The sequence below is a fragment of the Populus alba genome, chromosome 19 (assembly GCF_005239225.2).
Source record: "Populus alba chromosome 19, ASM523922v2, whole genome shotgun sequence".
Lineage (NCBI taxonomy): Eukaryota > Viridiplantae > Streptophyta > Magnoliopsida > Malpighiales > Salicaceae > Populus > Populus alba.
Genome location: NC_133302.1, coordinates 7,035,426 through 7,098,227, shown reverse-complemented (window position 1 = coordinate 7,098,227; position 62,802 = coordinate 7,035,426). Strand labels below are relative to the sequence as shown.

The 62,802-nt window shown below is 34.7% G+C and overlaps 4 protein-coding genes across 6 annotated transcripts; 2 read left to right on the top strand and 2 right to left on the bottom strand.

The window, feature by feature from the left end:
• Positions 1-9,940: 9,940 nt before the first annotated feature.
• Positions 9,941-12,079, bottom strand: LOC118040979 (cytochrome P450 CYP749A22). The gene is made up of 5 exons (XM_035048068.1): positions 11,803-12,079; positions 11,449-11,672; positions 11,062-11,294; positions 10,499-10,877; positions 9,941-10,390 (listed from the first exon to the last, which is right to left on the bottom strand). The coding sequence occupies exons 1-5, from the start codon at positions 12,077-12,079 to the stop codon at positions 9,941-9,943; spliced, it is 1,563 nt and encodes a 520-aa protein (XP_034903959.1).
• Positions 12,080-14,980: 2,901 nt separating this feature from the next.
• Positions 14,981-17,935, bottom strand: LOC118040986 (patatin-like protein 2). Its single transcript, XM_035048078.2, has 8 exons — positions 17,823-17,935; positions 17,538-17,662; positions 17,166-17,434; positions 16,764-17,025; positions 16,169-16,312; positions 15,698-15,967; positions 15,456-15,568; positions 14,981-15,352 (listed from the first exon to the last, which is right to left on the bottom strand). Exons 1-8 carry the CDS (start codon positions 17,824-17,826, stop codon positions 15,295-15,297), a joined length of 1,245 nt encoding a protein of 414 aa, XP_034903969.1. The 5' UTR covers positions 17,827-17,935; the 3' UTR covers positions 14,981-15,294.
• A 9,744-nt stretch (positions 17,936-27,679) lies between these two features.
• Positions 27,680-38,268, top strand: LOC118040988 (probable DNA helicase MCM9). Of its 3 annotated transcripts, none has more exons than XM_035048080.2 (21): positions 27,680-27,887; positions 27,973-28,075; positions 28,174-28,273; positions 28,368-28,506; positions 29,201-29,267; positions 29,700-29,874; positions 30,629-30,728; positions 31,192-31,289; positions 31,493-31,558; positions 31,755-31,847; positions 32,839-32,955; positions 33,664-33,736; positions 33,901-33,967; positions 35,145-35,226; positions 35,473-35,594; positions 35,684-35,751; positions 36,168-36,277; positions 36,367-36,414; positions 36,482-36,634; positions 37,180-37,349; positions 38,124-38,268. In XM_035048080.2, the coding sequence occupies exons 1-20, from the start codon at positions 27,736-27,738 to the stop codon at positions 37,266-37,268; spliced, it is 2,022 nt and encodes a 673-aa protein (XP_034903971.1). In that variant the 5' UTR covers positions 27,680-27,735; the 3' UTR covers positions 37,269-37,349; positions 38,124-38,268. The 3 variants fall into 3 exon arrangements, with proteins under 3 accessions (XP_034903971.1, XP_034903972.1, XP_034903970.1); XM_035048081.2 differs by lacking the exon at positions 38,124-38,268 and adding an exon at positions 37,576-38,102; XM_035048079.2 differs by lacking the exon at positions 38,124-38,268 and having other exon boundaries at positions 36,482-37,321.
• Positions 38,269-42,828: 4,560 nt separating this feature from the next.
• On the top strand, positions 42,829-45,981 carry LOC118040990 (patatin-like protein 2). The gene is made up of 8 exons (XM_035048082.2): positions 42,829-42,910; positions 43,073-43,197; positions 43,495-43,757; positions 43,893-44,157; positions 44,253-44,399; positions 44,885-45,160; positions 45,448-45,560; positions 45,676-45,981. Exons 1-8 carry the CDS (start codon positions 42,907-42,909, stop codon positions 45,722-45,724), a joined length of 1,242 nt encoding a protein of 413 aa, XP_034903973.1. The 5' UTR covers positions 42,829-42,906; the 3' UTR covers positions 45,725-45,981.
• The last annotated feature ends 16,821 nt before the right edge of the window (positions 45,982-62,802 follow it).

Below are 62,802 nucleotides of genomic sequence, written 5' to 3'. Positions count from 1 at the left end.
CCAGAATTTTCACAGATTACCTACTGTTCTTTCCAGATTTCTAACTCAAAATTCACCATTTACACAAATCATAACTCAAAATCATCATCTTTACCTACAATCTTTCATAATCAACTAAAACTTCATTACCTACAACAATCAATCCTATAACATTCAATTTAATTCATCAATCAAACCCAAAACACAATCTCCAAAACCCTAACATTTATCAAAACCGAAATTTAAAGTTCAAATAACACATTTATACATTTATATACCTAAATCTTACCTTTAAACTTGTTTTCTCCAATTCTCTTTTATTTCCCTTATTTTTCCCTCTTTTCTCTTCTTCTTCTTCTTCCTCCCTTCTCTCTTATGGTTTGCTCCTTCAATTTTTAGATCCCTCTTTTTTTTCTATTTATATTTATCAACTATTGTTCAATTACCACAATACCCTTCATTTAATTATACTTCTAAGCCTTCAGGGGCTTTGTAGCCTTTTCCTACTCATTTAGTTTCAAAACATTACATTAAAAAGAGTTTTGTCATATGTCATATGGTTTGTACACCCACTATCGATCAACCAACTTTCTAAGGAGCTCCTGGTTGAAAAACAGGTTGCCACAAACATTTGATCTTCATCATCTTGATCAGCTACTTGAGCATCTACTTCTCGTATCTGAAATTTGTTTTTCTAGATAACAGCTTCGTGTCCAAGCTGATTACACTTGTTACACTTTGCATCTGGCCTCTTCCAACATTTGAATGGTGGATGACCTGTTCTGCCACAGTGCTAACAAGGTGGATAGCTTCTTTTTTAATTTCTACCCTTGAAACTTCTTTTTAATTTTTGCATCTGATTTTTGTTGTTGGCAGTGATTTCATTGCTTGAAACTTGATATTTCTTGAAATATTTCTTTTTTTCCTTGCCATACTCTTGATGCTTGGGTGGCAAGGCTCCTTCAGCAATACGATCTTGCCTTATAAGCCTCCGTTGCTCTTGAGCCTACAAGGCATTTAACAATTTTACCAAGGTGATCTTGGACAGATCCTTTGTATTCTCCAAGGTGGTTATAGATGTTTCATATCTTTCAGGCACAGTTACAAGAATTTTCTCTACAATTCTGGAATATTCAGAGAAATTTATGCCGAGTAACCTTACCTTGTTGACGATTCCAAGCAATTTGTCTGAGTACTCTTTTATGGTCTCAGAATCCTTCATTCTCTACAACTCAAACTCTCGTATCAAGTTAAGACTTTGCATATGATGAATTCTTTTATCTCCTGCATATTCCTACTTCAAATAATCCCAAATGTCTTTCGCTTATTTAAGAGACATAATCCTGGTTAAGATAGTTGTGGAAACAGCAGCAAACATACATGCTTTTGTTTTTTATTTCCTTATTTTTCTCTCTTTGTGATTTTTGATCTGAGCTACAGTTGAATTATTTAGCAGTGGATGAACTTCATAATCTTCTTCAACAACTTCCCAAAGATCTAAAGCATCCAAAGATGTGAGAAAAAATGTGAGAGAAACTTGTTTCAGTCTCCATTACAGGTCTCTTCAAGAAATAAATGCTCTAATACTAATTGAAAGTGTTTACGTGTTTGGGTGTTCATGTAAAGAAATAAAGTAGAAGAGAATTTTATAACAGCAATATTATCGATGCTGCAGTATTATTAAGGATGAATAGAATTCAGAATTGCTTACTATTCACAGCAATCTTATAGCAACTTAACATGTCATGATCTGTTAATAAACTAACAGATCAACAGATTCCTAAAGACTAGGACAATTGTTTATTAATGCAGAAAAATCGTAACAGAAAACAGAGTTTTTGATTCAGCAGCAGCAACTTAAAGCAAACTTCAACATGGGTAAAGTCTATTTATTAGATAAACAACAGTTTGAAATTCAAGGCACCAAAATTTACAGGTGAATTTGCTTGTGATTGAAGAATCATTCGAATTTCAACAAATGATGATAATGAAGTTCATAAAGGCCATTGTATTGAGGGGTGTAGGGAGGTGTGATAGTCTACCATGTATGTTGAGATAGGATTTTAGCTTCGTGTATTCCCCACCATTGTTAGAGTATAGATTTTGAATAGGTAGACCAAACTGTTTTTTAAGAACAACATGGATTAGATGAAAATTATTGTTTAGATCATATTTTAAGTGCATTGGAAAAAATCCAACAGTAAATAGTAAAATGATCAATGAATATCACATAATATTTGAAACCATGATATGAAGATATATGAGATGGTCCCCATACATCTGATATTTAGCTTTGACTATACATCTGGAGTTAGTGACTGTGCGATCTTCTGCAATCTTTGTGTCTTTCTGATAATCTTCAAGGTGCAAGTTTCCGTGTATATCACTGAAACGCCCCCGCAATCTCAAGGGAAGCTCCCTAACCTTAAGATTGAACCGGATATGCTGAAACCTTTTTGTAGCTAAGGGTTTGGTTAGCAGGTCATCAATCTGATCTTTTGTGGAGAGAAGGAGGACCTGGATTCTTTGCTGTGCACTAGATCACGAACAAAGTGAAAGTCAATCTCAATATGTTTGGTTCGAGCATTAAAAATGAGATTAGCAGAGAGATACGTTGCTCCAATGATGTCACACCAGATAATTTGTTTTTGAGTAGGAGGTGAACCCAAGTTCATTACAAAGTTTGCACAGCCACTGTAACTCAGCAGCACCATTTGCTAGAGCTTTGTATTTAGCCTCTGTGCTGCTGCGTGCGATAGTAGCCTGTTGTTTGCATGTCCATGAAATGAGACTTGAACCAAGGTAAATGCAATAGGCTCCAACTGACCGCCGATCATCAGGGTCACCAGCCCAGTAACTGTCAGCAAAGGATGAAAAGGCCAAAGGAAATAGTTTCTTTTAAATAACGCAGGATGGACAACAAATGAAATGTCTGGTCTTGTGAAGGCCAAATAATGTAGACTCCCTACGATGCTGCGATATAAATTGGCGTCAGGACAATCTGGATGATCATGCTTGGATAAAGTGAGGGTTGTAGTCATAGGAGTGGAAAAGGGCTTCAATTTATCCGTTCCAGAACGAATCAACAAATCAGTAATGTATCTTTGCGGAATGAGGTAGATGTCGTTGCTACAATGTGAAGCTTCAACGCCGAGGGAAAAAATTAGATTTCCAAGTTCCTTAATGGAAAAGTCATTCTTAAGATAGTTGATAACATTGTTGATGGCTTTTGATGAGGAGCCTATCAGAATGATGTCATTGACATAAATCAAGACAAATAATATTGTTGATTCTTGACGATAGATAAACAACGAGATATTGTGTTTGATTTCCAGTGAATCCATAATCCAGAAGCTGTCAAGAGAGCCTTGAGAACCAAGCACGTGGTGTGACGAAGACCATATAGTGAATGATGGAGATGTTAGACATGATTATGTTATTGAGGATGCTGAAAACCTTGTGGTCAACCATGTAGACATCCTGTTGGAGATGACCTTGAAGGAATGCGTTTTGGACATCAATTTGGTGTATTGGCCAGCCATGAAAGATAGAGAGTGTGAGGACCAGGCGTCCTGTTGCAGGTTTAATTACTGGATTGTAGGTGTCTGTAAAATCAAGTCCATACTATTGGTGAAAGCCTTTAGCCACGAGACGTGCTTTATGACGTTCAACAGTACCATATGCCTTGCGTTTGATTCTGTAAACCCATTTACAACCTATAACATGGGTGTGTGGTGGAGGGGAACTAGTGTCCAGGTGCCATTGCGCAATAGAGCATCAAATTCAGTATTCAAGGCAGATCTCCATTCACTAGATTTGGAAGTCTCATTGTAACATGTTGGCCCATCATGGATTTCTTGAGCAGCAACAAGAAGTGCTCGTGGCAGAGGATATTGAGTGACATCAGCAGGAAGCTTCTTGGGACATGAATATTATTTTCGGATCTTGTAATCATTGTTGAATATTAAAATCAACATCCAGAAGGTCAAGGAAGGCAACCAGCCACCAGCCTCCAGCCACCGACCAGCCACCAGCTGCCTTAACACCTAGAAAGTTTGAATTTTCTTGTTTTAATTTCGTGTATAAATAGAGTGCCCAGCTTCTGTTAATGTGTGTGGAGATAATTGAGAGAAACACTAGAAAGAGAAAGAGAGGGTGTGTATTGTGAGTTTTGTGTTAATTGTAAGCTTGTGATTTTGTAATAAAACTTTGTGTTTTATCCCCTCTGAGTGTTTCAAAGCCACCACTAGTGGTTACTCCGACCAACAATTGGTATCAGAGCCCCGTTCGTCAGAAAACAGAAGAGTTTTGGGGTATATCTGAATTTTCAAAGTTGTCCAAAAACAAGTTTTGATCATTCCACAATGTAGAGCTCATCAAGACGAACTCACTGTCGTAAGAACCAGCCTGATCGGAGACCGCGGTGAGCCACACGCGCCGCTTGAAGATTCTGCACAGACACCCACGCGCCCAGAGGTTGAAGACGACTGAGTCACACGCGCGCCATATTTGAGCCACGCCGAGCCGCTTACGCCGAACCTCAAGCTGATCCAGCCAAGCCGTCCATCGAGCTGAGCTGAGCCACGCGTCACGCCGTACAGTGCGCCGAGCCGAGCCGCCAGCGCTCCGAGAGAATATTCCCCAGAATATTCCCCGAATATTCCACAGAATATTCTCGGTTCAACCCAGCGAACCGCCTGCCGTACAGAATTGGTTTTTTGACCGGTTCACCTATTTTCTGACCCGATTTCTACAAAGTCAGACCGGTTCCCTACTATTTGGACCATTCCGGATCGATCTACAGTGTCCGTTTGGCCAAATTCGACTCCTAGAAAGGTGATATAGTCATTCAAAGAGCAAAATGACTACAGAAGGTACACATACACTCATCCCGAAGCTGACCAAAGACAACTATGATAGTTGGTGCATCAGATTGAAGGCATTCCTTGGTTCACAAGAGTGTTTGGATGTTGTACAACATGGTTTTGAGGAACCAGAGTCCAAAGAAGGAGAAGATGCTCTACAAGAGGCACAGAAGCAAGCCTTGAAAGTCAACAGAAAGAAGGACAACAAAGCAAAGACCATCATCATCTACCAAGGTCTTGATGAAGATACATTCGAGATCATAGCTTCCGCTGAAACATCAAAAGACATAGAGGAGGCTCTCCAACATAAATACAAAGGTGCTGATAGAATCAAGAAGATTCGTCTTCAATCTTTACGAGGAGAATTTGAGTTATTACAAATGAAGTCCTCGGAGTCTATTTCCGATTATCACACAAGGATTATGGTGATAGTAAACCAGATGAGAAGAAATGGAGAAGCCCTCATCGATTCTCGAATTACTGAAAAAATTTTGGGATCCCTAGATCCAAAATTTGATTTTGTTGTTGTTGCAATTGAAGAGTCCAAAGATGTGGACAAGTTGACAGTAGATGAGCTTATGAGTTCTTTGCAAGCTCATGAGCAGAATATTGTAAAGCGAAATGGAGATAAGGCCATCGAGCATGCCTTACAAGCAAAGATGTCTCTCAAGGACAGATATGAGCAAGGGGAGACTTCATCAAATGGATACACCACTCAAGCAGGAAGTCAACAATCCAGAGGAGGATTTCAGAGATTCCAAGGAAGAGGATCTTGGAATACAAGCTTCAGAGGAAGAGGTGGTAGAAACACCACCAGAGGAGGTCGAGGACAACAGGCATTCACTCTTAAAGGAAGAGGAGGCGGTTACAATAACCGCGACAAGAGGAATATTCAATGTTATAGTTGCAATCAATTTGGGCACTATAGCACTGAATGCCGAAGGAAAGCTTCGTTAGAGATACGTGAGCATGCCAACTTTGCAGCAAAAGATGACAAAGGAGCAGCTGCATTGCTTGTCCAACAAGGACTTGGTGAGAAACAGGAGGATATATGGTATCTAGATACTGGAGCCAGCAATCACATGTGCGGCTACCGAGAGTTATTTGGTGATCTAGATGAGACCAAGCAAGGTCTAGTTACTTTTGGAGATACTACAAAGGTTCCATTCAAAGGTAAAGGCAACATCCCAATTAAGTTGAAGAACGGCGATTCCAACTACATCGCCGATGTGTATTATATCCCAGCCATAAAGCAGAACCTGATCAGCTTAGGTCAACTATTGGAGAGAGGATATACTTTTTACTCGAAGAATTGTTATCTGACAATTAGAGACAACAATTGGAGATTGATTGCCTATGTGAAAATGTCCAAGAACAGGATGTTTCCTTTGAACATCCAGTATGATGCAGCAAGGTGTTTGAGCGCCATCACCAACAGTGAAGAATGGCTTTGGCACCTGAGGCTTAGAGAGTTGTGTCCTCAGCAAACATCACAGATCCAGTTTTTCCAAAGAAATCAACTGGAGAGCAAAGAGGCCACTGGAGTTAGTGCACACAGATGTGTGTGGCCCAATAATGCCTATGTCAATTGGACAAAATAGGTACTTCCTCACTTTTATTGATGATTTTAGCAGGAAAACGTGGATATACTTTCTGAAGAGGAAGTCAGAAGTATTCAATTGTTTTAAAGACTTTAAAGCAATTGTGAAGAAGCAAACTGGCTATATGATCAGGACCGTGAGATCTGATCAAGGTGGAGAATATACAGCAAATGACTTTGAAGTCTTTTGTACACAAATAGGCATCAGACATCAGACAACGCCAGCTTATACACCACAGTTGAACGGTGTAGCTGAAAGGAAGAATCGCAAGATTCTTGACATGGCAAGAAGTCTGCTCAAAGCAAAGAAGTTGCCCAAGCAATACTAGGCTGAAGCTGTATCATGTGCAGTGTATTTGTTGAATCGTTGCTCAACCAGAAGTTTGCAAGGCGTCATTCCAGAAGAAGCATGGAGTGGTCACAAACCAAGTGTTACTCATCTACGAGTCTTTGGTTATGTGGCATATGCAAAGATCCCAGATGCAAGAAGGAGAAAGCTCGATGATAAAAGCGAGAAATGCATCTTTGTCGGATATGGTGAAAGAAGGATGGGATACAAGCTGTATAATCTCATCACAAAGAAAGCAATCATGAGTAGAGATGTTATCTTTGAAGAAGATAAATCTTGGGAATGGAATGATGATCAAGAAGCAGTCAGATGGATCAACACTAATTTGATCCTTGAAGGTGAAGAAGTACCAACAGTACTTGCAGAAGAACCAATTGTCCCTGCAGAAGAACCGATTGTGCCAGCAGCTGAACCACAAAGTCTGGTACACAGATTCCCTGTATTCAACAGGAGGAACACACCAGGAGCATCATCATCAACACCACCATCAGCATCCTCATCAGAAGGACCAAGAAGGATGCGAAACCTTGAAGAGTTGTACGATGCCACTCAAGTCATGGAAGATACAACTCTATTTTGTTTCCATGCAGATAAGGACCCACCAAAAAAGAAGAAAGCAATAGGTGTCAAATGGGTCTACAAGAAAAAAGCCAGATTTGTTGAATATTAAACTCAACATCCAGAAGGTCAAGGAAGGCAACCAGCCACCAGCCTCCAGTCGCTGACCAGCCACCAGCCGCAGCCGCCAGCCACCAGCTGCCACGGCCGCCAGCCGCCTTCACACCTAGAAAGTTTGAATTTTCTTGTTTTAATTTCGTGTATAAATAGAGTGCCCAGCTTCTGTTAATGTGTGTGGAGATAATTGAGAGAAACACTAGAAAGAGAAAGAGAGGGTGTGTATTGTGAGTTTTGTGTTAATTGTAAGCTTGTGATTTTGTAATAAAACTTTATGTTTTATCCCCTCTGAGTGTTTCAAAGCCACCACCAGTGGTTACTCCCACCAACAATCATATGATGAGTATTCCCAGGGCCATGGATTGGCTGCAGCGTAGGAGGAGTTGAGTTGCATTCTTGTTGTGCTGTAGAAGTAGAATTTCTGGCACTAGAGTGATTGGAAAAAATATCCAAATTAGGTGAGTCAGCCTCTAAGCCTGCATCAGCAAAATCTTGAGACATGGAAGACAAGGAGTTGTCAGGTGAAACAGTGTGAGTATCAGGGTCAGGTTGGGGAGGATGAGAGATTGGTTGAAGTGGAAGGGAAGCAGTAGGTGTATTATAAAAGGGAGGGGAGGATGTGGAAGTTTGTTGAAATGGGAAGCGATGTTTATCAAAAACAACATGATGGGAGACGTAAACCTTTCCTGTAGATTTATCTAGACATTTATACCCATTGTGGTTCCGAATGTAGCCAAGAAATATGCAAGGTTTGGACCTGAAGTCAAGTTTATGGTTGTTGAAGGGATGAAGGCCAGCACGCACAACCAAATGTTTTAAGGAATTGGTAGTCTGTTTTCTTGTGGTAGACCACTTCATATGGAGATTGGTTATGTAAAAGAGGGGTGGGAAGCCTGTTGATGATGTACATGGCAGTGGTGAAAGCATCTTCCCATAAATGTTGAAGTAAATGAGAATGAGAAAGTAGTGATAAACCAGTTTCAACTATTTGTCCATGCCTGCGTTCTATAGTTCCCATTTGCTGGTGAGTGTGGGCAAGCAATGCGATGGATAATCTGCGATAGCCCCCCACCCCCAATCAGTTTGAATGGATTTGATAGTGCTGTTGAACTGGCGTTCAACAAAGGTCTGAAATTGGTGGAACATTGATTGAACAGCAGAATTAAGTTTCATGTGGAAGATCCATAAGAATCTGGTGCAATCTGTTAGAGAATAATATAAATCATATCTTGGGACCTCACCTAACAAGCTTAAGCTATTGGGTTGAGATGGTTCTTTGACATGGTATCAGAGCTTTAATGACCAAGCGGTCACGAGTTCGAATCTCACCATCCCCATTTATTTGATAAAATTAAGCACAAGGTAATGTGGGCCTGTGCAAGTTTCAAGCCCAAAGGGCTTTCACTTGAGGGGGTGTGTTAGAGAATAATATAAATCATATCTTGGGACCTCACCTAACAAGCTTAAGCTATTGGGTTGAGATGGTTCTTTGACACAATCATCAAGAAAAATAACATAATAACGTGCACCTGTACTAGAAAGGACAGAAGTTGGTCCTAACTATAAAGAGTGTAACTCAACTAATCAGGTTCTAGGTTTGTTTTTTAAAAATTACTTGTTCGAGTTATACAAACCTCAAAGCCACTAGAAACTTACATGATCGTTAACTTCAGGACTCGTGGGATTAGTCGAGGTGCGCGTAAACTAGCCCAAATACCCATATTAATAAAAAAAAAAAAAAAAAAAAGGACAGAAGCTGGTCCCAAACATCAGAGTAGATCAAGTTTAGGGGGAAGTGGATCGTAAATGAACATTTTAAAATGGTAGAGAACAACTTTTTGCTTTTTGAAAATCAAAACATACAGAATGTGTATTATTTGAAGCAACAGGAATGGACAATTTAGAAACAACCCGTAGGACAACAGGAAGAGATGCATGGCCCAATCATTTTTTGATTCATTTTGTACTAAATTTGATTGCATTTTTGTGTTCTTGTTGTATCTGCTCAAGATTGAAAAACAGAACAAGCTCGTCTGTATGTATGTATTGGCAGAAGCTAAAAATATGTTTCTTTTAGACAAGATCTGAACTAATTGGTTTTGTATTCTTCTTACATCTTTCTGCGTTATCTGGTGAGTTTCTTATAGGAAAAAATGTACTTATAAAGGAGACTTTATAAAAAGAATCAAATATCCTGAGGTTACGTTCGGACTATAAAATAGAATCAAATATCCTGAGGTTACGTTCGGACTATAAAATAGAATCAAATATCCTGAGGTTACGTTCGGACAAAAGACTAACATAACATTTCCTCATCCTTTCAGTCGTCATCGATTCTGTAGCTTTGCTGATCATTTATATATTTCAGCTAAGTGATTGGGGACCGGTTGTAGCGTTTATATAGATATTCAGTTCTGAATCTTATTTTACTGAAAAGATTGATCTAGCTACCAAAATGAAGACGTCAATCTCTTATACTTTGAGAGCGATATGTTCATATGGTTGGAGAATGACTTGAACTCCATGTTGGGGGCACATTGTTAGAACTTCAGTTGGGCAGTGGGCATAAGTTGGTGAGAGAGTAAAACTGTAACGTTGCAGGATCATAGAGAGTGCTAACTTTGTCTCTGTGATAGCAAAGTTCATCCCCGCACAATTTCGAGGTCCCAGACCAAATGGCATGAATGCAGCTATGTTATTGTTTGTAGCTTTAACCACCCCGTCTGCAAATCTCTCTGGTTTAAAAAGAAGAGCATCTTCTCCCCATATTTCAGGATTTTGATGAACTGCTAAAGTTGAAATGTAAACTTCAGTATTCGCTGGAACAGTTATTTTTCCCAATTTAGTTTCCCTTTCAACTCTCCTCATCAGAATAGCATTTGGAGTATATAGTCTTAGAGATTCATTAATAACCATACCCATCTACAAAGAAGAGACAGAAAATTTAGTTAAAGAACTGAATCAAGAGGTATAATGTTCCAAAGTTCATAATTTTGGTTAGAAGCTAGCTATGGTGGAATGGTCACTTACAATTTTCAATTTTGCAATGCGATCTTGACTTGGAATTTGGAGGCCAAATAATTCAAGCACCTCTTTCCTTGCTTTATCTTGCCAATCTGAGTGGACTGCTAGAAGAAAAACAATCCAGGTAAGTGCGCTTGCTGATGTTTCTTGCCCAGCTAGATAAAAATTCTTGCACTGATCAATCAGGTCATCTAATGATATTTTCTTGGTCTCATCCGAATCATGATACGCCTTTAGGAGCAATCCAAATAAATCATGTCCATAGCCATCTAGTTCTCCCAACAGCGCGTCTTTTTCTCTTCTTTTCATCATGTTCATGAATGATTTTCTTATCTTCGCTTCCAGATTTTCAAATTCAATATCATAACTTGCTTTAACAAATTTTCTGCAAAAATAGAAAAATGCCATTCATTTCTGCAACATTAGAATCTTGTATAAATGAAAAGGTGGGAGCCTGAAAATGACAGAATTAAAAGATTTAAAATTTCGCGTCAGCAAGATAATTGTCTCCAAGGAAAAACTCATGTCAGGCATGATTATGCCGATGCAAGCACATATATGGTGTTTACCCAATTCCAGGAATCCTAACTCTGTAATTGTTTTCTGAAATAATGTGAGTCATTCTCGTAAGCATATCAAATACGTGCTGCCCTTCCAAGTAGCTGCTTCCAAAAGACGTCCTGGATATTACTTCTGATGTTAAAATCTTGAACTCTACAAATATATCTATCTCCTTGCTATGACGGTGTCTCCATCTTTCAAGCATAATCTCTAAACTGGCGATCATTTCTGGAACCATACCCTGCAGAGCATAAAAACGGTGCTTAGTAGTTGATGGAATTACCCTAGGTGGGTGACTTTCATATATGCTTGTACTGTTTATCTAGTTCAATAGTAGTTTAGTTATATATCTGCCAGCTTCATGATCACAGTTCAAAACAAAAACAAGAATTTACTTTTATGCTCTCTCCATGGAAAGCATGGTTGGCCAGTTTCCTGAGTTTAACCCATTTTTCCCCTTCTGATAAGACAATTCCATCCCCTAGGAGCTTCTTTATTTCACTTGAGACCTTCGTTTTGGGGTACGCTCTATCTTTGTTGCTCAATATTTGTTTGACCAGCTCCGGTTCAGTGATGATCAGTTGTGCTTGGGGACCATACCATTGAAGGAAGTTCATCCCTGTACAGAAATATGTAATCAAAGTTAATTTATGTAATTCTGCTGACATTCTGTTGATATAAGAAGTTATAATTCATCTAATTTTAAGCAAGAATATTGCTTGATATCTAAAGTATGAGAAGATTGTTACCGTAGAGCTTGATCCATGAATAAAAGTGGGGATGAACCATGGGCAATGTATGATGTAGTAATTCCTGGGGACTGCTCCTAATTTTTCTTATCATTTTGGAGATCTCTTTGGTGTTACCATGCAGAAATCTGTAAGAAGGGCCTCTGATTCCCTGTGACTTCATCAAAGACTGGATGCGAATGGGAGTCCACCATACTTTATTAAAGAACTTGATGAGAATAATGAGAATGGATAGGAACAGAGTACAGCTTGTAAAGTAGATTAATGGGTTCGCCATTGTTGCTAGGAGCATGTGTTCTTCACTGACTGAACAAAAACAGAGAAACCATGGTCTTGATATAGAGGGCTTTGGCATCTTTGAATTGTTGTTTACATGAGAGAAAACTATGGAGTAGCTTTTTAGAAAATAAATCTAACTCGAATCTATGGAGGAATATGATTTTGGGCCAGGATCAAGGTATCTACCTTTATGGTTCTTCATAAGGGAAGTCAATAATCCTGTTATGGAATTATGGGTCTAAATAAGGTATTTCAACATTGTTGTAATCCCTCCATTCATTCTGATATGCTCCAACAAGATTTTGTTCCACCTATCTTTGTCACAAAATATTTAAAACCATCATCATTCTGTCTGATTTTTTTAAATCAGTTTTAAAACAAATAAATTTGAAAATCAAACTGTATTTTTTTCTAATTTTCCATAAATAGAGTTTAAATTTACAATCTATGTATAAAAATGTAAAAGACTTCATCAATTATTAGATAAAAATCCAAGTATTTCTAAAAAGTAAAACTATAACTTCAACATTTTTTTAAAAAAAAGAAAGTCAAACTATATGGTGTATAACATTTTTCTCTAACGCACAATTTAATATTAATGGGTATATATTTTACTTTAATTGTTGGATCGAACTAAATTTTTTTTAAAAGATTCTAGAGACTAGTTTCCTTTAAAGTTACAATGAAAGTTCAAAAAGATCTTCAAATAATGCCCATAAGTTACAATTGGGATTTACTATATTTTTTTAGTTGATTTAGGGTTTTTTTCTATTTAGTTTAAAACTCTATTATTATTTTTTTCAACTTTATTTAGGACTTTTTACTAGTATATAAACAAACCTATAAGAGTTATAATAGAGAGTTTTGATTAGAATATTTGTAGGATGAAATATTTAGTAATAAAATTTTTGAATTAAAATTTATGGTGTGACCCTATTCGGTAGAATCACTACCAAAAATTTGTCAAATACAAATGAAAAGATCAAAGGAATTTTTTTGTTAGTAGATTGCAATGAATTTTACCGATGAACTTTTTCATCGCTATATTCCTCAATAAACACCTATGAAAACATTTTGTTGGTATATACTGAAGGAATTGCAGTGGGAAAATAAGGGGAAAACTGATAATAACAAATTTTCTTAATTAGACAAGTTTGGAATTAAGAGTTTTTTAAATTAATGATATTTTAGTGATACAAAATAATAAGTATTATCTCAAGAAATACATCCTTCTTATACCTTTTATTTTAAAAGTATAGAATTTCCTTCTAAAATTATCTCTCATTAAAATTAAAGGTCGACTAATTAATAAGTTAAACATTCTATTATTCTTAACTAATAAGCACATTAAAATTATCTCTTTTCTTTCTCTTTAATGGACTCCATCACAATAAGTCATGTCGCCCCTTCTACTACTGCAAATCCAGTTCTAATTTCTTCTTAACACATAGCCAGCTTCTACATTGGTGTTGTCTTCACTCTCCTCCTTTGTATTGAACGATGATTCTTTTTCTCCTTCAACTGCCATTGTTGTTGTTGTCATTGATTCTTCCATTGGCAAAGTTGTTCCTCTCTCCAACCCTCTACAAGTTATCTCCTTGAAGCTCATAAACACAAATTATCTTTCTGGACTAGATGTTTTTTATTTTGTTGATGGCTATTTTCCATGTCATTCCTCTCATATAGTTTTTGCCGATGACTCCTCTATCCAGGTTAATCTCTTCTTTTTTTATTGGAAACAACATTATCAACTTATTATGAGTGCACTCATTTCTTCCCTTTTTAACGAATGTGTTTCATCTTGTTGCTGATTTTAAAACTCTGCACTATGTTTGACACGCTCTTGAACAAGTGCTTGCTTCTTTGTCCAATTCTTGCATTATGAAACTTCATGGTACTTTTCAAGACCTTTGTCAGGGTGATAATTATGTCACCGTCTATCTATAAAAAACAAAGACTTTGTTTGATGAATTAGCAGCATACCTACTTTGCATGAGAATTTCAATTTATATGTGTTTTTCAGACTTTAAGGTGAATTCAAAGACCTGATGACTAGTCTCTCCACTAACGCTGACCCTCTTTCATATGTAGATCTTTATAGTCATCTTTTTACTTATAAGTTTCTTCATAAGAGTTCCCTTTAACCTATGAGTGCCTTAGCTACTATTTCATTGTTGCCAACACCACCCTAGCCTTTCATCGGCCTTTTTTGCACCTCGACAACCCTCTTGTTCACCTTTTGAAAATTTAGCAAACAATGCATGGTTGCTCAATCTTTTATTGAGACTAAGTATAAGGCTTTAGCTAACGAGACTTTTAAAGTCTTATTGCTTAAGTATTTATTAATAAATCTACAAATTACTCCTATTTTTGTACCTACTATTTGATGTGATAATTTAAATGCCACTTACTTGTTCATGGATTATATTTTTCATGCTCATACTAAACATGTGAAGGTTGATTTTCACTTTGTACATAATAGAGTTGCAAAGAAAGATATTCAGATTCATTTTATTTCCTTCAATGATCAATTTGCAAATGTTCTTACAAAGCCACTCACACTGCTTCTTTTTCTCATCATCGGTTCAAGCTTCGGGTTGAACCCTCACCCTTAGTTTGAGGAGGCGTATTATGGAAAGTTTTGACTTATAGGGTATATATTATAGTAATTATATTTACCATGTGTAAGGTTGAATCTTGTGTTGTAATTTCTACATTAACTATTGTATATTGTCCTATATATGTAAATAAAAAAATGTTGAATGACTAATAAGTAAAGCTTCCAATTATTTTGAACTAAACACTACAAACATTTACAGTTTTTGAAAAATATATTTCGATGGATTAAGAATAAAAAGATCAATTGGGGAAAGTGGAAGCAAAGACCACTCATTAAGAATAATAGAGAGATTAATCAAGCCACTCCACATGATGCATATTAATACAACACATTACACACATAACATAAATAAAGAAGATATTCTCTTGCTTCTGGAAGAAGCTTAAGAAGAGTACATTGTTTCCTCATTATTTATGATAGAGGTACATAATTATCAACTCAACACAACTCAGAACGAAGCCTGACTTGAACAAGTGCTAACTCCAGCACTAAAGTCACAGGCAAATTTGAAAACAGTACTAATCATATGGGCAGGTAACCATATCTTGGACAACGTTGCCTTGGACATCAGCAACGTTCTACTTTATGAATTGTCAAGCAGATGTGTGGGTTAGGCGAGCTTTCCGTATCTCGACCAATCGGCTTGCAAGACTGCACAACATCAAAGCGAGGTTGCAATAATTAAGATCAACAAGAAGTTAGCTTGCTTCGGTGCTAATTGAAAAGCCAAGATATTCATAAATCTAGTTCTTACGCTTCAAGTTTGGCATCATTTTGTTCTGCTAAATCCTGACCGATCTTCTTGAGCCTCTCCAGATTTTCTTTGCTTGTATTGTCCATTATGGCTTCACTGGGTTTTAGCTCAACCTAATCGTAGTATGAAATGGCAACGCATCATTAACAATGAAATGCCAGCTTCCCCAACTTCACCACGACCAAATAAATAGCTATCTCGTTGCCGAAAATTCCTCCTTTTTATACTTTCAAGTGGTTTACCTGGATCCGAGTATAGTTGCGTTCTAATCCACTGTATTGAAAGACGGTAGACATGTACATCTCAGTCATTTCATCTGGTGCAGTCGTCAGGATATCCAGCAACGGGTTGGAATTGTCATCCTGCCAAAGCCAATCAACAATTCCCCATTTGCCGTCTCTAACCTCTAGCCTGCCACTTGCATCTGGTGCTCCAGTTCCAAGGGAGAGAACAAAAAATTTGTGAAAATCTGCCTTCTTTTCTTTCATCGCCTCACACACAGCTAGGAAAGACTGATAAGATTATGACAAGAGAGATAAGGCATTAATTAAAACAAAGACTATAGATGCGTTATAGAACTACAAAAAGGTGTGACTTGATTGCCAAATAGCAGTATAATTTCTACAAATGATAGTGCTTTCTTTTTCCTAGCGATGCTAACTTATCATTTTCCTAGTATAAATGTTATTATACCACAATAAACAGCAACTTACAGGATTATTGGCTGCAACACCGCCATCAACTAGGTTGAAGGGCTTGCTGGTTTTAAAATGATAAGGGGGAAAGTAATACGGTGCTGCAGAGGTGGCCCTACAAACGTCTGCCAGTGGAGCATCCATTGACCTGTCACGCTTGGCCTACAATTTGTTCATACACAGGTGAATATCATTAAAGGAAAAAATGTTATGCGGACTTAGTGCATGCAAATTGAATTCAATAATATTTCAATGCATATAATAGACTTTTTTTCTATATGTTTTGATCATGTTCATAGAAAGAATAATCATGCTGCAGATTATTTGGCCAAACAAAACGTTTTTAGAGTAGTTGACTTAGTTGTTTGGTTTTAATTGTGGATTTAGTTTGGTTCATAAGTTTTCCGACTCTTCTGAGTTTTTTATACTATTCTAATTGTTAAGCCATATTTTTAATGACTATATATAATAGATGATTAATAAATCTCTGGTATTTGATAAAAATAAAATCAAGATGAGATCGATACATTACAACATCAGGTAACATTAATAAATGTTGGAATATACAAGGATATATATTGGAAAATATTAGAAAATCAAGAAGAACAATGACCTTCAATGTAGAAAAGATGGTAGGCCCAAAATGCTTGATGTCGAAGGCGGGGATGATCACACTCGTTAGAGTCTCACTGAGAGCTAGTTTCTCTCCCAAAAGTCCCTTAATCGTATCTTGCAGATTCTTGCCGTCATATTTTGGTTGTAGTAAATATGTATTAAGAGGTTCTACATAATCCTTCGCCTCAGGACTGAGGTCTACGATAATATCAATAATACCCCGCAAAAAAGTAGCTGGAGTATTCATGACTTCGGCGGGCCTGTTCAAAAGACAGATCCTGTCAGCTATATTTATTTATGCAAATGTTGTTAACCATCCAGCAGAAAAGGAAGAGATTTGTTCGGAGAACATGGTTTGAATTACAAATTAAGTTCAATCCATTGGATTTGTTTTACCTACGTTGTCAAAGGTTCTTCCGTCGCTTCATCAGGATCAGAGATTCTGGAATCCTCTTCAGTAGACGGAGGTTGGTTTGTTTCAGGTGTTTTGTGAAAGATATATGGACTCTTGTCCTGATAAAACTTAGCAATATCTTTTGCAGCAAACAGAGGTCGTTTTTCATCATTTGGAGCCGTAAGCATGGCTGTCATAAGGCCTCCTGTGCTTGTCCCAGCAATGAAGTCAAAATAATCTACAATCCTTGCATCCTTGTTGTCCACATCCAGTTTCTACGTGAAGAACAATAATGAAACGAGGCTGACTGCATGCAGTTCTCGTGTACAAGATTGATGAAGGAAAATATGAGCAAGCAAGTTGAGAGAGTAAAATAACCTGGAGCTTCGCTTCAAGAACACTTAGGACTTCACTAGGAATGATGCCTCTCACTCCTCCGCCATCAATACTAAGGATTGTGATGAAGTCTCCCTGATTCTCTGGTTCACTAGAACTTCCATTCCCTGAAAATTTAACAAGGATCATAACAAGAACAAAGTGAATTAGCAAATAGTACTAGTGATTGTATGCAACTTAAATCATGAGACTGATAAGCAACAGAAGATCATGTTGTAGGAATCAATGCAAATTCTAGCTTTGGCATGATGGTGATTAAGGGCCCACCCATTTTGTGAAAGCCAAAGTATTAGAACCTTTCGGCTAGCTTGTGATTGTGTTTGCTCAACTACCACTCTCGAACTAGGACCGAAGGCTCCCTTTTTATAGCACAATTTTGGGTGATGATTCATCAATGTGAACGAGAAAAAATAAATAAAAAAAGGGTTATCCTTAAAGTCGCTGTGCTCTTGATTGCCTTTGGGCCCAGCTCCAACCTAATGACGAGATAAGGTGGGTTGTTTCTGTGTGGATAAGAGTAATCAACATGTTATTGGCTAAGTTGCATTGCGCATGAGCAAAACAATTTGGATTATTTGGAATATCTATATAAATTAACTATAGATTAATATTAGTTTCATACATTAATTATATATAATTTTTGTTATTTTTTTAATTTTAATTTGGTTTGGTATTGATTTTAAATTTTTAGAACCAAAAAAATCAATACATATCATACCAAATTAATCATTTTATTAAATCGAATAAACTAGATTACCGAATGCATATAGTAAAATTTTATTAAAAATAGTTTAACTAAAAATTTGTTGAATTTCTTTTTTTCAAACTAAATTGTGAGTATATTGTCACTTTTATCTTTTATATAGTAATCTCATAAATTTCACTTTTTTTGGATTTTACAATAAATAATGCAAGTATTTTTACTAATTAATCATCAGAGTATTCTAATGCTAATTATCGTATGTAGAAATTTTTAAAAAAAAATTGATTACATGTAAAATTGATAAATCAATATGATATATAATTACTCAATTATATATTAAGAAATATATTCCATAATTATGCTTAATTAATAATGTACTGAAAGAAATTAAAAATTATTAACAACAATATATGTGCATGTTTATATATAAAAGAAGTTAGTGTAAGTTATTGTAAGGGGAAAATTACAGTAACCCCTCGAGGTATAATGAAAATCACAATGATAATTCGTTAGAAAAATCTTATTTTATATCCAAAATATCCTTAAACTATGAACCCTTTCAAAGAGAAATCAAAACCCTAATAAATAAGAAAAAATACACAAAAAATCAACAGATTTGACATCAGATTTGGGATTGTTGACTACAAAAAATACAAGAAAAGAACAAAAACCCCTCAAAGGGAAAGGGAAATTAATTTTATTTTATTATTTTATATTTTTGCTGTAATTAGACAAGACAAAATAATGCAATGCACTAAACCATTGTTGCCTAGGCCCATAATGGCCTATGTGAAAATTGTCATCTCACGTACCAACAGACAACACTGAAAATAATTATACCCCGGTAACCCACCAGCCATAAAAAGCACCATGCAACGTGAAACATGAAATATCTTCTTTTTGTGCATAAAAATATTTTAAAAAAAAATTAAAATTTTTTATTTTTTTATTTTAAATTTAGTATTTTCAAATCATTTTAATATATTAATGTCAAAAATAATTTTTAAAAAATAAAAAATATATATTATTTTAATATATTTTTTAAATAAAATTTTTTTTAAAAAATATAACTGTTATTTTTAATTTTAAAAACCCTAAAAAAAAAAAAATGAAGACCCATAACCAGACAATCCACTATATATATATATCATTGTCATGTCAAAGTTAAAAGGAATCGAAACAAATCCTTAGGAAGCAGACATCCATGGAGTTAGTGGGATTGTCTGGTTATGGGTCTTCATTTTTTTTTTTATAGGGTTTTTTAAAATTAAAATAACAGTTATTTTTAAAGAAATATATATATATCAGTGTCATGTCAAAGTTAAAAGGAATCGAAACAAATCCTTAGAGCATCTCCAATGCAAAAAGCTAAATTGAGAAGCTAAATTGATAAAATGGCTTTTTGAATAGTATAAATATAGCTTTTTTAATTATATGCATTCCAATGGTAAAAAGCTATTTAGAAAAGCCATTTATATTTTAATATATTTCATGTTAAATTCATTTTTTATATAATTATGTAACTAATTTAGATATTTTATATATAATATAATTATGATGTTATTAATTATATAATTAATATGAGTAATTTATAAAAATAATATAAAATTTAATGAAATAATATGAAAGTTAAAAAGATATAATTTAAAATTAAACTTAAAATTTATTTATATGAATATTTTAATTTTTAATTTTATATTTTACTGTTAAAAATTTAATTTTTTAAAAGTAAATTTAAATTCAAACTTTAAAAAAAACCATCAATATTTTAAATTTTGATTTTCAATTTTTTTTTAAAAAAAAAATTCATGCTTTGAAAAAATTTAAAACAAAAACAAGTTTCTTTCCTTGCTTTAAAAAAAAAAATACTTACTTTTTTTTTTTGCTATCTCTACAGTAACATGTAGAAATAGCTCTTCTAGCCATTTTGGCTTCTTTGTTGGCTGCTGTATTGGAATGCCTAATTAGAGAAACAAAAGCTAAAAAAATACTTTTTAATTTTACCTTCTCATTTGCTTCTCCGGTTGGAGATGCCCTTAGGAAGCAGACATCCATGGAGTTAGTGTATTGTCTAGTTATGGGTCTTCATTTTTTTTTTTTTAGGGTTTTTAAAATTAAAATAACAGTTATTTTTTAAAGAAATATATATATATATATATATATATATATATATATCAGTGTCATGTCAAAGTTAAAAAGGAATCGAAACAAATCCTTAGGAAGCAGACATCCATGGAGTTAGTGGATTGTCTGGTTATGTGTCTTCATATTTTTTTTTTTTTGGGTTTTTAAAATTTTAAAATAACAGTTATTTTTTTTAAAAAAAAAATTTATTTATATTGATGTGTATGAAGGAAAACCACCACCACCACCAGCACTGGCTTGATCTTTATCAACTTTGATGGTCCTAAGCATATTGAATGGCTCAAGTGTTATACTTCACAATAATTTAATTTGAGTTTTTCTTAAAACTAACACAATAAAAAAAAAAAAAAAAAAACTTATTTATGGATATATAATAGAGTTTGTTGAGCTACGGCAACATCATTAACACAAGCTCAACGAAATTTTTATTGGCTGAAACAATGTTACTATAAATTTATTTTTTTTTTAAATAAAGGTTGCGACAATAATACTCAGTCAACCTTTAAGTTTTTTTTATATATATAAAAATTTGTCTTTTAAAACCCATGCACTTTACAAATGCTTTGACAGTGTGAAGTGTAGTTGCATTTTAGGTGATTAGTAGATAACTATTATGCGACATGCTCCGTGTTGGATTATTTTTTTTAATATAAAAAATTATTTAATGGTTTTTTATTAAAAAAATTAAAATTATATAAAAATTAACTTGATGCAACTCAACTAGCTTAATAGATTCAAAAATAGCATGGGATGTTCACACTATCAATCTAAGCTACCCTGACAAAAAAATATAATTTGACAAAAAAATAAGATGATATTTAAAAACAAAAAGACAAAAACAAATTGGATTCACTCAAATCAATCCAAGTTAATTATCAAATCCATGACCCAGATCATGAAAATAGAATAACCCTTAACTTGTCAAAACCGCGACCAGAATCATGAGACCGAGATAACTCTATATAAACCAAATTAAAAAAAAAAATATATGAAACTCAATTTTCAATCAACCTAATGTTGAAATAATAAAAATAAAAAATAAATTTAATTTAAAAAATACCATAAAACAAACAGCTCAAGTCAACTCAGGTTAATATATCAAAGCCTCAACCCGAGTCATATGACTGGGATTATAGAAAGCAAATCGAAACAAATTATGAAGTTCAAATCTCAATCAATCTAATTTTGAAAAGATAAAATTGAAAAAATCATTAAAAAAAAAAACTAAAATCAATCTAAGCTACCCTGACAAACCTGTTATCTAGATAATGAAACCGAGATAACCTAATAGAAAACAAATTGAAAAAATAAAGTCTAATTCCAAATCAATCAAATGTTAAATTATAAAATTAAAAAAATAATTAAAAAAAGAGAGAGAAAAAACTCTAAGTTTAACATATCAATCCCGCGATCTGAATCATAAAATCATGATAAATAAATTCAAAATTATATTGAAGAAATATATAGATTAAAAAAATAAACCTTAAGAATATAAAATAACATGTGAGGAGGGAAACATTGAATTTCCCTCCTCAATTAGTTTATGTTAATATCATGTCTTTTGTTGTTGTTTTGGTCAATCCATTTAATTATTATATGAGTTAAGCAATTGGTAGCCATACCTTATTTGTGGATGTTGTCGTGGTGCTCTAATGGACTGTTTGCGTGCATATCTGAGAGAAGAGGTTTCTCACAAACAATAGGTTACAAGTTTCATCATGCCTTTTTTTCTTTTCTTTTCTTTTTTCATGTACATGAAAGAAATGTCTCATTTAATGGAGAAACTTCACACTATCAACGCATTTGCTAAGTGCATTTGTTAAGTGCATGGGTAAGTGGCACTAGCCAAGTTATGAGTAAGATTCCTTGATATTTCTAGTTGATTGTATATTTATTTATAAATTAAAAAATATAAATGATAGAAATTCAATAAGAAAATTGAAAACATCTTTTTTTTAATTGATTTCTTATCACTTAACTATTTTTATTAAGCTACTAACTCACTTGTAGCTTTCTAACTAAATCCTATTTGTTTTTTGTATTTTAAAAGTGTTTTTAAAAAAAAATTTAAATTTTTTTTTATTTCAAATTAATATTTTTTTGGTGTTTTCAGATTATTTTTAATGTGCTAATATCAAAAAATAATTTTTAAAAAAATATAAAAAATTTATTTTAATATATTTATAAATAAAAAATACTTAAAAAAACAACTATATACTCCACGAGGCTCTGAAATTTATAACCTGTTGGGATCAGAAAAATATGTGCATTGTAGCATGTGCTCCCGCGGGTGAAGAAGCACTACGGTAGCACATATACTTGGAAACATAGGATGGGAGGGAGGAGAGAAAGAGAGCGGCTAGGTTTATACAGTCAAACATATTTATAATCAAAAAATCATAGACAAACAATGTGCATTTATTTACTCGATTGAAGAAGTCAGAATAAAATTTCAACATTCCATTCTAACGTGGAGGGAAATAAAAATTTAGACTAATGGTGTTGGATCAAAAATTGCAAAAAAAAGAGTTTGATTGCATCTATGAAGTTATTAGTTTTTTTAAAAAACAAATTAGATGAAATTTGAAAAAAAAAATACATGATACATAATTAAAATTATTATCAATTAAAAAAAAAGGTATAATAAATTAAGTATTATGAGAGTTAAGAATTATTAAGTACTGTTTATATATGTTTGAACACATTACAAATTATTCATTTTATAATTAAAAAATTTTGAGATTCTAAAATTTTAGATTGCATAACTCTATGAAGTTTGATTGTATAACTCTAAAATTAAATTTTAAAATTTTTGATACATAATTACATATTTTGTATCCCGTGGAGTTTGATTGCATAACTCTAATGAAGTTAATTAATTTTTTAAAAAAAAAAAAACAAATTAGATGAAGTTTGAAAAGAAAAAAAAAACTAATACATGATTACAATTATTAACAATTAAAGAAAAAAGTATAATGAAATTAAGTATTATGAAAGTTTAGAATTATTAAATACTATTTATATGTGTTTTGAATCATATGATAATTGTTCATTTTGTAATTAAAATTTTTTTAGATTCAATTATATATGAATTTTGAGATAGTAAAAAATTAACGATGTTGTTTACAAGAAATTATTCAATCTTATCAATTTATTAGAGTTTAAGAGAAAAAATATTTAAATATAACATGTTAATATTGTACTTAGTGGATAATAGATCTCAATTTATTATAGTTAAATAACATATAATTATGTACATGTCTAAATTTGATTTCTATCAAATATCTTTCTCTCATTCTATTTTTTTAATAAGATATCATCAAAGATGGGAAAATATTGATAAATTCCCATAAGAAGACATTTCACCACCGTCATCATGTCTTGAAACGCAATTGATTATTGTTTTGAAGTGCAGCTTAAAATAATACAAGATAAATTTTGAGATCTCTTGAAAATATAAGCCTCAACTTGCACCTTGTTTTTTAATTTTTTTTTTTCTCAAGATTGAACAAATATCTGCATGAAATAATGAGTGTTTTAAATTAAAAAAAATAAAGTCGAATAGAAATTTAATTAAGATGCATTTGTAATCCCTAGCCTCCAACTTTTATCTTAAATGATAAATGTAAGGGTAGATGCTCTAGGAGTTGAAAGAAGGATGGAGGAATATCATGTAAAGTTTGCAGATTATCTAGATGATATTCGTTTCAAATTTCTCCATGTGTTGGGTTTGTAACTTATTAGAGCATATATTTTTTAAAAAATGATTAATCTCTGTAAGTGTATCTCATATCTCCTTTTGCAATTAATCTTGGTACACAACTGGAATGAGTGTTTGCATAACCATATGGCAGTCATGACTAACCAATGAAGTGTTGGTCTAGCGGTTAAGCATTGTTATATTTCCTGCAAGAGTGAGAATACAAGTTCGATCTCTAGGAAGCGCACTTATTGGGAGGGGCAGCCACGAACCCCGAACGGGACTAGTCTCACTCTTTAAAAGGGTGTGAGGATACCCGGGTAAGAACAAAAAAAAAATATGACAGTCATGACTCTTTATTTCATACAAGCTGTGATCTATAAAATTCATCAATTTAGAAATGTTTGAAGCATATCCTTAAGGAGAATACAGGCTCTTGAGCCATTGATAGACAAGTAATTGTGTGTTATTACCTAGGGAGAAGATGACTTTTGGTTTTGTGACCCATAACCCATCATAAATCAACTTCATATTCGTACGATGAAAAAACAAATGTATATATTTTCAGTCTTTATATTGTTCATTGTTCTTTCTTTCAACATCCGTCACCATATTAAAAATATTTTCAAACAGGTTCTTTTTTATATACATGACATCCAGATTATGACGGAGTAGCTTATTCTTTTAATAAGAAAACTTTTAAGAAAATACTTTGCTTTATCTAATTATGAGTTACACTAAAACCATGAAACTTTTAGTTACTGGATTGAAAACTAAACACAATATTCTCGCATTGTAATACCACGTCATACAATTTTTCACCCGACAATACTAGCAGTGTAACATATCTTTCAACTTTACCTACATAAAAATTCCATTTTGTTCTTTTATACTTATCGATTGATTCTGGTGGCAAAAAAAAAAAAAAACTTTACCATCATTTATTAAGGTGAAGACTTTGCTATTTTCTATACTATACATGTTATTTTTATGTTTAAATCCTAGTTTGATTTAGGAGTGAGAAACTAGTACTTTCTATTTTGCAATCTATTAAAAAAACCACATAGAAATCCTAGAGTAAAGGATCATAAACAAAGACTTTCAATCATTCACTGCTACATGTGATATCCAAGCAATGGTCAATTTGCCTGAAAATTAAAAGAATGATGATCAATTAAAAGTTGTAATACTGAATTAATTAACTTAAGTTTAGCTCAAAGAAAAGCTATTGAATTGTTCGCATAAATTAACACATTTAATTCAATTTATATAAATAATTACCTGAAGGATCGGGAGGAGTTGTGAGCTCAACAGTGCTACCATGTCGTCCAGCACTTTTAATTGCATGGTGACCTCCTAAATCTTACATTTTGCAGCGGATTCTTTCTGTGCCAAGTCCATATTTTACGTCACAATTAATTATGTTTCCAAACAATTATTATTTTATTAATTATGCAGCTAATTAATATGATCAGAAGGTAATTCTTTCGGGTAATATGCCACTCCAATCATACACAGTGCTCCCTGGCTCCCCCTTTCTTTTCTTGATAAGCAAAATAAATAAAACCTAGAAAAGGCAGAATCAACAACCCAATGGGTCGATCGTAAACAGATACAACAAAACAGAGAGACTGTTACATGCTGCCAACAGTAATCCTTAAGTTTTAATAAGGCGGGGGAATGAAATTAACAGAGCGGTAGCGGGAAGTTCAAATTCACCAAAACTCACCGTTTCACTTATCATTGGAAACATGTCACTAAACACGTGTAATGAAACTGTAAGTCCTAATATTAAGGACGAGCAGTTTTGCAAGCATAAATATACTCTGCAACCGACTAGAAAGAGTAGAGAAGAAAAATAAGTATTGTTTGTGTGTGAAGAGAGGAATTCGGGTGAATTTACTCCCAGCCTATCCATACCTAGTTTCAATTCAGTTCAGTCATTGTTATCAGTTTTTGATTCCAAGTTTTTCCTTGTATTACATTGGTTTTGCTTCAAAAGTTCTGTAATAGTAACTATATTCATCTAAACAAAGATCCAGTGTTCTTTCATTTATTTGAATCGTCACAGAGACCAAGCAAGAGAAACATGACACCAAGGTTGTAGTTTAAGAGTATGATTATGGTTGTTTTTTTAAAGTATTTTTTGTATTAAAATGCATTAAAATAATATTTTTTTTATTTTTAAAAATTATTTTTGAGATTAGCGCATCAAAATTATTCAAAACATGAAAAAAAATAATTTTTTGCAAATAAATTAAAATGTTTTAGAAACATGTTCGCACCACGTTCCAAACATTCCTAAACAATAAAAAAATAATCCCTAGTCAAATTCTTTACATCCTCAAACAATAGTTGACTTGAATGTTGGAGATTATAGTAGCGATTGTTTTAATTTTTTTTTTTATTTGAAATTTAATCAAAATAATTTTTTTAATTTTTTTAAAATAATTTTTTGACATTAGCACTTTATAAATTATTTGAAAATATTAAAAAAAATATTAATTTAAAATAAGAAAAAAAAAATTATTTTTTTTTAAAAAATATAAAAACAGTTGTCTAATTGAAGCAGACAGAACTCCTTTGGTCAACAAAATACTTCAATGAGCCAGAGGACATCATTTCCATTTTACATTGAAGTATTTGATGACGAAAGGAGTTTGTGTCTACGAAGAAAAACTCTGCTATTTCTGCAGCGGGAAAGCTTTTAAAATTGTTAAAATTATAATTTCTGAAAATAGTTTTTGAAATGGAAAACTGAAGGAAGTTTTCTGGTGATGACAATGAATGATCGCTGTCGAAGAACTGGACTCTGTTGTGCCTCAACATCACCCCTATAATCATATGGTTTCCCGGAACTGCAGCATATAATATATTCTTAGTATATTGTCCAAAAATATCAATTTAAGTCGGTATTAATTTTTTTTAAAATGTAAAAATAATATTAAAAATATGTAGAATATTTAAGCAATTTAGCTCTAACAATCATACTAAAAAAATATTAATTTAAAATTATTATTTTTTAAAACATTATTGGATTGGATAAATAAATATGATCTTTGAGGAATGGGGTTTTTTGAGGATGCTTATATTTCTAGTTTTAGGTGCTTTTTTTAACAAGTGGCTGGAAAATATATTAAATTAATATTTTTTAATAATTTTAATGTAATTATATAAAAAAATAAAATTTTTTTTATATATTTTTAAAAATAATTTTTACTACAATTGCTGGAAGAAAATTTTTTATCTCATAAATTTTGTTGTTAGAGATCCAAGTTTCAGTTAAAAGAGTGATGGCTATAATGATTTTGTTTTTTTAATTCAATTATAAAATTATAATATTTAATATAAAATATTTTTAGTTATTAAATAAATATAATAATAAATTTATAAATAATTTATATTTTTATTGATTTTTTTAACATATTAAAAAATATTAAATATATAAAATATTATAACTTATAAACTTTAAAAATATATTTTTTAAAAGAATGGATTAAAGAAAGAGAGTACTAATTAACCCCTTATAATATCATTTCCTACTTAAAGGACCCAATATAACATTTAAAAAATAAAACCAAAATTCATTGAGAAGGTGAGTGAAGGAACTGAGCGGGAAAATTCAGCAAACCATGAAACCGGTCAATGAATCCGAAAGCATGGAGAAGGAAGAAGACAGTGAAGTGAAGTCCTTAGCTGAGTTTCTGATGACCCATCATTCTGAACAGCTTCACTCCATAGTCGTCTCTCCAGAACCTAAGCTTCATTACCCTCTCTACATCGAGTATGCCATCCATTTACATTCAAAGCTCAAACCCTTCTTTGTTTTTCATAAAAAGTTTGGCCCTTGATTTTGTTCTCTGTTTCAGTTTTACAGATTTGCTGAACGAGAATTCTCGACTTGCTCATCTTGTTTTGGCTCAGCCAACTGTGTACTTGCTGCTTTTCGACCGGGCTGCCTTCTGGGCTCATGTATGATTTTCTTTTCCTTTGTTATTTTTAACAATTTCATTGAATTCATGTTCTTAGTAGTTATAATGGTAAATTGAGAATTTTGATCTGGGCTGTAGAAAATTGTGATCAAGGGTTTGAAATTTGGGGAGAAAGGGGTTGAGAAGAAGTTCATTCATGTGCGGATTAATGTATGTGGATCTCCACTTGAATGCCCTGGTACGGTTATGGTTTTGTTTCTTGTCAAATTTTTTGTTTTTAATGTTTTTGGATGGGATCATTGATTGGTTTGTTTTGGTTATGGGGTTCGTAGAGACGTTTCCTAGCATTGGGCGTGTGAGAGTGAAGCATCGCGGAATTCTTCTCACTCTTAAGGGGACTTTAATCAGGTCTGGAGCGATTAAGATGTATGAAGGGGAAAGGATGTATCAGTGTCGGAAATGCAAGCATGTGTAGGTTTATTTTTTTGTTTGCTTGCTTATGTTTTTGTCTAAGTTTCCTTCAGCTTAAGTTTATTGGCCTAGTCCATGGCTATGTATAGGTTTTGGAGGGGAAAGGGTAAGGTTTTCTTGTTGATTTAGTTTATTCTTGGGTTTTGTGAAGAACGGGAATTTTCCTACAAGACCATGAGTGACTTGCTTATGTAAATGGATCAGAATCCAAAAATTTATTTAAGGTTGTTTCTCATCTGATTGACTTACATTGACAAATGCTGAAATCGTGTAGATTGGTGTGAATTGCTGGAGTCAGCTTATTGTTATTAGGAAAATCACTATGGGTTTATTTAGATAAGAGAAGCTCTTTTAAAGGAGCTCTTGTCAGGTGACTCAGAGAAATCCAGGCTTAACATGGGTTAAGGTCCTGGAGTGGGATTACTTTTAGATGGTTTAACATGTTTTATTGCAAATAACATTTATATGATTTTTTCTTGAGATACATGACCAAGAAATCTCTTACTATAATTGTATTCTCGATCAGAAAATTTTCCTTGATTTTTTTGTTTCAAACAAACATTTCACTGGTGAATCCAATGGGCATGCCTTTTAGGTGCTATATCAATTTTTATTTTTTCACCAAATTTGATTTCATTTAGGGGGAAAACGGAATTTGTGTGCCACTTTTTGAGCCAGCATTCTTCTTGTGCAGTTTCCCGGTTCACCCTGAGTTGGAAAGTAGAAACTCCATAACACTACCTTCGTTTTGCCCTTCTCAGGTTTATTGTCTCTATCCTTGATTGTCTCTTATTGATTCTTATCCCAGTGCAATTTTGCAAGGTTTGCGGACAACACATAGAAAGTAGTGTGCAACACCCTTTTGACAGCATATTATTGAGCACAATTATGAAGCTTCATGCTCAGTCCTTTTCCCTAATTCATGCTTATAACCATTGGCATCTGCGGTGTAATTCTTTGGACTGACATCTTTAATTTTTTATTGCATTGCATTAACGTTATGGAATTATAGATTGAAGGATAAGCTTACTCTTTCTGTTGTACCTTTTCAGGGTGAATTTTAGAATTTATTGATATCTTTTCAGTACATGATTTTACAACAAGGCATTAGTTGGTCTTTTTGTGGTAGATGTAGTCTCTTTTGGTGTTATGAACTTTGAGTTCGATCACTAATCCACTTTTTCCAATGACAGAGGTCTAAATCCTGTGAAGGCACGAGGTTTGACTGTGTTGATGAATCTGTAATACGGCATGATTACCAGGAAATCAAAATCCAAGAGAGCACACAGGTGTTGGGTGTTGGGGTCATTCCTCGGTCAATTCCTGTTATTCTCATGGATGATCTTGTTGACATTGTAAAAACAGGAGGTACCACTTTCGAGGAAGCCTTGTATTCCGGTTCTTAGGATTTGCTTTCTCGAATTGCTAATATGAACTTGTACCTTAATTAAATTGACGTGAAATCAAGCTGGGACTTGTTCTATCTATATTAACCGTTAAAAAATATGAAAGATTCAATTCTCAATTCTGCTTTGATTTATCCATTCAGATTACTAATGTTTTTTGGAAAAATGCATTTTGTATTACAAAATGACTATTTTCAATAAGTATGTCTTGGTTGCTTGGAACATTGAGCTTCTAAATCCAATTTTTGTCGTGATTCACAGCATTTATTGTCTATTCCTTGTTAATCTGGAGACGTTAAATCTCATTCTGTATTTAACCTGAATTTATTGTAAAACGTAAGCGTTGATGATATCTTTTTTTTTAATCTGATTTTTTTAAAAACATTTCTGTGATATTGGTCATAATAAATACCTTTACCAAACATGACTCTATGATGTATATGTGTATGCTACATGTATGGTTTTTGTTTCCAATTTATCTAAAGTAATATGATCTTTTAAGAAATAACTACGACAAAACTACTTAATAGGTTCATTATATTATTAAAGAATAACATTTGGAAATTTACCTTGGCATTCTTGTTTCAGTATCTGCTTCTTGTCCTTTCATATTAACCCTGTTTTATACATTGTTTTGGAATACCAAAAGGATTCCTTCATTTCTGTGTGGATGGGGTGTGGTGAATTGGGGCATTATGGATATGTTTTTGTTGCAGATGATATCATTGTTACTGGGATTTTGACTGCAAAATGGTCTCCTGATTTAAAAGATGTTCGATCCAATCTTGATCCTGTATTAATTGCTAATTATGTGAGGTAATGAGATCTTTCTTATGGGTTCTATCTTATTCTGTCTACTAAGTTATTGTGGGCCTGTGCCTTTGTTAAGGATTTGGCAGCCAAATCTATTGATGCATCTGCTGCTTCACCCTGTAGATAACTTATCATTTTACACCACTTTCCACAGTCACACCCCTGAAGACTTGCTTCTGAGTGCATGCTTTCTTAGTGTCCATTGTCTTTTGCTTTCCTAAGAGTGCAGTTATTGTTCTTTGGTCCTTTCATTCTCTTAATTCTCTCCACAATATTCTCGGTTCCTGCTGTTTTTTAATTTATTTCTTGACCAAACCTTTTCTTTTAAATTCTTAAATGTGAAAGTGGAATCTATAGCAGTATTGCCCATTTTGAGCACATGTGGAAGTGTTTCTAGAATATATCCCTGCCATAATATTAAATCTGTATCTTTTTCCTTCAAATTTTGTCTCTCTGTTGTTCTCAGGAGAACTAACGAGCTGAAAGCAGATATTGACATCCCCAATGATGTTATAATGAAATTCAAGCAGTTCTGGTCAGATTTCAATGATACTCCTTTGAAAGGTAAAAACTATTCTCAATGTTCTTATCTTTAAGATGTTTACGTAGAGTAGTAGTTCATCTTTATAACCGTTTATGAGAAATACTGAGATAACACTCCTTGGATGTTATCCTTTCTTTTGACTTATTGCATATGATTTTACTGTTAGATTTGGTCCTTTAGCTTATTTTTTCTATTTCAAGTTTTTAAACGAGCTTGGTATCAGGGAGAAATGCCATTCTGCGAGGTCTCTGCCCCCAAATTTTTGGACTCTTCACTGTGAAGCTTGCTGGTATGTTGTCATTTTGTGTCATTCCATTCTATTGTTCTAAAAGATGGAAGTCTGATTGTATTACACTACCTTAACATTTGTGAAACTGATGATTATGTGGATTGAATATAATTATGCAATGATGCATGTTTTCTCATGTGTTAGAATTCTTGATTATTGTTTACTTGGTTGACACATTGACATTCCTTAAATTTAGTTGCATTAACACTTATTGGAGGGGTGCAACATGTTGATGCTTCTGGTTCAAAGATTCGAGGAGAGTCTCATTTGCTTTTGGTTGGTGATCCAGGTGAATTTTGCTCTTTTACTGGTACATGTATATTTATTTTATAACAAGAATTGATTCCTTGAATTCTACTTAAATCAGAAAATTTGCCTTATGCTTCATTTTTTGAGTTAGCTGCATGATTGTTTTTGTTGGAATAAAATTTATTTTATCTATGGGAAGACTGTTGAACTAAGTTCATGCATAGCATATAAGAAGAGTTATGCATTTACCAGGCGGTAAGCAATGGTGGATTAGGCATTACAGGTGATTGCTGATCGCTTTCCTAATGTGTATCAAAACTGGATGATAGCTCAAATACTCTCATTGTTCACATATATTTCTGAAATTTGCCATGAATTGACATGCATTTTATTGGTTTTAAGCTGCAAGACTAATCTGTGATATAATGCCTTGCATTGGGAATTTGGGATTCATTTACCCTGCCAACACATCTTAGACTTTTGTCAAGACACAATCCCCTGCTGGGAACGTGTGCAAAGAGATCCAGCAATCATGTGCTTTGTTTGCCCATCCATTCATCCTTTCAATGAAAACTAGGAAAGCAGAAAATGCTCGAACAAGATTAAACCAATTTCTCCAATTATGTGAGTGAGATGTTCCACATGGTTCTGTTTAGTTACACCATACATATTATAGAATGAAGTGAGATCTACCTTTGAGTTCCTGATATAAATGTTTATTGTCTGAGCTGTAAGTGAGATAGTCTGTGCAGTTTTGTTTAGGTACACAATACATATTACAGAGTAAAGTGAGATCTACCTTTGAGTTCCTGATATAAATGCTTTTTATATGAGCTGTGCGATGTAGTTATTATGATTAACGACTCTTGCATAAATCTGTACTTTGAACTTAAAATTTGACCTTGTCCATAATGATTGTTTGGCTTTAATAGACTACAAGTTTCATTATGCATAAATTAAATTCCTTGATTATTATGATGCCATCTGAAAATAAATAATAATGCTTAGGCAATATGGAATTAATCTCACAGGTACGGGGAAGTCTCAGTTCTTAAAATTTGCTGCAAAGCTGAGCAACCGGTCTGTTATCACTACTGGGTTGGGGAGTACTAGTGCAGGATTAACTGTCACTGCAGTCAAGGATGGAGGTATTTCTATTCCCTGAAGCTAAAAATTTTGGAACTTTGTCCATAGTTGTAACAGTTTCTTCCATGATTCCCTGTTCTCTATTAATCTGAAATTACCTAAATGGGTTAAATTCTTGAACTCAATTTGGTATTTTACTATTAGCTTCTGAAGCCTTCCAAGGAATCAATGTTGCTGAAAAAATTTCTGCTCATGACAAGTGTGCTTGGGATTGTTGTACGAGTGCTTTTTCAATTGAAAATACATCAAAATGATTTTTTTTCAAATTTGTTTTTCATTCTTGACATCAGTACATCAAAACCATTCAAAAACATTTAAAAATGCTTTTTGGGTGAAAAACAATTTGAAAGACATTTTAAAAAAACTGATTGTAACACAAAAAAAAAAGAAATTTTATGATGGAAATCACGTGGTCAGTTAGGATGCGCTTTGTTATATATGTGTGCAATATCTTTTTCATGTTTTTTCTGACATCTTCTAAAGATAAATATTCTTGGATCAAAATTTGGCATTGTAAGAAAATACAATAACAGTTTTTTCCTGTTTGTGCTCTGTTGCTGAATGATATTTTGGCCATTGCCTGGAATCTTGTATCTTTCGTTTGAGGAACACTGATTGTTATCCATGGAGAATACTAGCATGCCATATAAATGAAATTATGCATTATTTTGAAATCTCGAAGGACTAATCAATGTCTTTGATGTAAATAGGGGAGTGGATGTTGGAAGCTGGAGCCCTTGTTCTGGCAGATGGAGGGCTTTGTTGCATTGATGAATTTGACAGGTAATCTCAGCATGAAACCACTCTTTATTAGAACTTGTAATTTTGTATTCAATACAGATCACCAAAGATTTGATTTGCAGAACTGATCACCAATAACAGAATAGTTTTCCACCGATTATGATTATGAGTGCTTGATATTGAGCTAAACCAACTTCTGTTGGCAGCATGAGGGAGCATGACAGGGCAACGATACATGAAGCAATGGAGCAACAGACTATAAGTGTTGCTAAGGTTGCTCCTCTGTTTTTTTTTTTTTATATATATTTACTTTGATGTCTAAATATGATTGCAGAATGTAATATAGTGTTTTCTCATTTGTCTTTGTCACAAGTATTCATTTGTTCTTGAAATATCATCTTTTATAGAAACCATCCCATAGGTCTTCAAACAAGAGATTGTTATTTGATATTTACCTTCATTATGCCCCAACGATTAAGATATCCTCCTTTTCAAGCCCCATTGTGTAGCCCAAAATCTGTTAGCCTCGCAATAATTCTCTTTCACAGCATATAGAATATGCATTGACTAAAACTTACGAAAATAATGTAGCAATTGCTATGTTAACTTCTAATGCTCTGTAGAATTCTGCCTTGATTGAGTGATGGAAAATGAAGAAAAATGATATGGGAATTAACATTTGATTGCTTAAGATGGAGGCTTGTTTGAGATTCTTAGAAGTATCAATATCTACCATTTAGCTGGGTTTTTTTAAAAAAAGAAACCAGGGAGAAAGTTTTAACCCAAGACTTCTTAAACGAGAGGGATATGGGTGGCAATTGAGCCACATGCTCATTGGTTATTTAAATAAAGTCTGCTTTACAAATAATATGGTTATATCTCCTATCTAGTGGGTTTTACTGTTGTTTAGTTTCCCTATAGGATTTGGCTTGCATATTTCTATATGCATTATGTCCATGAATAGCACCCTAGTTAAACATTAGAAAGAAACTCTTGTTCAATCAGTACAGTTTTCAGTTTCACCTAAACAAGGAACTGTAGGAAGTTTCTCAGGCGCCTCTTACTCCATGATCAATTGATAATCTAGAAGATTGATAAATGAGTTTTCAGAGATTTGGTTCTCATGAGTTTTGGAGGTTGTTTCCTTAATGTTCATAAATTGGTTCTGCATCATTGAGGGTGGAAGAAATACAGATCATATTGATGACAGAAAATACATGTTGTATCATCACTTCATGTGTCATAGATGTTATCACGCATCAATTTTTCATACATGTATCCATGACCCCTATGGCTATACTATACTACTGTATGCTTTATATGCTTTCAGTATTATGTTTGAGATTCTCTGAAATTTCTTTTGATCATTTTTTATTAGTTGTTCTTGTCTATTGACTGCTTGGTCTAAAGCTTGAATCCAATTTTGTATTTGTTCTTTTTTTTTTTCCAGGCTGGTCTTGTTACTACTTTAAGTACTAGGACAATTGTCTTTGGCGCAACAAATCCCAAAGGACAGTATGACCCTGATCAATGTATCACTTCCATCAACTCAATTAATCAAACCAAATTGTGTCAACAAGAAAAAAGAAGAATATATTAACCAATTGGTTGTCACTGGCCGTTTAAGTTTGTTTACCCACCTATGTGATTTGGAGGCTGAAATCACCCTTATCACCTCTATTGTTGGACATTGTTTGAAACATAAATTGTACTTCCCGCCACACACACACACACACACACACAAGTGATAGTATTGCTTTGTCCTTAACTTGATCTAGCTCTCTCTGTCAACACCGCACTCTCGGGACCATTATTGAGCAGATTTGACATTGTTTTGGTCCTCTTGGATACTAAGAATCCTGAATGGGATGCTGTTGTATCGTCTCACATTCTCAATGAGGTGATAAGAAATCAAATATGGGTTCAATGTTATGTCATAAAGCAATTGACTCATTTAAAGCCTCACTGTTTTCTGAAACTTATTTGTAGGGTGAGTCAAACAAAGGAGATCATGATGAAGATTTGGGTAATATCTGGACATTTTCTATGCTTCGCAGGTAAAATACTCTTTTGGTTCAATAGTAAATGGAGAGAGAGTAGAGCATAGTGGTCATAATTGACTGTCTGGTGACTGGGGACTCAGGTCAACAAGACAACTTTTCTAGGGAATCATTTAACTCCCATGCTTGGAGGGTAACATTGCACCTCTCCTCCCTGTTTTGGAGTGAAATGTTATCATTCATGATTTTCCTATTTCTTTTGTATTCTAAATTAGTTAAATGGGGGATTTGATGTTACTCTGGTAACATTTTGGCCCTGCCAACTTAAAGAGGGAATTCTGGCGTAACTGTCTTTGAGACACACACATGCATGCAAGCGCACACATTTGTGTTTCAATTAAGCACATTATGCTGCATAACCTGTTCCTGTTTCAGAAAGGCAAGTGCTCAGCTTCTTCAAAACATATTTGCAGGTATATTCATTTTGTTAAGGGGTACTTCAGGCCTGTGCTTACCAAGGAAGCTGAAAAGGTTATTTCAAGTTATTATCAACTCCAACGAAGATCTGCAACTTATAATGCAGGTTCCTCAGTAAATTACTCTTTCAGCCCTATTATTATTGTTGCTTTTTTATTTTTCCTTTTATTGTATCGTACTATTTCTAATTTGTAGCAAGGACTACCGTGCGCATGCTGGAAAGTTTGATACGCCTAGCTCAAGGTATTTCAATATTTATGTTGATTATTTGTCCATTAAATTATCAGAATTTGACTTCTCAATGTTGCAGCACATGCAAGACTTATGTTCAGAAATGAGGTCACTCGGATAGATGCCATTATGGCAATTTTATGTATCGAATCATCTATGACTACATCAGCCATTGTTGACAGTGCTGGGAATTCCCTGCACTCAAATTTCACAGAAAATCCTGATGAAGAATGTATCCTTGTTAGCAATCTGGGCATGCTTAAACGTACATACATGCTTGCAAAAACTGTGATTAGCTGGTATCTATCACAGCATTTATTTGTGCACGCTAAATATTATTACTGAGTGAAAGATGTTTGGTTTTCCCAGCATGATGATGCATGAATTTGTTCTCTAGTTAATTATTCTCACTACACTTTCTCTTTTATGACAAATTAGTTCCCTCTTTGACAGCATTCAACTATTTTGCTAGAATTTTAGACACTTCTTTGTAGAGGCCTATCAAAGAGTAGGTGGAGATCCTATAGAAAGTTTCTCTGTAAAATTTCTTAGTACATGAGCTTGGCACTTGAGCCAATTTTTGTCCAACACCAAGCTTCTATAGTCCTTTCTCTTGTTTAAAGTAGTAAAGGATTTCTTTCTTTCTGTTGTTTAAATGACATAAAGATTACTGTATGTTCATTTTACAGATCATGATGCATATTCATGTTGATCAATCCATAGTTATCTTAACTCTTAAATGCATGGTATTGAATCTTAACTACACCTAATACCTAGATGCCAAGCAGGAGGGACTAATACTTGAAAAGTTGAGATCGTTTGATGAGTATTCTGATGTTAACATCATAGAAGGATTGTCTAGATGACAATACAGAAAGCAAAAGCATCTTCACCAGCAGTATGATTTCATTCCCACCTGCTTTTCATAGTCAAGCTTTTATCCTAAGGTGACTGCCATTTTGTTTTGTAGCTTTTTCCGTGACTATATTACTGCTTGACATGCATTTCATTGAAATGTTAATTATTGTATAGAGTTTGGCAATGGTCAGATTAAGTAGACGTGGAATTGCTTTTTATGCTTATTTAACAAAAGTTATAATTTGAGTAGAACATGGAAAATCATATTTGAATTCACAGGAGGGGTTTAACCTGATTTCATTCCATTTTTTCTAGGAAGACAAAAAAGTGGGATGCAGCACGTGGAATTTCGAGGACCTCAAGTGATTTTCAGAGAAAACTACATTTTGATTGAGGGAAACTATGTGTGGGAGAAGTAGAAGCTGGGAGGAAAGAAAATGAAGGAGAGGAAAATAAAAAATCAATGCATTTTCTCTTTTTCGGAACAACCATGAGGGAAAACAGAGGGAGAAGATTTTGCCCCATAGGTTCACATTTACCATTGTTTAATTTCCAAGTGAGAGGAAACCTAGTAAAATTTCTAGTGTCATTGATAAATTACGACTTTGTAGTTTAAATTAATGACTGTGTTAGTCTATATTTTGTCAATTGTTTAGAAAACCACATGCAAACATAGCTTGCATTGAGTGAGAGATGCCTAACCATATGATATAGTATCTTAATATCATTTGATTGAGCAGTTTTCCTTGTTATTCATCTGATTGATTGATGATTTTGGATGAAGGTTTCCTTGTTTGTTGTTGTGTTAACTTCTAGTCAAATCATGAAGCTTTGTGTGATCTTTTAATGAATGTTATTGCCAGGTTGAGGAGCCACAAGTTGTCAATACCTTCAAGAAATTAAGATCAATCAGAGAACAAGATTTGGTGACAAGATTGTACTCCATCCAATATCTTTCTTGGAATATCTTCCAGTAAATGCTTGATTTATATGTATAGATTAATATACCTTGTGGTGCATGGTTTTGGATTTATGCAAATTAATCCTTAATTGACCATTAAACATTTAATTTCTTCAATTTTACCCTTCTCTTCAATAGAATTAAGTCTATGAACTTTAGTGTCCTTTCTAAAAAAATCATTGACTGTGAATTTCTTCAATTTAACCTCTAATTGATCTAAAACTTTGTTTTTCTTGCAAATTTACCCTTGATTTCAATCAACTTTGTAAAAACTAAGTTTTGTCCTCTAAAAATTCTAATCTTCTCGATTAAACCCAAATTGAGCTTTAAAAACTTAATTTTTTACTAATTAAGTCTAATAAAATTAATTTACCTATTAAAAGTATAATTAAGTCCTTGCACCTAATTAAATCTTTTAATTTGATCCAAATTAATTTTTAAACATAATTAAACTTTTAATTTAGTCAATGATTAAATCAAATTGGTTTATTAAAAATCTAATTATAACCACGGCTATAATTTTTTTTTTTTTTTTATGTAGATTCATCCTATAATCAATTAAATCTTAGTTTTTATGGTCTTGGGTATAACGAGGTATAATTAAACTCTTAATTTTATCCAAAACTCCAACATGATTCTTCTATATATATATATATATATATATATATATATATATATATATATAATTGACAATGTTGTATGATTAATCAACATTGAATACTTTATTGATCGGAATAAACATTAGCTTTTTTAATTAGAGGCATGATTTAGATTAAAAAAAAACCAACACAGACATATATTTTGACTCTCACATATATCTTTGAACTAATTTATGTCAATGGAGACATGTTAATTATTAAACAATCTTATCGTATAAAGTGTCACACAATTATAAAATTAAAATAAAATATTTCAGCGTAACTAAATTTTCATAGAAATTAATTTTAATTTTTCTTTTCTTTTATTTATATGTGGTACTTTTTTGAATTGATAGACTCCAACCACTGAATAACTAGACGAATTTATAGGAACTTTATTTTCTATACCATCATTTGAAATTAAATATTTATAGTTAAAGATGAAATACACTCCCTTAAGCATCGTCACCAAGGTAATGGTGTTGCTTCGATATTAGTTTCCAAGCTTACAGGATAGTGTAAATCTCCTGATGAGGGAACGCTTGAACAACCACTATAAAGTGAGAATTAAATCATTTTTTGTTCCATTTTCTCCAAGACATGTTAATTAATATGATTAACAAAGATCATAGATATGATTACTTCACTTAAACAAACCTACAAATCATATTTGTTAATCCTTATTTATGTGTGTAACACGAGAAGAAACAAATGATAAAAAAGTGCAGAAGACACAAGGATTGGAAAGAAAAAACTTTAACAAGAAAAGCACATTCTTACCGTAAGGAGTTAAAAAGAAAAGCAATCATAATAAAAGAAAATTCGTGTCATAATATTCGAAGCAGCAGAGATTGGTCTCATGACTAGCTGACATGGTGAATATGCTTATTATCAATTTGTTTTTCATTTAAAATATCCGTTCGCTCTTTTTACATATTCTTGGGAAGGATATTTAATTTAATTTATAACTAAGCTATTACGTATAATAATTGCTGCTGTTAATTTTGATGGAAAAAAATCTAACGAATTGCTGTATATTAAAAAAATATAAATAAACTCATATTTTATATAAAAAAAGAAATTACGTTATCAACCAAATTGTATTGACCAATATGGACATGGTGTTCATGAAGCACCTTTGTTGGTCCACTTGTCTAAGAACTTTCTTTTTCGGTTAGAATCATTCATCTTGTCCTATCAATGGATCAAGGCGGCAAGATGAATGAATCATTCATCTTGTCTAAGAACTTTCCTTTTCTTGCCTTTTTTTCTTTTCCATGAGTGAATTTTCTTATGTTTGTATTGTTGAACAAGTTTTGCTTGGATTTTCGTGTGGAGTGAGGATTTGGAGTTAGTTGTATATTTGTGGTATCATAAATATGTACATTAACAACATTATATGTTGATTCTAGTAGGATGAACCAAGCCTAAAATTCATACATAAACTCGACCTTTTCTTCTTTACCAAAGTGATATGGGGAATTGAATTTCTTTATTATTTTGATCATAATTTATTTTGGGTTATTCCCTCCAAATCTACTCTTTTTTCTTTTCAAAATAAAAATAAAATAATAAAATAATAACAACAAGGGGGGTACTGGTGTTATGGAGGAATCAAGGCGGCAATTTTTGATGAATTGAGAGTCTAATTGTACCAAACATCGAAAAGACAATGCAGATTCAATGTTAAATTAAATTATTATTGAACAAATTTGCATAAAAATTAAACCTAGAGACATAATTAGATTTTTAATAGGCCAAATTGATTTAATCATGGGTCAAATTAAAATTTTAATTATATTTAAGAATTTATTTGGGTCCAGTTAAAGAATTTAATTAAGTGCAAGGATTTAATTATACTTTAAATGAGTTAAATTAATGTTATTAGAAATTTAATTGGTGAAATATTAAGTTTGGAATCCTAATTTGAGCTTAATTGAGAAGATGAAATTTTAGAGGACCCGCTTAATTGTTAAAAGTCAATTGGTTCAAATCAAATGTGAAATTAGAAGAAAATCAAAAGTTTAGGGCAATTTGAGATAAAATTAAAGAAAATCATAGTTAAGGGCTTTTTTGTAAAGGTGTTGAACTATAGATGCCCAATTAATTGAAATCAGGGGCGAAATTAAAAAAAATTAAATGTTTAATTGTCAGTTGAGGGTCAATTTACATAAATTCAAAATCATGAATCAAAAAAAAAAAAGGCATTGATATATAGGAGTGATGTTGAAGTTAGTTAGGGGCAATATTGCACAAAATTAAAAGTTTAAAGCCAATCAGGGGTGTAATTAAATAAAATTTAAAATTGAAGGACTAAATTGAACTTTAGCAAAAACCAGGCTGTTTCGGTTATCGTTCATCATCTTCTTTTTTTTATCTGAAAAATCTATTCAAGCAATTACTTTTCAAGAGCATTTAATACTTCTTTTCCCAACTAAACCGGTCAAATCATATATCAACATGATGACTAGACATTTTTAAAAACATAATGTATTTTTTTTAAAAAAATAACACAAACATATATAGATATGTGCATGTGTATGTTTGTATATTTTGACTGTCACTTATATCTTTGAACTAATATATATGTCAATTATGACATATTATTACAAAATCTTTGTGTGTAAATTGTCACACAATTAATAATATATATATATATATATATATATATATATATATATATATAAAATAGAACACGGTAATAACTATAGGAATTATAATATTAGAATAATCCTCTACATATAATGAATATGGTGTTGCTTAAATATCGTGATGAGAGTATGCTTGAACAACCACTATACAAATCATCTAAGTAAAATGAGACATTATTACAAAATCTTATCGTGTAAAGTGTCATAATAAAATAGTATAAATCTTATCGTGTAAAGTGTCACACAATTATAAATTTAAAATAAAATATTTCTTTGTAACTAAATTTTCATAATTTTTTTTGTTTTCATTTTATTTATACATGGTACTTTTTTTTAATTGAGATTCATATATTAAGATAAAATTAAAATCCTTTAGTCTGGTTAAAAATAGACTCCAACCACTGAATAACTAGACGAATTTATAGGAAGTTTATTTCCTATACCATCATTTGAAATTAAATATTTATGGTTAAAGATGAAATAGACGCCCTTAACCATCGTCACCAAGGTAATGGTGTTGCTGTGATATTTAGTTTATTTCCAAGCTTACAGAATAGTGTAATTAATCTCCTGACGGGGGGATGCTTGAACAACCACTATAAATTGAGAATTAAATAATTTTTTGTTTGATTTTCTCCAAGACATGTTAATTAATATGATTAAAAAAAGATAGATATGATTACTTCAGTTAAACAAACCTAAAAATCATCTATGTTAATTAATCCTTATATATGTGTGTTCCACGAGAAGAGAGAAATGATAAAAAAGTGCAAAAGACAAAAGGATTGGAAAAGAAAAAGAAAGCTTTAACAAGAAAAGCACATTCTTACCGTAAGGGTTTAAAAAGAAAAGCAATCATAATAAAAGAAAATTCATGTCATAATATTCTTGTAAGAAGTCTGTATATAGACACGAATAGAATCAAGTCACGTCAAACACATACATTATAAATATAATTTATAAATACTAAATTTGGAGGATGTACACCGTGTAATTATTAGTTCTTTATTAATTTTTAATACAATTCTTAGGAAGGATATTTAATTTAATTTATAACTAAGCTATTACGTATAATAAATGTTGCTGTTAATTTTGATGGGGAAAAAATTGACGAATTGGTATATTAAAAAAATATAAATAAACTCATATTTGATAACAAAAAGAAATTACGATCACCAATCAATCGTAGTGATCAAGATGGACATGGTGCTTATGAAGCACCTTTGTTGGTCCACTTGTCTATGAACTTTCTTTATCGGGTAGAATCATTCATCTTGTCCCATCAATGTATATCACCCTTTTTTTGCTATAAAAAGGGGTAGAATCGGTCCTTGCTCATCAAGTGCTTGTAGCAACCACTAACCAATCAAAATAATTCCAGTTTGATCTCCATACTATGGGTGAGTACCTAAGCTTTCAATTGATGCTCAAGAATTTCATATATTCTCCTATCTATAACATCTTTTGTAGCAAAACCTATGTACTAAAACATATATTTGATCATCCATATCATCAATATATTGCTGACACTGCTGTTTTATTACTATCTTGGTAAATTTTAGGGGGCATAGGTTCAAAACAATCAGATCCTCATGAAGAAGTTATCACAGTCCTTAGCATTGACGGTGGAGGAGTGAGAGGCATCATTGCTAGCAAAGTTCTTAGCTATCTTGAATCTATACTCCAGGTTTTGTTGATCAATGCTTATACATATGCACACAGGTGTTATGTATGTGTTTGTTTGTGTGTGTGTTTTGTTTAGGAAAGAAATTCTTATGTATTTTTTAAGTTACATAAAATTTTTACATAGTATAGGTGAGGTCTCTAATGTCTTTTGAATAATGTCCGAAGACATTCACTTCGTGTGTTCATCTGTTGGACTAGATTTATTATAATGTTTATATATGCACACTATATACGACTTCAAAAGTAGCAGTCGTCATAATTTCTATTGCTAGAATGATTTTTATTTCTTTTGATATAGGGGTTGGAGAATGATAAGGAAGTAAGGATTGCAGACTATTTTGACTTCATTGCTGGGACAAGCACAGGAGGGCTCATCACAGCTATGCTTACTGCTCCTGATCATATGAAGCGACCTTTGTTCACTGCAAAAGAAATTACTAGTTTTTATATTGAAAATAGCAAGAATATCTTTTCAAAAGAGTCAACTGATGCAAGCCACCATAATCAAGCAGCAAAGACGAAGCCCCAAAACCCAAGTACTCTTGAAGTTGCACAGAACATGTAAGTAAAATAGATGACATGGTTTTTTTCCTGTTAAACAATATCCCTTAAAAAATAACCTTTTCTCTAGAAAAAATCCATTATGCATCTGCATGCATATGTAACTAAGATGTATTATCTTGTGATAAACTATAGCGTACGCAATATAAGCACCAGCAGCAGCAGCACAAACATTTTGGATAATATCTTGAGGGAAATTATACGTGTGGATATTATTCCTCAACCAGTCCGTAAAATGGCTATGTCTATCCTACAACCAAAATATGATGGTTGCTATCTGCATGAGACCGTCAAGGAACGCTTAGCAGAGGAACTCGTAATCAGTGAGACTATCACTAATGTGATAATTCCCACTTTTGACATCAAGCGTTTTCGGCCAATCATCTTCTCTACCTTGAAGGTCATTCTTCTTGATTTTCTAATAATTTCGTACCATTATTTTTAACATATTTATCCAAAGGTTATCTCATATTATTTTTAATGAATAATTCATAGGCGAAAAGGGATGAGTCAATGGATCCTCCATTGTCTGATGTATGCATTGCGACGTCAGCAGCACCATGTTACTTCCCCCCTCATCTTTTGACAGCCAGCGCCAAGGAATTCCACTTAGTTGATGGTGGTGTAGCAGCCAATAATCCTGTAAGCTGCTATTACCCTATAGAAAAAAGGCATTTGTGTTGAATTAGACATGTTAGTACTGAATTCCATTTCGTTTAGGGGTATGAACTATGAAGAAAGAAATTTGCTTGTAGATAAAAGCGAACCAGTAATCCACTTCTTTAGGGTTTCTGGATGATTAAGTTATAATTTAGTCCTTGTAGATTGTTAAAACTAATTAATTTTTCCTCTTAAGTTATAATTTAGTCCTTGTAGATCACATGTAGTTTTTTTTTTTCTATTTTATAATTTACTCGTTTTTGGATTGAATATGGTACGTTTCTATTAATTTAAAATAGGTTCTAGGTGGTTGAGTGCTGGATACTTGATAATAACAATGCCTTAATTTGAAGCTATCATTCTGGATTGAGAAAATATTTTGCCTATTAGCTCGATGTTCATAAAAAAATAAGTAAATAACAATGCCTTAATTTAATTAATTGACTCATATGTGATAATTTTACCAGTCTTTGCTAGCCGTATGTGAGGTAATTAAAGAGAAGAAGGTCGATTACAGTAAGATTCTTCTTCTGTCCCTTGGAACTGGAGAACAAAAAGGAAAGGATAAGCTGGAGGTTGGAGAAGATCCTAGCAAGTGGGGGATCCTTAATTGGCTTTGGCAAAATGACAATTCCAATCCATTGCTTGATATTCTTATGAGTTCAGCAGATGAAATGATTGAGATGTACATGTCCAGCATCTTTCAATCACGTGGATTAAGTGAAAACTATCTTCGTATCCAGGTACCATTGAGTTGCATTTAAGATATAGAATGAGTTGGGATATTCTCACGTAAGCATTTTATATCAAATATTTTTCTCCATGCCATTTTAAAAGAAAAATAAAATAAAATAAAATAAAATTGAAGGTTGCTCGAGCCAAGATTTATAGTGTATGATAAAAATTTTATGATTTTTTTATGAGTAAAAAAATTAAAAATAATTTAAATTAATATATGAGAATAATATCAAACGAAACCTTAATTTAAAATTCCTACTAAACTAACTTTATATCTTATGGTCACAATCAGGCTGACCTGAGTTATGTTGAAGCCGCGTTGGACGACTCAAGTGATGAAAACCTGAAACGTCTCTTGAAGATTGGTGAAGATCTGGTGGAAAAGAATGAAGACATACTTACATAGTACGATTAACATTTTTTAATTTGTCTAGGTTTATTTCTTATGAGTTGTTTAGCACGTACCAATACAAACTTCTTCATGGATATTTATTGCTGCCTCTGGATTCATGTTGTGCAGCTTCGCGGAAAGATTGGTAGACATAAGGAAGGCTCGCTCTTCAAAGTAAGTCAGATTCATAGAAATGTTGCTGATGTTCAAGACATGATTTCTGCAATTGACGATGCTATGGAATATTAAAATAAAACTGAAGTGCTAGTATCAGCACTTCTTGCTAGGCTTGTTTGTGAGTTGTGTGGAGTGATATAAATTCATGTACACCTTAAAATAACTAGGAAACAAGACTCTCCTTGAGTTTCCTAGAAAAAAGTCCCCATGTGTTGTGCCTTTTTTCCCCTCTTTTGGAGTGAATTTGCTTGTGTTGTATTTGCTTGGATTGTTGTGTGGAGTGAAGAATTGGTGTGATTTGTATGTTTTATGTTTCATCATAAAATATAGTACTATAAGAAATTACAGTTTACATAAATTAATATTGGTCTTGTAATATCCTAGACACTAACACCGAATGAGTTCACATTGATTATTGAATACACGTGTTCTATAAGTAAGTGTCCATATGTAAAACAAATACTAACTAACCTCCTGGAAAATAGGTCTCAGGCAAGTGATAAGGTTGTTGTAGAGTTGAACTCTAATTGATGTAATTGGTTAGTCTTTGTGTTGTTTCTGTAGTATAAATAAACCCTCATTTAGTGAATAGGGAAGTCAGTTTTGTTCACAAACTGTATGAGTGATTCCTAAAACACAACTCTTGTTACCATTAATGTCACAACTCAAGCTCCGTTGAAACTAAATAGCACCAATTACTTGTCATGATTGTCGCACGTGTGCGGCGGCGCGGCGATCGTCCACCCTCAAGGAAAAAACGGAAAATATTTATTCTTGGCAAATAGGGAGAGACAAGGAAATTCTTGTCTCTACAAGTGAAAATATGGACAGGGAGTCGCCACCTAGTATTCTGGTTACTAGGAACCTTAACTGGTCTTTAGAGATCGGGTACGGAGACTGGTTGCGTAAAGGGAAGGTATTAGCACCCCAACTACGCCCTACCTAAGGTAAGCTGCATTGTTTTAATGTCTGATAAAATCTAAGGTCGTGTTGTGGTTTTTTATTGTTCGGAATACGCATTACATGTAATGTCATACCCCAGGTTCTATTGTCTAAAAAAAAAAAGAATTAAATATCCGGAATATGCATTACGTGTAAAGTCATACCCCGGATACTAAGAGCCAAACAAAAATTTTTGTTGTTTTTGAAATATTGGCCAATATTCTCTTGACTTTAATAAACTGGTTATTAAAGCCAGAATGCATGCTAAAACATTTTTTTTGTGTATGAAAAAAATACAATATGAATTTTTAGCTTTGAGACACTTGGCCGTATGCACAAAAACATTTTTTTTCTTTTTTTTTCAATTTTTTTGTATTTTTGGAAGTTTTTTGACGAAAACTGGGTATTTTAATATCAGATTTTTGTATTTTTAACAACATAAAATACCACCCAATATTAATCAAAATGACATAAAAACTACGCGGAAAAATTATAAAATGCTGAAACAAATATTTTTGATTTTTTTTCTTTGAAATGGGCCGGGTCAGGCCCAAATACATGGGCTGGGCCGAACCTGGCCCAAATGCATGGGTTGGTCACTGTGCACATAGTAACCGGGGGTACTGTACACACAGTGACCAAAGAATTAATTAGCAAATGCACAGTAATGTGAATTAATTAGCCAGTTACTGTGCATAGCACAGTAACTAGCTAATTAATTCTGCAGAACGTAAACGTTCTGCATGAACTGAAGCAAAAAAAACGACGGGAAAGGTAGGACGTTACCTGGAGCTGTGTTGATGCTGGCAGCGGCTGATGCAGCAGGGGTGGCGGCGGAACTGGCTGTTCGCGGTGGCCGGCGGTGCTGTTTTCCTCTCTCTCTCTCCTCTGTTTTACTCTCTTCTCTGCTTCTTCTTCTTCTTCGCTCTCTCTCCCTTCTCTTCTGCTTTCTTCTCTCTGTCTCTCCCTTCTCTTCTCTTCCCCTCTTCTGTTCCCTCTCTCTCGGTCTTCCTCTTTCTCCCCCCTTTTCTCCCTTCTGTTCCCTCTCTATTTATAGAGCCAGTGAGCGTGGCTTTTCACTGTGGAGCCAGGGAGCGGGTCACGCGACGGCTGGTCGGCCATTGGGCACGACAACAAGGCGCCGCTCCCTTGATTTCGGCAGGGTGCGCGGCGGGTTTTTAGGAGCAGCCTGTAATCATTGGTGTGGGGCTCTAGCAGCATGCGGGAAGAGGAACAGTGTCAAAACGACACTGTTTGGTTTTTTTTTTTTTGTATTTTTTTTTTTGTGGGGACCCAAAAATGGGTTACAACAGTTGCCCCCCTCTTTACAATGCTTACGGAGCAAAGATTTGTGCATAGTAAGTGTTGTAAAGAAAAAATAACATTGGTCTTCCGAAACTGGTCGTCTCAAAATTTGATTGACCCAAAACTTCAACTGGACCCAAAGTCCTGTGTATGGTTGGGCTAAACTGAGATTCCTTTCGCCAATCCCCTTTAACCCGAAAAAAAAAAAGGAAAGAAAGTGAAGTGTGGTCTCATTGTAATGGGTGACCTACCCAGAAAAAAGTTGGTGAGGGCGTAAAGGCGTACTCAAAAGGACTTGAGGGCTCAAAGGTACACTTGGAATGAGTTGAGGGCTCAAAGGCACACTCCAAAGGAGGTAGGGTTAGAAAATGCACTACCTAAGGGATGAGGGCTCAAAGTCGCACTCAAAAGGAGGTAATGTTAGAAAATGCACTACCAAAGGGAGGAGGGCTCAAAGGTGCACTTAAAAGGAGGTAGGGTTAGAAAACGCACTACCTAAGGGAGGAGGGCTCAAAGGTGCACTTAAAAGGAGGTAGGGTTAGAAAACGCACTACTTAAGGGATGAGGGCTCAAAGGCGCACTCAAAATGGAGGTGAGGGCTCAAAGGCGCACTCAAAATGGAGGTAGGGTTAGAAAACGCACTACCTAAGGGATGAGGGCTCAAAGGCGCACTCAAAAGGAGGTAGGGTTAGAAAAAGCACTATCAAAGGGATGAGGGCTCAAAGGCGCACTAAAAAATGGAGGTGAGGGCTCAAAGGCGCACTCAAAATGGAGGTAGGGTTAGAAAACGCACTACCTAAGGGATGAGGGCTCAAAGGCGCACTCAAAAAGAGGTAGGGTTAGAAAACGCACTACCAAAGGGATGAGGGCTTAAAGGCGCACTCAAAATGGAGGTGAGGGCTCAAAGGCGCACTCAAAATGGAGGTAGGGTTAGAAAACCCACTACCTAAGGGATGAGGGCTCAAAGGCGCACTAAAAAATGGAGGTGAGGGCTCAAAGGCGCACTCAAAATGGAGGTAGGGTTAGAAAACGCACTACCTAAGGGATGAGGGCTCAAAGGCGCACTCAAAAAGAGGTAGGGTTAGAAAACGCACTACCAAAGGGATGAGGGCTTAAAGGCGCACTCAAAATGGAGGTGAGGGCTCAAAGGCGCACTCAAAATGGAGGTAAGGTTAGAAAACCCACTACCTAAGGGATGAGGGCTCAAAGGCGCACTCAAAATGGAGGTGAGGGCTCAAAGGCGCACTCAAAATGGAGGTAGGGTTAGAAAACGCACTACCTAAGGGATGAGGGCTCAAAGCCGCACTAAAAAAGAGGTAGGGTTAGAAAACGCACTACCAAAGGGATGAGGGCTCAAAGGTGCACTCAAAAATGGAGGTGAGGGCTCAAAGGCGCACTCAAAAGGAGGTAGGGTTAGAAAACGCACTACCCAAGGGATGAGGGCTCAAAGGCGCACTCAAAATGGAGGTGAGGGCTCAAAGGCGCACTCAAAAGGAGGTAGGGTTAGAAAGCGCACTACCAAAGGGATGAGGGCTCAAAGGCGCACTCAAAATGGAGGTGAGGGCTCAAAGGCGCACTCAAAAGGAGGTAGGGTTAGAAAACGCACTACCGAAGGGATGATGTTGAAACACTGATCTGTGAATGTTGCAAGAGAATGCATTATGATTGATATGCATGTATACTTACCTGAGAAATATAGGCCCCCATTTCTTCATGGTGTCTTTGTTTTCTCTCAAAAGTTGTAGTGTTGGTAGTAAACTTCGATGGCTTTTCCACTTTTGCTTACTCGGGTTACATATTGTGATCTTGACCTCTGGGAAGGGTTTGATGTCATCATACATCTTTGTCCTTCACCCCAACAAGTAGAGTTACCAATTTTGCCCGTCATTTTCCTTAGAACAGGAATCATGGAGCCAGCCCTACCATGTGTTTTTGATTGCCCCCCAGCTTGATCATGCCCCCCAAGTGTTCAACTTGGGTTTAGTTTGGGGTGAGGATATGTGAAAGTAAGTTTGGGTTTTTTTTTTTGTACAATGAAATGTTTTCATGCAAAATTTTTGGAACTTCAAAGTCATGCCAATCACAAAAATGATTTTGATATTGGTTCAAAATAAACTTGTTCTAAAAAATTCAAGTGATTCCTATGGACAGGTTTCTTGACGTGATGAAAGCTTTTTGCTTTTGGTTTAAAGATGAAGTGACATCTGGTTGGTCACAAAAGGTTGAAATTTCAATTTGAGGGTTATTGAGAACCGAATTGATTCAAAGCATTTATTTTATTTGCATGAATAATGATTTGACCCGCACGAGAAAGCACTGCCTACCTATCCAGATTGCTTGCCTTTGATCAGAAAGGGCTTGATTAGGCACGTAATGTAGGCTTGGGCTTTTGGCTATGAAGAAAATGATATATGTAGGCTCAAAAGGTGTTTAAGGGACTTTAAGACTAAGGATCACAAGTGCTTATATCCCAAACTCTTTTGTTCATACATTCCTGGACCTTGTAATTGATTTGTAAAATGGTCCACGGTGCCCCCCAGTATTGGGCTTGGGCTCTTTCTCTTTGTTTTTGTTTTCTTCATTTGATTTTGAGCATCATTGCATTTGCTTTGTTTTTTTGCTTAAAATTTTTGGATCCTTTGGATTTTTCTTCATGCCCCCCTAGCTTTGTACGGGCACCTTTGATCATTGAGAATTTTCTTTTATGCCCCCCAGTATTGTTTGGGCACTTTCATTGTTGAAGACTTTTTTATGCCCCCAAGAGTTATTTGAGCACTTTCAATTATTATGGACTTTTTTGCACTTGCCCCCCAGTGTAGGGTGTGATCCTAGCCAAGGTTATTTTTTCAAGAAAATGTATTAGGCTCAAAAGGGGACTGCAAATGATATATTTCAACTTTGTGAAAGGATTATCAAAGATAGCCTTTCTTCATCTCAAATGCATGCATTTAGGATCGGTAAGCCTTGCTTTCATGCGAGTATGCAATGTGATTTCTCATTATTCATGCAAATAAAACCCAGCTTTTGGAGTCACTTCATGTTTTTTTTTTTTTTTTTCTAGGTGTATGGTTACCTCTCTAAAGAATCACCTGAATTTCTAGAACTCGTTTGTTTCGGACAAACGTCAACATGATTTCTGTTTTTGTACTAAACTTTGAATTCCCAAAAATCCTCACATGCGATCATGCATAGTTTTTGGAAGAAAAGGGAAATGCACCACAAGATTTTGGGCGTGATGGTTTCATGCTTAAAGCTTATGCTCAATGTGTTATTTGCATGAAACAACAAAAATGAAGGCATGTGATGAACACAACAAAACACATGATTTTATTAACAAGAAAGGCTCAGTGGACAAGGAAAGTCTTGTGGAATTTTTTAGCCAAATTACCAACAAAAACTAGAATAGGTTGAAAACAAAAAAATCAAGTTTTTTTTGGAGACATGATCAAACTGAGGTAGTTATTTTGGCAGAGAAAGAACAGGCTCCATTCTGCAACGGTGATGCAATTTCCCTTCAAATTGTGTTGAGGCTCTTGATCATGTGGGCCCTCAATGTCTTCAGGTTGAGTCTTTGTTGGGGCTTGAACAAAAATGATAGGTCAATTGGAAGGACCTTCACCAGAGGCATTTCTCCATATATGCTCGAGTAAGCTAGAGGTGAGTCAAGCTTTTGTTCAGAGACTCCAACTCTTCTTTGAAAAATGGATGTTGCAGCGAGCACGCTTCTTTATCTCCAATGTTTTTTTCCACTCAAAATTGGGTGTTGTAGATTCATAGGGACCTATCTTCTTTCTTTTCAAGTGCATGCATGACAAATGTATGAACATGAAGTCTATATGATGAACTCGCCCTTCGAGGGGTGACAACATGGTCGTAACTCTCGTATGATGAAACAAGAATCTTGATTCTTGCACAAACTCTACAATGAAATTTTCTGAGCGATGGTCATTGTGTCACCCATAAGTCTGGAGTTCAAGATGCTTCAAGAAGGGCTTGCTCGGATGCAAAAAAATGTATACGGAGCATACATCCTAAAAGCTGGTTCTAATCTTTTTAAGTGAGACAAAAGGTAGGTTTACTATTTGGTCTCTAAAAAAAGGGACTCTCGTTGTCCCAGTGATCGCCCTCGTGGAGGCAATATGGGGGCTTGTAGGCAATGAGATGGTACGTGTACCAACCATTACCAGTCTAAGCACTCAATGAAGAGTTGGGGTTTATACAAACTTAAACCTGGACTAAAAGTCGTAAGGTAAGCTGCTAGTCCCCCTCCTAACCTGAAGATTGTGTGTGCTTTTTAAAAAAAGTAACTATGTGATGCATGAGATAAATATGTATAGAAATTAAGACGCGCAACTAAATATGAACAAATATATAGAAAATGCATATTTAAAAATAAACACGCAAACCACAACAATAAAACACAATCATCAGACAAAAACAAAGCTTAGTCCACAAAGTCCCCAGTGGAGTCGCCATTCTGTCGCACGTGTGCGGCGGCGCGGCGATCGTCCACCCTCAAGGAAAAAACGGAAAATATTTATTCTTGGCAAATAGGGAGAGACAAGGAAATTCTTGTCTCTACAAGTGAAAATATGGACAGGGAGTCGCCACCTAGTATTCTGGTTACTAGGAACCTTAACTGGTCTTTAGAGATCGGGTACGGAGACTGGTTGCGTAAAGGGAAGGTATTAGCACCCCAACTACGCCCTACCTAAGGTAAGCTGCATTGTTTTAATGTCTGATAAAATCTAAGGTCGTGTTGTGGTTTTTTATTGTTCGGAATACGCATTACATGTAATGTCATACCCCAGGTTCTATTGTCTAAAAAAAAAAAAGAATTAAATATCCGGAATATGCATTACGTGTAAAGTCATACCCCGGATACTAAGAGCCAAACAAAAATTTTGTTTGTTTTTGAAATATTGGCCAATATTCTCTTGACTTTAATAAACTGGTTATTAAAGCCAGAATGCATGCTAAAACATTTTTTTTGTGTATGAAAAAAAATACAATATGAATTTTTAGCTTTGAGACACTTGGCCGTATGCACAAAAACATTTTTTTTCTTTTTTTTTTCAATTTTTTTGTATTTTTTGGAAGTTTTTTTGACGAAAACTGGGTATTTTAATATTCAGATTTTTTGTATTTTTAACAACATAAAAATACCACCCAATATTAATCAAAATGACATAAAAACTACGCGGAAAAATTATAAAATGCTGAAACAAATATTTTTGATTTTTTTTTCTTTGAAATGGGCCGGGTCAGGCCCAAATACATGGGCTGGGCCGAACCTGGCCCAAATGCATGGGTTGGTCACTGTGCACATAGTAACCGGGGGTACTGTACACACAGTGACCAAAGAATTAATTAGCAAATGCACAGTAATGTGAATTAATTAGCCAGTTACTGTGCATAGCACAGTAACTAGCTAATTAATTCTGCAGAACGTAAACGTTCTGCATGAACTGAAGCATAAAAAACGACGGGAAAGGTAGGACGTTACCTGGAGCTGTGTTGATGTTGGCAGCGGCTGATGCAGCAGGGGTGGCGGCGGAACTGGCTGTTCGCGGTGGCCGGCGGTGCTGTTTTCCTCTCTCTCTCTCCTCTGTTTTACTCTCTTCTCTGCTTCTTCTTCTTCTTCGCTCTCTCTCCCTTCTCTTCTGCTTTCTTCTCTCTGTCTCTCCCTTCTCTTCTCTTCCCCTCTTCTGTTCCCTCTCTCTCGGTCTTCCTCTTTCTCCCCCCTTTTCTCCCTTCTGTTCCCTCTCTATTTATAGAGCCAGTGAGCGTGGCTTTTCACTGTGGAGCCAGGGAGCGGGTCACGCGACGGCTGGTCGGCCATTGGGCACGACAACAAGGCGCCGCTCCCTTGATTTCGGCAGGGTGCGCGGCGGGTTTTTTAGGAGCAGCCTGTAATTCATTGGTGTGGGGCTCTAGCCAGCATGCGGGAAGAGGAACAGTGTCAAAAACGACACTGTTTGGTTTTTTTTTTTTGTATTTTTTTTTTTTGTGGGGACCCAAAAATGGGTTACAACAATGATGATTTCAATTTCAAACACTCTTTATTGTCTATTGCAAGGCTATATAGACGGCGCCAAGCCATGCCCACCACAATAACTTACCACTAACACAAACAACATCACCACCTAAACCTTAAACCCAGAGTCTCACACTTGGATACGTCAAGACCATCTACTTCTGAACGCAATCATCAGATCCATTACACAAACCATTATACCATTTATTGCTCGAGCCAGAACATCTCACGAAGTGTGGAACATCCTTGCTGCCACATATACAACTCCATCTCGGGGTTGCATCAAACAAGTAAAAGCCAATCTAAAATCGCTGACCAAAGGCACCCTTAGTATTACAGACTTCCTGCAATCAGTCAAGGCTATAGCTGATGAACTTGCAGTCCTAGGGGCGCCTGTTGACAATGAAGATTTGATGGACAAAATCCTAGAAGAACTAGGTGATGGCTACCAAGAATTGGTAAGGGCAGTGCAAGCCAGGGAGAATGCTATTAGTTTTGATGAACTTTATGAAAAACTATTGATGTTTGTAGCCTGACTCTATGAAACCAACAAGCTTGTTAATTGTTTTCCACTTACTACGCATCCCACCAATCACACCAGTGGTCGGTATCCCTTCACCAATGTTGGTCACTCCACACCTAAAAACTCGGGAGGAAATTGGCGTTCCTCTATCGACCAACAGCACTGCTACCCAGGACAAAATCAGTTTGTGGCCTCCCACAACACAACCAATAGCAACCGACCTCCATCAAGGCCATACCTGAGTTGATAATAATGTCTCTATTGAGTTCTTACCCTGGTGTTTTCTTGTGAAGGACTTGTTGACAGGGGAAATTCGTGTAAAGGGTAAAACCAAAGAAGGTGTGTACAACTGGTCGTGCATTGTCACTCCTCATGCTTTTTCGAGTCTCAAACTCGCTCCAATAAATTGGCATTTTTGATTAGGTCATTCAGCTTTTTCTGTTTTAAAAACAATTTTGACTAAGCATAATTTAGATTCGTCTTCAGTGTCTAAAGACTTTGTCTGCAATGCGTGTCCCTATAATAAGAGTCACAAGTTACCATTTTTTATCTCCACTTTGATTTCTCACAAACCTCCTGAATTAATATTTTTTGATGTATGGACCTTACCTCTTCCATTTGTTGATGGTTTTAAGTATTATGATATTTTTGTGGATTACTTCACTAAATACATATGGTTTTATCCGCTAAAGAAAAAATCTGACATCAAAACAACTTTCATTCGCTTTTAAAGCAATATTGAAAAATTATTTCAAGAGAAACATTCTGACTCTGTATTTTGACAATGGGGGTGAATATATTGTGTTAACAAAGTTCTTTGTTATGCATGAAATATCTCATCTGACAACACCATAAACTCCTGAACACAATGGTTTTGCTGAACACCGTAATAAACATATTGTGGAAACAGACCTCTTGCTTTTAACTCATGCATCCCTACCATGTTTTTTTTGTCTTGTGTTTTTGCTACCGTGATCTATCTCATTAATCGCATGCCTACTACGACGTTACAAAATCTTTCACCTTATGCACTTATTTTTCAACATTCCCTAAATTTTGAAAAACTTCATAGTTTTGGATGTTTATGTTATCCTTGGCTTCGCCTTTACACTGCACATAAGTTAGACCCCAGATCTAAACCATGCATTTTCCTAGGATATTCTTTGTCACAAAGTGCTTATTTCTGTTTTGAACCCGAGTTCTATAAAATTATTGTGTCTAGGCATGTTTCTTTTATCGAGCATATTTTTCAATATCATTCTTTAGATAAACAAGAGTCTTAATGGGAATCTACAGTAGTTAACATGTGGATTTCACTAGTTATCACCATTCTAGCATCCATTCTGCATCTTCTACACATTCTTTTGCAGCTGCACCTGATGTGGGGACTCTCACCCCAACATCTCCCCTGCTAGTGGTCCTTCCTACATCACCAGATCTAGAAAACCTTTCGAACATATCTTCTCTGCCTTCTTCCTCCACTCCTATCCCTACACCGCCCACCCCAACTTTAGCAGCAACACCACCCACCAGAACCACTCCCCTGTCATCCTATGACCACCCAATCCAAAAACAACATTCACAAACCCATTAAAAAACTCACGTTCACTACCAAACTAAACACTAAACCTCAAGAACTTGCCACCCTTGCCCATGCCACTAAAAATCCAAATTGGTGTTCTGTCATAACTGATGAGTTTTGTCGCACCCTCGCGGCGGAGCGGCGACTTTCGATTTATTTCAGGGTCTTTTGTTTTATATTGTGAATATATGGGAGTCGCCACCTAGTATTTTTGGTCATTAGGAACCCTAACTGGTCTTTTCAGAGATTCTTAAGGCAAGGGACTGGTTGCGTAAAGGGAATGTATTAGCACCCCTAGTACGCCCTACCTAAGGTAAGCTGCTTGGTGTTTGGTTTGCGCTATAATTGCTAGAGTGTTGGTGTTTTCTAATCCCATCCGTTTTTCTAGATTTGATTCAAAACTAAATTTATTAGGATAGAAATCCAAGGAGATTCCATGTGCTTTGAAAGCTCATTTTTCCCTTAGTATTTCAAAAGTTTGCGACTCGTAAATTGCAAGGAGGAGGGACAAAAATCTTAGAAATCTAGGGCGCTAAAAAAAAAACCTATATATAGATATATTTTTTAATGTTTTATACTCTCATGGCTCGTAAACCTTGGAGTAAAAAAATTGGAATGTCCTCGATTATAATCGAGGCTTCTTTCAAGGATGTGTGCGGATTTATTACTCCCACTAATATTTTTGGATATTCGTCCTTTAAGGATTTCTTTATCCAAACATTAGTGGTGAATAATAGATGAATTCCCCCCAAAATATAGATTTTTATAGTTTTTGAAATATTGGCCAACACCCTTTGGAGTTTTACAAACATGTTGTAAAATCCAAAAATGCAAGAAAATAATTTTTTGTGTTTAAGAAATCCATGTGAAAACACATTTTTCAAAAAACTTCCAATATTTTTTTATATAAAAAAAGGGTTCAAAACATGTTAGGGTATATTGGCCGTATGCAACACACAAAAAAAACATTTTTTTTATATATTTTTGTATATTTTCCGTATTTGCATTAAAAAAAACCAGTATTCTAAATGCGAGATTGATATAATGTTTTTTATTATAAAAAAAAAAATACAGACCTTAAAAATCATCAATCTCTCTCTCTCTTTTTTTTGAAAAAAAAAATAAAAATAAAACCAGTACATCCGGGTGGGTTTACTTGCCTAAGCAAGTGACTCGGCTGCACAAAAAAAACTCAGCTATCTGTTCAAGTGAATTATAATTCACTTGAACAGTAAACACAAAAGGCATGCACAGTAGGTAAGTAAATAAAATGCAAAGTGAAGAGAATGCATGGAAACTTACCTGGCGCTGAAACGGGCGAAGATGATGTTGCTGCTGTTGTAAGTGGATTTTTAGGATTAAAAGAACCTCAAATGGGACTGTGGGTCGTTACAAAGCTAGACTCGTGGTGAAAGATTTTCATCAGCGTGTTGGCCTGGACTATCATAAGACATTTAGTCCCGTGGAAAAACCTATGATAGTTAGACTAGTTCTCAACATTGTTGTCAGCAATGGATGGAAGCTTCGCTAACTAGACATTAACAACGCCTTTCTTCAAGGCACCCTTACTGAAGATGTCTACATGGTCCAACTTTTAGGGTTTCATGATCCAGAAAAAAGTTGGGTTTGTTTGCAAGCTTAGAAAAGCTATTGAAGGCTTAAAGCAGGCGTCTTGTGCGTGGTATCATGAATTTCAAATTTTTTTGACTACTTCAGGTTCTTTTAACTCCTTGCCGATACATCTCTTTCCATCTTCAATCATGACTCTCATCTCATTTATCTGTTGGTCTATGTTGACGACATCATTATTACTGGGGATAATGAACAAGCTATTAATCAATTCTTTAAATGTTTAACAGCTTGGTTTTCAGTAAACGACTTGGGTTCTCTGACATACTTTCTGGGCATTGAAGTCCAGCCTCATTCTGTTGGTGGTGTGCTTCTCTCCCATAAAAAATACATTTTAGATCTTCTCGAACTAATATGACTTATGCAAAATCCATACCTACTCCGCTCCCTCTTGGTTGTAAACTGACCTTGGACATAGGCGTTCCTTTAGCTGATCCTACCACCTACCGTGCAACAATAGGAAACCTTTAGTACCTATCTCTCACTCGGCTTGATGTTTGTTTCTTTGTAAACAATCTCTCACAATTCATGCACAAGCCCACAGATGTTCACTAGAAATTGGTGAAACGACTCCTTCGCTATTTACTCAGTACTGTCCACAACTGTCTGCTTCTTCATTGTCATTTCCCTTGTTCAGTACATGCCTTTTTTGATGTAGACTTGGGGGGGAAAAGGAAGATTTATCCTCCACCAGCTCCTATGTAATCCATCTTGATCGAAATCCTGTCTCCTAGTCCTCCAAAAAGCAACACCGCACTCTCGGGACCATTATTGAGCAGATTTGACATTGTTTTGGTCCTCTTGGATACGAAGAATCCTGAATGGGATGCTGTTGTTTCGTCTCACATTCTCAATGAGGTGATGTGGAAATCAAATATGGGTTCAATGTTATGTCATAAAGCAAATGACTCATTTAAAGCCTCACTGTTTTCTGAAACTTATTTGTAGGGTGAGTCAAACAAAGGAGATCATGATGAAGATTTGGGTAATATCTGGACATTTTCTATGCTTCGCAGGTAAAATACTCTTTTGGTTCAATAGTAAATGGAGAGAGAGTAGAGCATAGTGGTCATAATTGACTGTGTGGTGACTGGGGACTCAGGTTAACAAGACAACTTTTCTAGGGAATCATTTAACTTCCATGCTTGGAGGGTAACATTGCACCTCTCCTCCCTGTTTTGGAGTGAAATGTTATCATTCATGATTTTCCTATTTCTTTTGTATTCTAAATTAGTTAAATGGGGGATTTGATGTTACTCTGGTAACATTTTGGCCCTGCCAACTAAAAGAGAGAATTCTGGCATAACTGTCTTTGAGCCACACACATGCACACGCACACGCACGTTATGCTCTACTTTCTATAGCGGCAGGGCTCTGTTTTTCAATATAAGGGAGCCTACACCGAGGCCTTCTTATTTCTTATCGCGCATCACTAGTCTCCATTGGATCTTGCAGAAAGATCTTTGCTTGGTACTTCCACACCACAAGAAACATCTTTTGATGGATGAAAGAAGCTTACCTACCCCTTTCAGCATCTTGAATACAGACATAAAATATATAGGCAGGGAATTAAGGACACTTTTAATGAGACATAGAAGACCAGCCTTGCTTAGTAATCTCCCTTTCCACATATGAAGTCTCTTACGACACTTCTCTATCACTGGCTTCCATGTGGAGATACGAGATGGATTGGCTCCTAGTGGCATGCTGAGATATTTGCTTGGAAGGGAGTCTGATATGCAGAAAATAGATGTAGCCAAGCGCAAGCACAAGTGATCGTCAACATTGATATCAATAATGGAGCTTTTATGGAAGTTTATATGATAGCCTGAAGTCAGAGCAAACCATCTTAAAATTCTTTTGACTTAAACTAACTGATCAATATCTGCCAGGATGAATATTAGCGTATCATCTTCTTTGTAGAGGCCTATATAAGAGTAGGTGGAGATCCTATAGAAAGTTTCTCTGTAAAATTTCTTGGTACATGAGCTTGGCCACTTGAGCCAATTTTTGTCCAACACCAAGCTTCTATAGTCCTTTCACTTGTTTAAAGTAGCAAAGGATTTCTTTCTTTCTGTTGTTTAAATGACATAAAGATTACTGTATGTTCATTTTACAGATCATGATGCGTATTCATGTTGATCCGTCCATAGTTATCTTAACTCTTAAATGAATGGTATTGAATCTTAACTACACCTAATACCTAGATGACAAGCAGGAGGGACTAATACTTGAAAAGTTGAGATCGTTTGATGAGTTTTCTAATGTTAACATCATAGAAGGATTGTCTAGATGACAATACAGAAAGCAAAAACATCTTCACCAGCAGTATGATTTCATTCCCACCTGCTTTTCATAATCAAGCATTTATCCTAAGGTGACTACCATTTTGTTTTGTAGCTTTTTCCGTGACTATATTATGCTTGACATGCATTTCATTGAAATGTTAATTATTGTTTAGAGTTTGGCAATGGTCAGATCAAGTAGACGTGGAATTGCTTTTTATGCTTATTTAACAAAAGTTATAATTTGAGTAGAACATGGAAAATCATATTTGAATTCACAGGAGGGGTTTAACCTGATTTCATTCCATTTTTTCTAGGAAGAAAAAAAAGTGGGATGCAGCACGTGGAATTTCAAGGACCTCAAGTGATTTTCAGAGAAAACTACATTTTGATTGAGGGAAACTATGTGTGGGAGAAGTAGAAGCTGGGAGGAAAGAAAATGAAGGAGAGGAAAATATAAAATCAATGCATTTTCTCTTTTTTGGAACAACCACGAGGGAAAACAGAGGGAGAAGATTTTGCCCCATAGGTTCACATTTACCATTGTTTAATTTCCAAGTGAGAGGAAACCTAGTAAAATTTCTAGTGTCATTGATAAATTACGACTTTGTAGTTTAAATTAAGGACTGTGTTAGTCTATATTCTGTCAATTATTTAGAAAACCACATGCAAACATAGCTTGCATTGAATGAGAGATGTCTAACCATATGATATAGTATCTTAATATCATTTGATTGAGCAGTTTTCCTTGTTATTCATCTGATTGATTGATGATTTTAGATGAACGTTTCCTTGTTTGTTGTTGTGTTAACTTCTAGTCAAATCATGAAGCTTTGTGTGATCTTTTATTGAATGTTATTGCCAGGTTGAGGAGCCACAAGTTGTCAATACCTTCAAGAAATTATGATCAATCAGAGAACAAGATTTGGTGACAAGATTGTACTCCATCCAATATCTTTCTTGGAATATCTTCCAGCAAATGTTTGATTTACATGTATAGATTTTTTTGAAAGATGCGTATATTATTTAAACGTCAAAGTCTGACGGGAATAGTACAGAAGCTACACAATATCATACTATGGAAAAAAGCCATATATAGGATAAAGCGCAGCTTAAGATAAACAAAAGCAAAGAAAATCACATAAAATCCATCCGAATGAGCTGAAGCTAAACATTCCTCTACAAAACAAAATATAAATTACTCAAAGACATAATAAGAGAAGAAACAATAGCCAGGCCATAGAAAAACAAAATCACTTGATCTCCGCACTCCTTGTTTAGCCAAGCCATCTGCCATGCAATTACTTTCACGAAAGATATGTGAGAAGATGATTGAACCAAAATATGCTTTCAGTCTATTGACAAAGGAGAACAAATTATGATGCTTCCAGGGACGGCTGAGAGGATTATTCATCCAGCGAATAACATTGACAGAGTCAGATTCAATGATAAGGTGTTGATGGTGTAAGAGGCAATTAGATGTTGATAGTTCAATGGCTTTGACAATAGCCCTTAACTCAGCAATATTAGAGTCTAAAATACCAACTGGAACAGAGAACATACCAAGCAGATGGCCATGATGATTTCACAGCACACTACCTATTCCAGAGGGGCCTGGCTTACCAAGAGAAGAGTTGTCCACATTCCATTTGAGGCTATTAATCATAGGAGGAGACCATATATTATTAATCCTGAAAGAGTGAGCATTGGACCACCGAAGCAAGCCATCTGCCGATCTGATCAGATTTGTAGGGGAGTAATGAAAATCTGAATGAATAGCTTTTAGCCATAGACATAGACGGGTGATAATAAGAAAGAATATTGAGTCATAGTCTGGTGTCTTCTGATGGAAAATCAGATCATTTCGAAGGAGCCAAAGAGACCATGCCACTGAGAAGAACAACATCAACCATGCCTTCCTCTGAAAATTACCATGCACCATGGAAGACCATTGAGACCACATATCTGAGAAGCTCTTTGGGCAACACTAAACTAAACCCCACAACTTAATGATTTTGGACCAAATGAGCCAATGCTTATGGCAGTGCAACAGAATATGGTCTACCGATTCTGCTTCAACAAGGCAGATAGGGCAATTTGATTCCGAGCTACCTAAGATACCTCTTCGAACCAACATACATCGGGTGTTGAGTCTGTTAATGATAGCCATCTAGCAAAAGATCTCTACCTTAGGAGGGACAATACCTTTCCAAATTCCAGCAAATGAGAAGGCATTGTTTGTGGAAGGCTTTGGACTCAACAATCCGCAGAGAGATTTCACTGAAAATCTTCCTGAATTATTGTCCTTCCAAATTAGTCTATCCTCTCCATCTTTTTCCATGAGTACTATCGAAAGGATTGCATAGAGTTGATCAAGCAAGCCAATGTTGCGCCCCCGTAGTGGACGTATCCATGAAAAAAACCAAATCCACTCATACCCTTCCCACATTCCCATCTTAGCAATGGTGGCAGCTTTGTCATTGGATAATTGGAAAAGAGTAGGGAAGTGATCTGCTAAACAGTGGTTATTAAGCCATCAATCAAGCTAAAACATAGTTTTCTTGCCATTTCTGATAAGAACCAAAGTTTGCTCATTCACAATATCCTGCAACTTATTTTTTCTCACACAATGATTGACAATCCAGGACCATGTAGTTGCAGTTCCTGGAATAGGAGCTTGCTGCAGCAGATTAGAGCAATTGGTGTTGTGGATGCTTTTGATCACATCCTTCCACATACTTGATTCCTCCAACCCAAACCTCCATAACCATTTAAA

Excerpts from the sequence above, each read along its gene's own strand:
- LOC118040988 (XM_035048079.2), top strand. The coding sequence starts at position 27,736 with ATGAAACCGGTCAATGAATCCGAAAGCATGGAGAAGGAAGAAGACAGT. Across the intron at positions 31,559-31,754 it reads CTTCACTGTGAAGCTTGCTG|TTGCATTAACACTTATTGGA; the intron begins GTATGTTGTCAT and ends CCTTAAATTTAG. Across the intron at positions 31,848-32,838 it reads GCTTTTGGTTGGTGATCCAG|GTACGGGGAAGTCTCAGTTC; the intron begins GTGAATTTTGCT and ends TTAATCTCACAG.
- LOC118040990 (XM_035048082.2), top strand. Across the intron at positions 43,198-43,494 it reads ATCTTGAATCTATACTCCAG|GGGTTGGAGAATGATAAGGA; the intron begins GTTTTGTTGATC and ends CTTTTGATATAG. Across the intron at positions 44,400-44,884 it reads GTGTAGCAGCCAATAATCCT|TCTTTGCTAGCCGTATGTGA; the intron begins GTAAGCTGCTAT and ends TAATTTTACCAG.
- LOC118040979 (XM_035048068.1), bottom strand. The coding sequence starts at position 12,079 with ATGGCGAACCCATTAATCTACTTTACAAGCTGTACTCTGTTCCTATCC. Across the intron at positions 10,878-11,061 it reads GTTAGGATTCCTGGAATTGG|AAAATTTGTTAAAGCAAGTT; the intron begins GTAAACACCATA and ends CTATTTTTGCAG. Across the intron at positions 10,391-10,498 it reads GCATTGCAAAATTGAAAATT|ATGGGTATGGTTATTAATGA; the intron begins GTAAGTGACCAT and ends TCTTCTTTGTAG.
- LOC118040986 (XM_035048078.2), bottom strand. Across the intron at positions 16,313-16,763 it reads CCATCTTTTCTACATTGAAG|GCCAAGCGTGACAGGTCAAT; the intron begins GTCATTGTTCTT and ends AACAAATTGTAG. Across the intron at positions 15,353-15,455 it reads AATGATGCCAAACTTGAAGC|TCTTGCAAGCCGATTGGTCG; the intron begins GTAAGAACTAGA and ends GATGTTGTGCAG.